Source organism: Girardinichthys multiradiatus, chromosome 19 (assembly GCF_021462225.1).
Source record: "Girardinichthys multiradiatus isolate DD_20200921_A chromosome 19, DD_fGirMul_XY1, whole genome shotgun sequence".
Classification (NCBI taxonomy): Eukaryota; Metazoa; Chordata; class Actinopteri; order Cyprinodontiformes; family Goodeidae; genus Girardinichthys; species Girardinichthys multiradiatus.
The window spans coordinates 34,833,528-34,905,616 of NC_061811.1; positions in this window are offsets into that span (position 1 = coordinate 34,833,528).

Below are 72,089 nucleotides of genomic sequence, written 5' to 3' on the forward strand. Positions count from 1 at the left end.
ATGTGACCTATTGAACAGAGTTGATGCCTTGTCTTCACTGTTGGTGAATAAACACCTAGTTGGTCTGCACCTTATCTCTGCCTCAAGCCTCCTACTTACTCCAGCTGCTACGGGCCATCCTAACATGCAGACAAGGGCGAGGGAACCACAAGGTAAGTTATATCATCTTTTCATAATAATAATAACGGAATGACTTACAGGCAAGCGCGAATTATGGCACACAGGCAGGGTAACAGAACTGGAGGTAAACTGAGAAGTAGAGGCAATGGAAATTGATCTGGTAGCAGCAAGGATGAACTAATGGTGAACAATAAAAACCAGATTGTTTAAATACAGAGTTAGAGTGGAGAATGAGCAAATAAACAGAGTGAGCTAATCAGAAGAAATCTGGAGCAGCTGGTGAGAGGGAGTATGCAGGGCAACTGAAGGACTGAGGCTAATAAACATAAATGAGCAGGGATCTGGATAAATACTGGAGGGAATCTAACAGAACTCTAAATGTACAGGAATGCAAGAAATAAGAAAACAATCAGACTAACTAAGAACATAAACGGGGGGTGGGGGGGGGGGAACAGATCTACAAGGACATTCAAACTAAAACAGCTAATGCGGAGGAATCAAAGATATCTAAACACAAGAATGAATAATGAATCTAATATAACATGAACAGCAACCAACAGGCAAGTGCAGAGAACAGGCAAGAAACTCAAAACACAAACACCTGGAGGATCATGACAGAGATTTTTTGCACTTTTGCACTTTGATTTTAGTCCCTATCACTTTGCCAAAAATATATCCAGGAGTCCTACAAGTTGTGTTAAAACAATTTATGAAAAAGCTTTTGTGGGATCTACACCAGACCCAGATTAAGTGGAGTCGAAAACCCTGACCTGAGACAGGCTCAAAAAGACGAGGAAAATCACCCTTTTTCATGTTTGCAAAAGTGTATATTTAACTTTGAGTTCTCTCTGAGCAACTCAGAAACAAACAAACAAAAAACCTAAGTTGTTGATGTGGAAAGTCAATAATCAGGTCTTATACATATTAATTAATACACATAAATATAAAGTCTCATTTATATAATTAATTTCTTAATTCAAGTTTTGATATATTTTAGAAAGTGTTAAAGTCTGGAATGAAAAACACTTTTTCAGAACACATTTTTTAATTCTTCATACTTTTCCAGTCTTTTGAAGACTGTGTAGGACCTTTGTGCATCCATGTGTCTATTAACCATCCATTAATCTTTCCATTGTCCTTTCAATCTATTCATTCATTTGTTTGTCTGTTATCCATCCATCCATCCATCCATCCATCAATTATTATTACATCCAACTATAAAATCAGTACTTTTTTGGAAGATGCTAATGAACCGACCCGCCTTCATCAGCATAGAATTACAAGTCGGTAGTATTCAAGTATCTACCAGCCAACGTAAGAAAAAAAGATTTTGTGTTAGAAAGTAGTTTGAGTTTAAAGCGTTATTAAACATGCTCACACTTGCTTTGTACATTTTGCTAGGCAGAACTGAGAACATTTCCCTTGTTGGACATATTTATGCAGTTAAACAGCCTTAATGAAAATGTCCTCATTCATCCATCAGACAGGTCTCAGCCTCCTAGTCTGCTGTGACAACATGCTGGCTGACATCAGTATTGAAGGGTGATCTGAATGTTCTGGTGTCCATAATATACTCACATGTGCAGGGGAGAAGTTGTCATTGCTTCTGTGTCTCCATCAGGTCCAAACAGACGATACACACTATAGACCAAACACAGTGAGAGTTTGGATAAGGGCTGAGTCCCTGAGTTTTCTCTTGTAGCAGTCTTCTACACCCCTATCAGTGACAGAAGTACTTTGGGGCTTAAAATAAACATCCCTGTTCTTGCTTTCTGTCTTCATGTGGAAAAGGAACAACACACTAAAACCTAATCATGGGGTTTTTTGATTCAAAACACCACTGCCTTTAAAATCAGCTGTGAATTATTTTCTGAAAATATTTTGTTTGGTGTACACAATAGATTTAAAGAGAAAAATCTGACACCTTTAGTATAGTAAAATATAGTAAAAATACAGGTCCTTCTCAAAATATTAGCATATTGTGATAAAGTTCATTATTTTCCATAATGTCATGATGAAAATTTAACATTCATATATTTTAGATTCATTGCACACTAACTGAAATATTTCAGGTCTTTTATTGTCTTAATACGGATGATTTTGGCATACACCTTATGAAAACCCAAAATTCCTATCTCACAAAATTAGCATATCATTAAAAGGATCTCTAAACGAGCTATGAACCTAATCATCTGAATCAACGAGTTAACTCTAAACACCTGCAAAAGATTCCTGAGGCCTTTAAAACTCCCAGCCTGGTTCATCACTCAAAACCCCAATCATGGGTAAGACTGCCGACCTGACTGCTGTCCAGAAGGCCACTATTGACACCCTCAAGCAAGAGGGTAAGACACAGAAAGACATTTCTGAACGAATAGGCTGTTCCCAGATTGCTGTATAAAGGCACCTCAGTGGGAAGTCTGTGGGAAGGAAAAAGTGTGGCAGAAAACGCTGCACAACGAGAAGAGGTGACCGGAGCCTGAGGAAGATTGTGGAGAAGGGCCGATTCCAGACCTTGGGGGACGTGCGGAAGCAGTGGACTGAGTCTGGAGTAGAAACATCCAGAGCCACCGTGCACAGGCGTGTGCAGGAAATGGGCTACAGGTGCCGCATTCCCCAGGTCAAGCCACTTTTGAACCAGAAACAGCAGCAGAAGCGCCTGACCTGGGCTACAGAGAAGCAGCACTGGACTGTTGCTCAGTGGTCCAAAGTACTTTTTTCGGATGAAAGCAAATTCTGCATGTCATTCAGAAATCAAGGTGCCAGAGTCTAGAGGAAGACTGGGGAGAAGGAAATGCCAAAATGCCAGAAGTCCAGTGTCAAGTACCCACAGTCGGTGATGGTCTGGGGTGCCGTGTCAGCTGCTGGTGTTGGTCCACTGTGTTTTATCAAGGGCAGGATCAATGCAGCTAGCTATCAGGAGATTTTGGAGCACTTCATGCTTCCATCTGCTGAAAGGCTTTATGGAGATGAAGATTTCACTTTTCAGCACGACCTGGCACCTGCTCACAGTGCCAAAACCACTGGTAAATGGTTTACTGACCATGGTATCACTGTGCTCAATTGGCCTGCCAACTCTACTGACCTGAACCCCATAGAGAATCTGTGGGATATTGTGAAGAGAACGTTGAGAGACTCAAGACCCAACACTCTGGATGAGCTAAAGGCCACTATCGAAGCATCCTGGGCCTCCATAAGACCTCAGCAGTGCCACAGGCTGATTGCCTCCATGCCACGCCATATTGAAGCAGTCATTTCTGCCAAAGGATTCCCGACCAAGTATTGAGTGCATAACTGTACATGATTATTTGAAGGTTGACGTTTTTTGTATTAAAAACACTTTTCTTTTATTGGTTGGATGAAATATGCTAATTTTGTGAGATAGGAATTTTGGGTTTTCATGAGCTGTATGCCAAAATCATCCGTATTAAGACAATAAAAGACCTGAAATATTTCAGTTAGTGTGCAATGAATCTAAAATATATGAATGTTAAATTTTCTTCATGACATTATGGAAAATAATTAACTTTATCACAATATGCTAATATTTTGAGAAGGACCAGTAGTTACAATGGCATGCAATAGTAGTCATAAGCCTTGAATCTCATTATCTTTTCTCACGTTACAACTATAAAATGTATGTTGTTGGGACTGGGGTTGAGGTCCATCTTACAGTAAGACAGTAACATACAGCCAAAGCTACAAGTGAATTGTTTAGATTATGTGTTCGATTGTCCCAGTCAAAGCTGTTGGAGTGTCATGTAATCATATGCACTAAGTTAAGTAGGAATGAATTGCTGTTTGTGTATCCGGTATTCATTCATGAACGGGGTAAATAAGGTACAAGCGTGGCTTGACTTTTCTTTCTGAGGTCTGCAGAAGCAAACTGTGTTCCAGAGTTCCCAGCAGAGACCCTGTCTCTACAACACCAGTTGGAGAGGGTTTCCCAGTCTGAGGGAAGGACAAAGGTACCGCAACACAGCACGCCGCTCTACGTGCAGTTCAGCCGGGCTGGCAGAAGGAGCTGCCCCACCCCACAACTACGGTGGTTAGCTGTAAGCTAACCCTTTGTTTACCCACATGTGGATGTTTTCCTCAATGCACAGGACAACTTATCCTCAGCACGGTTTACATAAGAGGTAGTGTTTGTGCAGAGAGGATAAGTTTAGAGGTGAATAATCTAAATAATGTTCGTTTTAATGACGTTTGTTTTTGTTTGTGTTGAGAAACTCAGCTACAGTAAGTGATAGCAGACTAGCACTCAGCTAAGGATGTGTTCTGTGTTGTGTTTTTAAAGTTAAAACAAACTTTATTTAAAGGGTGGTTTTTAAACACAGAAGATTGACAATAATGCACTGTCCACGCTTTTGCATTTCAACCCTTTTATTAGTGGTATTTTAAAGGTATGTGATTGATTCCGATGACAAGCTACAAGCTTCTTTTGTTTTCTCGTACTGCTAACGGCTAAAAACACGTGCTGGCCCACTTTATGAGCCAGCTGAATATCATTTACTCAGAAAGATTGTGAGTTTCCAATCTAGGAAATAATATTTCCCTAAATATTATTTTCCTAAATCTGATAACTAATAAACCACCATTAAGACCCATTTATCCAAAAGGTTTGGTTCTTATTCAAAATAATATTTCCTTAAATATTATTTTAATAAATAAAGGCAGCTAGTTAAACACCATTCAAAATTAGTCATCCAGAAGGTTGGTTTTATTCAAAAAATCAATTTAAAATGCACAGCATCTGGTAACTGACATGGGGGGGAAATATATATATATAGCAGGCACACAAAAATGCACACACTAATTCGTTCCCACAAAATGCTAATTTGTTCTCACAAAATACTAATTAGTTCCCACAAAAAACTAATGTGTGCCCATGAAATACTAATTTGTGCCCACGAAATACTAATCTGTGCCCACGAGGTACTGATTCTTTCCCATGAAGTAGGCATCAAGTGACCTGTGTTGCAGGAGATGTGTAACTCATAAGTGATGGAGCTCAGTGTACGGTGGGTGTGTAAATGTGTATGTGTATGTGTGGCACTGTGTGCTGTCAGACTGGGACCATGAAGAAGATTGCAGAGAGAGTAGAAGAGTGTGCGTGCGGTTGTGTGTTTTGGCAGTATGCACGACGGCGACCGGGGAATAGGTTCAACTGGCCACGGTACATTTATCGTGCAATCAATGTGCACTACAGTTATTAAATTCTCCGTTGCTTCAGCAGTCCGGTCCCTTCATTATTATAGAAGTTTCACACCCATGACACGCTAGTACAGGGAATTAACCCCGAAGTGAACAACCATTTCGGCCCTGGAGGAAGCATCTCCCATGTGTTTCTCGACCACGGTTAGGAAACAGAAGCAGGAAGGGTTAACACCTGGCTCTCAATATTCTATTTAAATGCCTCTCACTAATGAGAATTCCTTGTGATGCCAGGCTTTTCAGAATCTCTTTGTAGCTCCTCCCCAGCCCCTTGTTCAGAGATAACCTGTAATAAAGAGGACTGTGAGAAAATGGTCACAGGAAACTGAAGAAGCCCTGCAAGGTTGCTTTGAGGCTACAGACTGGGACGCACTGTGCCAGCCACATGGAGAGGACATCAATGCCATTACTGAGTGTGTAATCAACTATATAAACCTCTTTGTGGATAACATCATCCCCACCAGAACCGTGAGGTGCTTCCCCAATAACAAACTCTGGATCACCGGTGACCTGAAGGACCTCCTGAACAAGAAAACAGGAGCCTTCAGAGAGGGAGACAGAGAATTATTGAGGAGTATACAGAAGCATCTTAAAGTCAAGATAAGAGACAGCAAGGAGGTGTATAAGAAGAAGCTGGAGAGCAAGCTCCAGCAAAACAATATCAGAGATGTGTGGTCAGGGATGAAGAAATTCACAGGCTTCAACCAGACGGTTGATCAGACCGATGGAGGTCTGGACAGAGCCAATTAACTGAACACATTCTTCAATAGGTTCAGTTCAGAAACAAGCTCAGCATCCTCCTCTCCTGCTCACAGCCAAACAGACATCCCACCCTCCTTAGACCCACAGGACCCACAGCTGTCCAGTAACACCTCAAATGTTTTATCTTCCACCTCAGCCACAGACCTTTCTACTTCTACAAGTTTACCTTCAATCATATCAGAAGATGCTGATGCTCCCTTTGCCTCCCCCTTCCACCTGTGTGTCTCAAGAAGTCAGGTGAAGATGCAACTGGAGAGACTGAATCGGAATAAGGCTGCAGGTCCAGATCATGTCAGCTCTAGAGTTTTGAAGGCCTGTGCAGAACAGCTCTGTGGGATTCTGCAACAACTCTTCAATCTTAGCCTGGCTCAGAAGAAAGTTCCAGTGTTGTGGAAGACCTCCTGTCTTGTTCCGGTACCAAAGAAAACTCACCCATCAGTCCTCAATGACTATAGACCTGTTGCCCTGACATCCCACATCATGAAGGTCCTAGAGAGACTCCTGTTGGCCCACCTGAGTAAGCAAACAGTAAACCATCAGGACCCCCTTCAGTTTGCTTATCGCTGTGGAGTTGGAGTTGAAGATGCCATCATACACCTGCTTAAACAAATCCACTGTCATCTGGACAAAGCCAGTAGCACTGTGAGGATCATGTTCTTTGATTTCTCCAGTTTATTTAATACAATCCAACCTGATTTGCTTTGTCAGAATCTCCAGAAGACTCAGGTGGAGGCCTCAACAATCTCCTAGATCAAAGACTACCTGACAAACGGACCACAGTTTGTGAGACTGAAGGGTTGTGAGTCTAACCAGGTAGTCAGCAGCACAGGAGCACCACAGGGGACTGTACTCTCACCATTCCTTTTCACTCTGTACACCTCAGACTTCCAGTACAAGACAGACTTCTGTCATCTGCAGAAATACTCGGATGATTCTGCAGTCGTGGGGTGGATCAGAGATGGACAAGAAGCTGAGTACAGGAAGGTGGTGGACCGCTTTGTGGCATGTTGTGGAAACAATCATCTCATCTTGAAGGTGACTAAAACAAAGGAGATAATTGAAGATTTTAAGAGAAACAGGAATAAGTCAAAAATTATTTCCATCATGGGAGAAGAGGTGGAGATGGTGAGGAGTATAAATACCTCGGTGTTCACCTGGACAACAGACTGGAGTGGAGATGCAACTGTGAAGCCATCTACAAGAAGGGAGAGAGCAGACTATACTTCTTGAGGAAGCTTAGGTCCTTTGGTGTTTGCAGCAAGATGCTGCATATCTTCTATAAGTCTGTTATGGAGAGTGTGATCTCTTCTACCATCATCTGCTGGGGAAGCAGCATCAGAGCCAGGGACTTAAAAAAACTCAACAAGCTGATAAAGAAGGCTGGCTCTGTTCTGGGGACTCCTCTGGAACCTCTGGAGATCATTGTGCAAAGAAGGATTCTTCATAGAAAGGAGCACACTATGTAGAACCCTGAGCATCCTCTTCATGAGACTGTTGTACAACAACAGAGTGTCTTCAGTCAGAGGCTTCTTCAGATCTGCTGTAAGACGGAGCGCTACAGGAGATCCTTCCTGCCCACAGCCATCAGCATCTACAACGGCTCTTTGAAGAAACCTACATAATGAGCTACAACAACATTTAATTTCCCTTTGGGATTAATAAAGTATTTTTGAAATTGAATTGAAATAAAACTTGATCTCTCCATCCATCCAATTGTTGTTTTGTTCCTCCGTATGTTTAAGAAAGTGTGTCGTTTTAGTATTTCGTGCGCATGTTATATATATTTTTCCCCCATGTCAGTTCCCGGCGCAGTAAAGATTTTATTTTATTAAAATAATGTTTTATCTGATCTTGCATTGTGAATGGTTGTTCGAAGGTATACCAATTATTGCCTAAGTTAGTTCCAAGACTACCTTAACTTCACTTCCAGATTCTTCAAGATAATCCTTGGTTCTCAAACATAAATAACATTGCATGGTAATGTTGCATCACTCTTTCGGTCATGGTTTTCAACCATCTTTAATCAACTTGTTTATATTGTGCATAACCCACTAGTCTTCCTTATTCTTTCATTCTGCTTGGTAGTTTAGTTGGGTTGTTTTAGCATAGTAAAGGGTTTTATTTTTGACTTTGAGTTGACTTATTTTTGTTAATAAATTCTTGTATTTTAAGAAATTGTGTGAATTAATTCTGTGTGTACAGAGTTTTGCTGTTCAATAAAGCCAGAGCTTGGGTCATCCCTATCAATTGTGTCCTAATACCACCATCTTATTGGGCTGGTATTAGAAGGACAAAACCTTAACAGATCCAATTTATTATTTAAAGAAATATTAAAATATGAATGTTAAATATTAAATTAATATATTAATTTGTGGCAGGACTTGAAAATTGATGTTCGCAGTCACGCTCCATCCAATCTGACTGAGTTTGAGCTGTTTTACAAAGAAAGATGGGCAACAATTTCTGTTTCTGTTTGCAAAAGCAGAACAGCAAGAGCTGCAGAAAATACATTGAAGTTTTTGGTTGTAATGTGACAAAATATAAAAAAGTTCAAGAGGTATGAATAATTTTGCAAGGCAACTGATAATAATTAATCCCAATTTATGATGTCTTGTAGCACAGCAAACCTTTTTTTTTTTTACACACAATCCAGCTACCAACATGTGGCTTTTCCATTTCAGTTTTATCTTTTTTCATAAACACTGAAGGTTGCATTTAAGTAATTCCTTTGTACCTGGTGAAGACAAGATCCTTTTATTTTGTCCTAGTATGTAAAACCCTTGAAATGAAGGAGGTTGTTTTTCACTGCTGCCTGGTTTGCTCTAATTTTGCTGCATGATTTCGGTAACTGTTGGGTGAATCCAGTAAAGTGGTCGGAGCTTACGGTAAAGAGCTGTCCTGTTATAGGTCATAAAACCAGAAAAACATACTGACCAAATACACACACAGACACCTACACATATGCAAAAAACAAGGAATGCATCCTGAAAAACAGCTATATAATTTCACACAAGAACCAATGTAGCTTTTTTTACTTATGCACTTCTGGGGAACAGCTGCTGTGCCGTGGGCATCTTCACCACAGGGTGGTTGTTTGCACAGACCAGTTTAGGCCTGTTTGTCTTCCAATGGCCCCTCAACCCCCCAGGGCAGAACAGTATACTGTCCTGGTACCATCCAGCCCACACAACATGGCCAGAATGGCGTCAAAGTAAAGCTAAAATATTTGTTTATGTTCTTTCCAGTAATCTTTATTGAGTCAAGTGGAAAGAAACTGGTTGCATTATACTGAAAAGTTCTTTCAATATTACCTGAGAGATGACTCTGTTTTAGGTCTGAAGTGATGCGTAAATGTCATTTCTATGCTTAAACATACAGGAACTGTGAAAATGTATTTGTCTCCTTACAGATTTCTTTCTGTTTTTGTAAGATTTAAATGTTTCAATTCATCAAACTGATTTTTATATTAATAATAATACGAAATGCAATTGCATTTACATATATTTTTATTTATTAAGGGGGGAAAAAGTGATCCAAACCAACCTGGCCCTATGACAAAAAGTAATTACCTGCTAAACCCAATAACTTGTTGTGTCACGCTTGCCAACAGCAGCTGGCATCATAGATCACTGGCAATGAGTCTTTACAATGCAGTGGAAACATTTTGACTCACAATCTTTTACAAAGATTTCCAATTGAGCCACACGCAAGGGTTTTCTAGGATAATTAGTTCACTTAAAGTCATGTCACAGCATTTCAATCAGATTTAAGTTCAGACTTTGACTAGGCCACACCAAAAACCTTGATTCTAAATCTTTTTATTTTTAGCTATTTTGAGGGAACGTTGCCATGTGCGTTGGATTCTCCTGAAAAACCAACGAGTCCCAGAACATCACACTCTCACCACCATGTTTGGCTGTCAGTAAGATGTTCTTTCTATGAAATGCTGTGTTAGTGTTAGACCAGATGTGATTGGGTGCAGATCTGCTAAAAAGTTCCATCTTCATCTCATCTCTCCAGAAAATATTTTCTCAAATGCTTTGGGGATCGCCAAGATGTTCTGATGGCTAATGTAAATATAAATGTGTTCTTGGAGTAATTTCTGTAACCTGGTCAATCCGGGTAATGTTCACCACTGTTCCATGTTTTCTCTCTTTGTAGATAGTTGCTCTCACTGTGGTTTGCGGGAGACCCATAACTTTGAAAATGGCCTTTTACTGTTTTCAGACTAATAGATGTGTTTGTTTTCCAACTATTCTTGAATTTATTTAGGTTGGATCATAATAGTCCTTTTTCCATGCCTGTGGAAAGCCCCAGGCCCCAGGGCGCGCTTCGGTACCTGGGTAATTTTAGTAGATCTTCCCTGGGATTCCTTCTACTCGGATAAAACAAATCCTGGCGCTTTAAATCAAGGAGCTTTTGGAGGAAAAGGGGCGAACATGTTTCTTTTGAGATTGTTACCCAACTTCATGTTGTCAGACAGGTACTATTTTAGTCATTTCTAAATATACAGGCCATGAAATGTGGGTTAATCAGACTTAATTAAAGGTTTAAAAAAGCAGCAATTACATTTTCACATAGTGCTGAGCTGGTTTGTACAACGTTTTTGTATTTAAAAAAAAACATCTTCAGAAATCTACTTTTTTGTAGTTAGTTGGGTTTTCTTTGTCTGATATTTAAACAATTTAATGATCTGAAATTTAGGTGTGATAAATAAACAATAGTAATCTGTTAGGTGACAAATACTTGGTGCACATTTGCTGTGGCATGTCTACTGAAATCACTATATTTGGACACATTAGCACACCCTTCTCTTACTTTCAAAACGCGCATGTATCTGAGGGGTCCTTCAGTTTTTTTATTGATGCACATACACACCCAGTTACTCCTTAGTAAACTAGCTTTTATTGGGACATAAAACAGTTTTTTCCATCAACACCACACTAATGCTTGTGTTCCATACATAGGCATTTAAGAGGTTTTCACTGAAATACCTCCACTTTGACCCCAGAGGAATTTGTCCATCACAATTCACCAGAATAACTGAATCACAGTTGTTTCATTGTTTTCCTGGCAGGCTCTGGTGTGCCTAAATTCCCTTTAAACTTGCCTCCTTTTCCCCTGCGCAATATAAGTGTTTAACTACTTGGATGTGTGTCCAAAAGACAAAATGAGAAAACATTAACTTGCAAAAGAATCTCACCATATGAAGCAAACAAAGGCAGTCCTCTAGGCCAGATGCGGTGCCCAAAATACAAGGGCTGGATTAGGAGAGATCCTGCTCTGATTCAGCTCTGATTGCTTCTGAACTGCTTGGAAAAGATGCGCATTAAAAGAACTGGAGCTTTAAAAACAGTTACAGGGTCTACCTAAACATACAATGACTAAATTCAATATACATTTTTTCCTACTACTTAATATCTACGTACCATCACAGCTCTCATAGGCCTGTATTTACTAGGCTAATTCCAGATGCATTTTAGTGTGTGAGTTACAAGGAAAAACAATGCAACGTGATTTTCAAAATGGGCATTTGCATCTTTTCCTGTAGTTTTCAAACTATGTTTCATTATCACTTAATTTCTTTTGAGAATTGATCAAATGTATATGCAGTGCTGTGAAAAACTATTCTGCATGCACTGTTACACATTTTGTCATATTACAACCACACACTTCAATCAACAAAGCAGGGTATAATTGCGAAGTGGAGGGAAAACGCTAAATTATTTTTTAAAATGTATTTGAGAAATAGAAAAAGAAATCTGAAAATTGTAACCTGTAAGTGCTATTTTTTTTATAGTTTTTGTTTACTTTATTTATGTGAATTATAATTTTCTGCCGACATTTAATGAAAACACAACCTTTAAGATCAGAATATTATTTAGACCAATAAAAAACATTAATACAGAAATGTTGGCTTAATGAAAAGTATGTTTAATATGTGCTTGAAGGTTGTTATTTTCAAAGGGTACTTTTAATCCGACGAACAAGCATATTGTCATTTATTGAATATGACTCTATATGCCAAAGATCAACTTATTTAAAACTTGAGTATGGTCCAGTTACAATCAAATTTCAGTTTTATTTTAACTTCAGAACTAAATTATATTGTTTATTATGAAAAACTGTTTAAGCAGAATGTCTATGATACAAGACAATATTCTGTTTATTGGCTAAATATAAAGTATAAAACTATTGTAACGAATGTGACTTTTTGACTGAATAAAAGACATTTGAATAAAAGGACAAAACAAGTTTTACAAAGACCAGAGACTGGATTTTGGCCACAGATCTCAAAGGTCAATGCACGTTGATCCAGTCATGTTTGTGAGATTGAGTAAAATTCAGCGTGGCACGTTAGTCTATTTTCTGCCACCAGGTTTTTATGTTGCCTCTTTTTTTTTTAAATATTTCCAAAATAATTTTACTGAAAACCAACTTCCATAGATAATGTTGTTACCAGTTACAGCAACTCTTTCTGTATGAGTCTCTTTCTCTTTCTGTTGCACAAACATGAATGATTTGTACAGGGAAAGAGCAGATTGCTGTCAGCAGCATAGTGCACGACGAGTCATAGGAAAGGTAAACCGTGTTTTGCCGTTTTGAAGGATTATCTAAGAATACCATGTGAACAGTATAAACGGAAATAAAAATCAGTTTGCTTTGCACTGCTTATACAATCAGATGCTTCTGTCTTTCTGCCACTGAGGTTCCTCTTCCTCCTCTTTATAAACTATAACTTCTCCTCTCCTTTTATTTTCCTCTGAAATCTCCTCTTGGGACTCTTGTCTTATCTCTCTGTTTTCTGTTTCGTCACACCATCATCCTTCCTTCTCACCCCAGTCTGAACTACTCCTCCAGCTCTTGTCCTCCTCCACCCTAGCCCCATATCTTCCTTCTCCATCTCTTGCCACACTCCTCCTTACCCTCTGAGCAGCTGCTGTGGTGGCTGAGGAACAGAGAGGAAGGCTCAGGAGTCATTTGTGGTGCCAAGCAGACATAATAAAATGAGAGAGGTGGATAGGAAAATCCATTAAAGGGACGTATTCACATCTAATGTGGCAAAAATTGCTTTTGGGATGTCTGAATAACACCTTTATATTCCAAGAATAAAACATCAGCCAAAGAAGTAAAGTTGAACGGGCAGGAAACACGAGAAGGCAGTTTTACTGCTACAGCTCATCCACAGTCTGGAAGAGTTTTTGTGTGCAACAAGGTACACAAACAGACTTATGCATAAAGGAGCACTCAATTCACTCCAAATGTGACACAATAATCCTTTAACATTAAACTTTTTATTTTGGTTTTTAAAACCAATGAGAAAAATATACCATTGGTAATATTTAACAAATTTAAATTTTTTCAGAACTTTATTGATTGACTTACTTGTTTGTATGTGTGGATTTCTAGTTGTGGATGTTGTTGCCGACATCTGGCATGAATTTTATGTCACTGGCCCCATTAGCAATATTTAAACTGAGAAGATTAATGTGTTCAATACTTATATTATGCTCTGTATATGTATGTAAACCTGAGAAGCAAACTCAATTCAATGAGGGCAGGCCGAGGTCTAGCGAGGGTTAGAACAACCATCCAGACTGAAAGAGGTAATGTGCTGGAAAACATCACCAAAAACGCCCCTAATGATGATCTATTAAACGAATGTCTCAAGCGGCAGAAACCTAATGTTCAAGAGAAGGAACAAGTGTCAAGATGGAGTGAAACCAATGCAGACAGGCAGGCAGAGGCTGCGTGGCAAGTAAAAAAGGTTTAATAAATAATTATAAAAAGAAAACTCACAGCAGGCAGGAGGTAGCAGATTCAGGCAAGAACATTGGATGAGCATGGCATGAGCAAAACAGTTGAGGAAGGGCTTGGCTTGGCATGGCACAGCTTGGCAAACATGACTGGAACTAAACAGAAATACAAGGACAGAATCTAAACTGAGGAAATGTCTTACAGATAAAACAGAACTTAAATACATCATTAACAACATATAAGCATAAGTAAGAAACTAAACCTAATAAATACCTAACCATGACAAGAGGAAAATCATGGAAAGACAAGACCCTGCATGGTGGGCACGTCGACAGACTGAAGATATTGCTGATATCAAGAAGTTCTATGAATGGTTAGAGCAGGCTGGACTGAAGGACAACACAGAGGCACTAATCATGGCAGCACACTCACTCAGCAACAGTCCAATAGAGGCCAGGATCTACCACACCAGACAGGATCTAAGACGCAGGCTGCGCAAAGATGTCCCTAAAACAGTCCACTTTATGACAGGTGGGTGCAAGAAGCTGGCAGGTAAAGCGTGCATAAAACACCGGTGCTTGGTAACATGTTTACTTAGTGTAGGTTTTATACTGTTTTGCTCTAAAAGCCGCTGATCCTCCCCTTCCAACAAAAAGCCCCTGCCTGGTTATATAGAGGTTACATAAATGACAAATAATAATGAATGAGCTAAGATCCTGTGGGACTTCCACACCACGACCAGTATACAAGTAATGAATAACCAACCAGACCTCATGGTAGTGGACAAAGCAGGAAAGGGAGCAGTAGTGATACAGATAAATGCGTAAAACTGAGCTTTAACTGAAATCCTAAAGCAACTTGCATCCATTTAATGCTATCTACCTATTTCATGACAATTGGACTTGTTGGTGTGACTGAAATATGAATTATTCCCCAGTGTTTTTGTCACATTTTATAAATGTAAGATTTTTAGAAATGTTAGTTATTCAGAAAAGCCAAAAAAAAAGAAAACAATAATAATCATACGCTTTAGCATGGCAAATCTGGGACTGAACATGCACAGCATTGGTGCATGATCCCAAACTGTGTTTGTGTATTCACAACTGATATCATGGAACTAAATTGCTCGTCATGTAAATTTCAGCTGCATTATTAAATTAAGTGACAATATAAATAAAATATTGTTCTAGATCATGGTAGATATGCTTTACATAGAATTCCTGCAGAGAGAGGACTAGTGTCCACTCGGTGGCAAAAGTTTTTGGTTTGTATAGCACCACACGCTTGTCAGCAGGCTGCTTCCTACCTTTATTCATACCCAGATGTTATTATTTTTTTTATTTTTTTTTGTGGTCGTCTATTTTCATCCATAACCATCTGGAATGTTTTCAGGTTACATGGATCCAAGACTCTGTGAGCCTCAATGCTCTCGATTTAGCAGGCCTCACGTGGCTCTGTTTGAACCTTATTTCTGAACTTAGACAAAGAAGCTTTATTTGTCGGTCTTCAAGATGAGCAGGCCTTCCCATGTGTTATGCAGTTTCAAATTATATCTTGATACTGCAGTTGGACTCGTTCTAAGGACTTGCACAGTAAACTGAGGAGCTCCAAGCAATCCTCCAAAAAGAATTCAGTGGCAACAAAGTTGTGGGTTGCAATTTTCTCTTGAAATCCAGGACATTTTGTTTTACACTGCTTTCTATAGCTGTGCCCAAACAGACAGTGAGGCATAGAAATGAGTTAACATCTTATTAACATCGCCACTGTTTGGTGAAATTACAATGATTTTGTGATAAAAACAGCCTTCATGGGTTTAAGCTTCTCATATAGCGGCTCCGGAGCCACATGTAGCTCTTTAGACCCTCCACTGTGGCTCTTAATAACAGAGTACATAAGAATGATGAAAAATGCTAAAAAAAAAAATTAAGTGATGCTTTTAAATGTTAATGTGATTTAAATATGCTGCTGTTTTTCCTAGGCATTTTCATGCAAAACATGCACAACATTTCCACAAAGAATGACACTAATAGTGTAAGGAATGTTCTTTTTCATTAAGTAATTTTTTGTCAGTAGTTTACAATCTTTGGGCTTTTTTGACATCATTTTCTATAAACTTTGAAGGTCCCATTAAAGAAAATGTATAAAACCTAAAAACAAAAAGAACATTTTTGTTCTTTAATTTAACAAATTTCCTATAGCAGGTATCATAAACTCAAGCAACTTAAATTCTTAAAAGTCAAGTTGCTTTTGTGGCTCTAAACATTTTCTTAGCTGGACCAAAGGCAAAAATGGTTCCAATTACCTGCCTCTGCCAGACCAATGTTAACAGTCTAATTTTTTGTGAATGTGAAAAAAAAATTTATTGTGCATTTGGTGGCTCAATTACTGTGTGGAGGTAAGGGATTGGGCATGCAGTCTTCTCATATGGTTTGTGCAGTGATTTTGTGAGAGAACTCTCACACCAGACTTGTCATTACTGATGTCCCATCAGTTCCTAGACTCACAATATGTCTGGGGTCTTTACCATTTGCTTTTATAACTGAAACTGAAGTGTGAAACATATCATTGACTTTATAGCCCTCTAAAATACATACACAGACAAAATCATTTCGAACAGTCCCACTATTGCAATCCACAAACTGAATGTACATCATCGGGTTGGACACATGAGAAAAGTGTGCTTTCATCCATCATCAGCTCAAACCAGGGAGCACTTTGTGCAGCACTTATCACTGGCACTTCAACTAGTTTAACCATAGTGTTGGAAGTCATGGATGTTGCCATAGAGACAATAGTTTAAAAGTAATGGTCCAGTCTTCAAGTGGTTGCAACACTCACAGTAGAAGAAGCAAAATAGTGCAATTGGAATCTATAAATATCGAGAGTTAGTAAGATATAACTAATGAAATCAAAAACAATAAACTGTAAACTTTAAATTTAAAATATGTAAGTGATTCTGCAATATTGTTTAATGTCTGCAGCTGCTGAACTATGTGGTAAATAATGGGTTTCACGGCCATCACAGTCTCTTTGACATGACTCTAAGAAGTTTTTCTCTCTTCACCGTTTGCAGCAACCGATTCCAGAGCACAGAAATTTAACTTGTTAAAGATCCTGCATCATGTTTATAATTTAATTAAACACCATTAGCATTATATTTATAGATAACAATTGGACAGAAAGTGCATTTAATATTAGGCCATAACAATAAAAAACAACTTCAACGTACATATGATCTCTGGTTGCTTTATGCTTCTTGAAGTTTTCCTTCTTTGGTTTGTCTACTCTGGAGAATACATTTTTCCTCTTTGCTTCTAACAGCAACCGACAAAACACATCATCCTTACAATGATTAATCTTATCATTGTCAGTTATAATAAGAGGGACATCATTCTCACTGTCATTTTTTAGCCTCTGTAGCTACCATCTGTTTCATTGCTTTTTCTTACTTGCTGACTTAATATAAAGTGTAAAACTGGACTTTGAGTTTTTTCAAAGGTGGTTCATCTCCAGCTACCATTCTTGTTGCTGAATCCATGTACCACCAAAAGAAAACCTATAACCAGGGTTTTCTCGTGAAACTCAGGCATGTGTCATTCCCAGTGGTGGGCATGTTACTTTAAAAAAGTATTTAGTAATAGTTACTAGTTACTTCTATAAGTTGTGTTCCAATCCCCCCAGATTTACTCAATCAGCAGCAAAAGTCCAGAATTATCACCCACGATTGAAAGACATAATATAAAAACTTTCTTACCTTTGTAATTTTTTTCACCCAAATGTACATCCTTTGTTTTGTTTTCATTTTTATTAGGTAACTACATCTCCCAGTGTGCTTTCCAAGCAAAATTAGGTCATTTCTTGCGTACCAATCTTTGGTATAGTTTGGTATAATCTGATTCTACTGACTCTACGGATTAAAAGGAGGGGTCGTGTTGGAATAATTTAATATAGATGTATCTTATATTTTCTCCTATTCTTTAACTTGACTATTTGATTTTTATAACCTTTCATGATGTTTGTGTGAGTAAAGGATGTGATGAGTTTGTCTGCAGGCAAAGGTCATAAATGGAGCTGAGAAGGAAGCAGTCCGCAATTGAGGTCATAAAAGATGAAGGCTGATTGTGCTGAACGGACAACACACTGATCTTAGGATTGGAGGAGACTGTGGAAGTGTGTTGTTAAAAGATAATGCTGTTTATGACCCGTTTACGATGCAGCTGTTTTTTCCCATCCTTAGAGAATAATGTTCTTTGTAACTAGGGACCCCCGAAAAGATAATAAAAAGAGAGAGTTGGACAGATGGTTTTCAGAGCAGTGGAGAGATTGTAACTGAAAACGTCTCTATCCGTTCTCCTCGCAGCAAGTAAATAATTAATTCTTTGTCTTTCTCTTCTTTTTGTGATGTTATAAGTATTTTAGGTTGTTTAAACCTGACATTAATTTGGTCCTTCGGAGCCGGATTCCAAATACGCCTGATTATTCCAGCGGGTTGGTAGATTCCAGCAAAAGACCGTGCGCACGGCTGTCTTCATCAGGGAGACTCACAGACCCTTTCCGGGACTGGATCTCGGCCCGCCCGCTGGGGTCTGACGGCTGACGGAACTCTGAGAGAGAGGAGAAGACAAAGTGGTGAGTTGAACTTGGATTAAAAAGTGTGACGAATGACTAGGGGTCATTGCGTGAAATAAAACCCTGTGAATCCTAGGCCCTAACAGGTAAAAGTAAGACGGCGGAGTCCTGGAAAAGTATTAATAAGTAAATACGGAAAATTTGTGTGTAACGGACGGCAGAGTCCTCGAAGTATTAATAAGTAATACTGAAAATTCCATGTTTCCAGGATGGCGGAGTCCTCGAAGTATTAATAAGTAATACTGAAAATTCCGTGTGTAAAGGACGGCGGAGTCCTCGAAGTATTAATAAGTAATACTGAAAATTCCGTGTTTCCAGGATGGCGGAGTCCTCGAAGTATTAATAAGTAATACTGAAAATTCCGTGTTTCCAGGACGGCGGAGTCCGCGTTTAAGTATTTAAACAAAAATACCAAGAAAATTCCACGTTTAAAATGTGCGCATGTGAGAAATAAATGGAGGATTTAAACCACTAGGTTTTGCCTCATACCAAAGCAGTAGGATTGTAAGTGACTAACTTTTGTGGATGCAAAGGCAAGAATTCTCCACTCGAAAGAGTTAAAGTGAGAATTATCACAAAAGGAGATTTTTCTGTCACCCTACTGAGCAGAATAATCCAGCATTTGGAATACTCTAGGTATTGATATACTGGACCAAATTTAAATAAAGAAATGGGAAAAGGGGCAAGTAAAATAAACTAAAAATAAATAACAATGCAAAGATTGAAAATTTATAGAAGCACAGGATCAAAATTAAAATGTTAAAATATTTAGATAAATGGATAACCACATATCATTATGATGGTCGTTTAAAATCTAAAAAAATTGTTGATCTATAAGATGCAATAATTAAAAGTACATTAAAAGTACACGTGATTTAAGAAAAATGGACAAAGAAGGTTATGAGGATGTAGATTATTGCTTAAAAGTAACTAAAAAGAGAGAGATGTGATGCAGGAGATAAGAATGGACGTTTTTGTGGAAAGCACAAAAGGTCAGAGGGCTAAGAAGTAATTTTTGATGGACTTGCAAAGTAGAACAGCAGGACAAAAGAAAGTGAGTAAAAAGAGTAGGTGGAAAGTTTTTGTTTTGTACCAAAGATCTGATGAGGTTTGACAGGATTGGATGGGCTAAAATGAGTCCCTTTGGTGAATAAATCCATCCCCACCATGGCTGTACCTCATGTATGTTTTATTTGTGTTTTTGTTTTTTTATTTTATTATTGTTTTGAGACGCTGAAGGCTGTTGATACAACTTATCACGGAGGTTAATGGCATGACATGTTTTTTTTGTATAACCTTAGAAAATATTTTACCTTTTTTAACAGCAGAACAAACAGAGTGAGGGGATTGATCGATAGGCTTACAGTTAGATACAGACGCAGAGCTGACTACGCAGAAATAGCCAGAGTGAAACTAAAAGAGGAAGAACCTTTTGAAGAATATAGGATTAGACTGACAAAAGTGTTTAAAATACATAGTGGTCTACACGAAGATGAAAATGAGCAAGGAGCTTATCGACAGCAGTTAAAAAATGCACTACATGCTGGTTCCAGGGATGCAATTAATACCTGGGTAAGAAGGCATTTTATAGGGTTCCCCACAGCAAATCTAGAAGACTATGTTAATCATGCCCTCAATGCAGAAAGAGTAATGAAGGATATAAACAAAAAAGATAGAGGAGGAGTGAGCAGAGGAAATTACAGACAATACACCTCAGGGTGCTGGTGTTGTGAGAAAGAAGGACATCTGGCAAGAGACTGTCCTGGGAGGAGAAATAATGATTCAGCATGACTAGGACAGAAAACAAGTGAAATTGTTCCTAGTACCTCAGACACTGATGAAAACCAAAAACACAGGAGCAGGATATTCTCTTAAATTTCCAGGACCTTCTCTCCCTAGATAGCATAAAACCTGAAGTTACCTTACTGTTGAATGGAAAATCAATTACTTTTCTTTGTGATACCGGAGCATGCAGGACCACCTGTAGAGAAACAATCCCAAATTCCAGACTTAGTGATCAGCAAATAACATTAAGGTCAGCTATTGGGAAATTGACACAAGTCTGTGAGTCTGAACCAGTTTGGATAAGAGATCCCAATGGACAGTCATGTAAGCTATCTATTCTAATGGTCCCTGAGTGTCCGGTGAATCTATTGGGATGAGATGGATTATTACATCTGGGGTTAGCATTAATTCCAACCTGAGAAGGACATATTGTAGTAAAGAGAAAAGCAGAACTCGGCCAAGGAGATTATTTCGTGTTAAAAGGAGTGAGACCACCTTATTACCACTATTCACTGAATGTTCCAAATAAGCCACCCCTTGACATAGGGACAGCTTTATTAACAGAAGGAAGAAATGTCATTACTCGACTACAAGATCAGATGACACCAGATGATCTACATATTACCATGTGGTATAAAAATACTCCTGGACCAGATAAAACTTATGAAGAAGCATTAACTAAAGTAACCCCTACCAAAGTTATGGTAACTTAAGTTTATGCAGATGGGAACAGTACGTCAGCTGCTGAAGTAGTGTTAGCGGAAGACACTAGGAAGCTCTGCAAAATGTGGACACCTCCACACATATCTTTATTCAAGGATAAAGAACTCAAGTGGCATGATATGGGAAGAATAGTGCAGAGGGGAAAAGACTGGTTTGCCACAGACTGCCACAGACTGGTTTGCAACAACAATGAATACAGAAATTAGTGCATCCACAGGATTAACTAGAAAATTATTATTTTGGACAGTGACAGTGCAGGAAGGGATACATTTGCATACAAAGCAACAATGAGAAATATTCCTTACTGAACAGGAGGAACTGTTCTTGAGTGAAATCCCTGATAAGTTATGGTCAAAAGACCCTACTGATGTGTGTTTAGTAAAACGAGCAGTACCTGTCCAAATTAGAGCAAAAACAGAATACAGGCCCAGTGTAAAACAGTACCCTTTGAAACATGATGCACGTGAAGGAATAAAACCAGTAATAAAGGATTTAATAACTGCAGGGGTGATAATAAAATGCAAGGACTCACCATGTAACACCCCCATTTTTCCAGTTAAAAAAACAAGCTCCATCAACAGGATGGCACATGGTACAAGACTTACAGGCAGTTAATAATGCAGTTGTTCAGAGAACACCGTGTGTTCCTGATCCTTATACATTATTAAATTTCCTAAGACCAGATGCTAGAATATTTACTGTAGTTGATATAAGTAATGCATTTTTCTCTGTACCTATAGATAAAGATAGTCAGTTCTGGTTTGCATTCACCTTTGAGGGACAAAGATATACTTATACCAGACTACCTCAAGGCTACTGTGAAAGTCCAACTATATACTCTCAGGTAATGAGTGCAAGTATGGCCAAGTTTGACCCTCCAGGAGGTAGTCGGGGTTTATTATATGTTGATGATGTGCTATTAGCCTCTCCTAATGAGGAGACCTGTAAAAATGACAAAATAGCATTATTAAAACATTTAGCAGAAGAGGGACACAAAGTCAGTAAAAAGAAACTTCAGTTGTGTAAAAAGGAGGTTAAATACCTAGGCCACAATCTTAGCGCAGGGGGACGCACAATTGTAGAAGAAAGAAAGACTGCAATATTACAAGTTCCAAAACCAGTAACAAAAAAGCAAATTATGTCCTTCCTTGGACTAACTAATTATTGTAGAAACTGGGTGCCAAATTATGCAGAAATAGTAGCTCCATTAAACAAACTAATGTATGAGGAAGAGCTGAAAATGACGTCTGAACTGAAATGAAGTGTAGAAGCTGAAGATGGAAATTAACATGATTGTCAAGAATTAGCAGAAAAAGAAGCAAAAAACTAGAAGTGATTTGCAGGATCACGAAATAGTATGTGAATGACTTCTCCAAAAAAAGATGAGAGAGGGACGATGCAAACATGATATGCATTGGTGACAAAACAATATAGTGTTAAAAGAAATACAACAACAAAGCCCACTACAGGAGATAGAAATGTGGAAAAAACATGGAGCTGCATTAAAAGATGAAAACTATATCTGACCAGATAATAAACCTGTCCTACCAAAGAACCCTAATAAATGGGCGGCAATATTGAGCCATCGTGTTTTACAATGTCTCAACAGGGAGGAAGAGTAGGACAGATATATTAATATTATATAACATATGGATTTAATTCTTAATGCTTATTAAAAAAAAATTTTTGTAAAACATGTTTAACGTGCAAAACATAATCCACAAGGGAATTTAAGACCACGAAGGGGACAATTTTCAAAACTAAGATACCCTTTTCAAACAATTCATATGGATTTTATTGAGTTAAACTACAGTGAAGGGAAAAAAGTTCTGTTTAGTCATTATAGATGCATTTTCTAAACGGATAGAACTATTTCCAACTAAACATTACAAGCACCTCAGGGCTAACACCCTATGAAACGTTATTTAGAAGACCATACAGATTACCACAGTTCAAAAATAAATGGGAGTTAGATGAAGAAGCTAACCTAGCTGATTATATGAGAAGTATGTTAGAAAAGCAACAGAAACAAATTCAAACTAATGAGGAATGTTCTATTTCCCAGCAGGAAAACCAACTAGTGGAACCAGGAGACTGAGTGTTAATAAGGAGTGTAAAGAAGAAACATTGGTATTTCACCTAAGTGGAAGGACCCATATTAGGTATTATTAACCACTCCCACAGTAGTAAAAATAACTGAGAGATCAACCTGGATACACCTTACACATTGTAAAAAGGTCATTTCGGTTGAAAGCTCTGCCAGGGGAAGTGATTTACAGACTGATAATAGGGTGGACCCAGACATTTAGAGGCTGGAGAAACCCGAAAGTCAGTGAAGAAAATTAAGACCCTGGAACGACTTAGAGGAGTCAAAATTTCAGCCAAAATGACTTTTAGATGGATGAGCAATGCTTTTCATTGCTGGGCATTTATATTTTTTCTCATATTGATTTTTTTATTTTTCTGGTACTTCTGGGAACCAGTCAAGATAAAACAGAATGTAACAACACCTGTTATGAGTCATATGAAACAAGTAGCGCTAAATCAAGGAAGGCAAAATAACCTAACTATGTGCACTAAACAAACTTCTTATACTTATGGCATTCAAGTGTGCATGAAATCTAATACAACAGCTGTGGTGCTGATCCCACTCATTAGCTTGACCAAACGAGGAAGGAAAGGACAGGATTATAGGAGTTATAAATGGTACTTAACTAATGACAGAAGAGACATCTCATGGTCCATGATGGTAGCTGATGAAGGAAACAATAGGACACCAGAGTGGGGCACCACTGCTTATGCTAGTTATCAAAAGAAGTTGTTTAAGTTGTTTATAAAGCTGATAATGCAATCCAGGTAACAAAGCAAAGAAAGTAAAAATTATGTTAGGAAACTTAACTACAGATGACTGGTTCCAGGTTATTACTGGAGTATCAGGAAGAAATAATAACTGGTTATTGATGGTAGAACAAGCGGCTAACATGACTAAAAGAGATTGTGTTGTGTGTATGGGTCCCAGGGTTTTGTTACAAATAATTCCAGCTTTGATACCACAACCCTGTGTGATGGAAGTAATGAATCAAACTAACTTAATGAAATGTGTCAACACTGGGATTCTGTTTTTTCCTGTAATTAGAGCAGATAAGGATAAACCAGTATTCCATAAACAGGTCACCACTGGAAACTACACATGTATAAATATGACAGAGAGAGGCAATAAATTGGGGAATCTCATTGCAGTATGGTGTACTGCAATTGTAAAAGTAAATAAGTATTTTAAACCAGTCTCTACAGGAGACATTTGGTGGTGGTGTGGTGACGACAGGTTGTTTGATTGATTACCTTCAAAATGTAACAGGACTCTGTGCTCTAATTACTTTATTGTTACCAGTTTCAGTATATCCTATGTTAGTAGATGAAGTAACAGATGAATTATCTAGTGTAAACCCACATGATTGGCGTGATAGAAAACACAGAGCTGCAGCTTGGCAGGCTGAGGGAGACCCTACTTACATCGATGCTATAGGTGTACCTCGCGGGGTGCCAGATACATATAAGTTGGCTGATCAAGTAGCTGCAGGATTTGAATCAAGTATCTGTTGGTGGTGTACAATGAACAAAAACGTGGACAGGATCAATTATATCCACTACAATGTGCAAAAACTAGGAAATTGGACACAAAGTCCAATTTCCATGGACAGCTTTCCTTTGAAGCTGTCCATGACCAATTGGCTTCAACTTCCCTGATGGCATTCCAGAATAGAATTGCTTTGGACATGTTGTTAGCTGAAAAAGGAGGAGTTTGTGCCATTTTTGGAGAAAAATGTTGCACGTTTATACCTAACAACACTGCGGCTGACGGTTGCCTCACTAAAGCCATAGAAGTTTTGAGATCTCTAAATGGCAAAATGAAGGAGCATTCTGGAGTAGACACCTCGATGTGGGACTCCTGGCTGGATGTGTTTGGGAAGTATAAAATTTTAGTATCATCAGTAATAATTTCCTTTGCAGTGTTTGCTGCAATTTTGACATTGTGTGGATGTTGTTGTATTCCCTGCCTTCGTTCTCTGCTTTACCGTTTCATCACCACAGCTATTTATTCTATGGAAGACAGAGTTACCCAACTCTATCTGTTATTTAAACATCAGGATGATGAAGATGATGAGGATGCGACTGACCACTTTTCTGACCTATACCCAGATCCATCTCTATATGAATCTGCGATTTGAATGTCAGTAAGTGCCTCTGAGAGTAATTATATTTGTGCTCATGAAAAATGATCTTGCAGTTAAAAATCTGAAAGAAGTGGCTGTTTAAGTGATATAAGAACATCAGCAAATATAAGATAAACAGGGAGGAAATGTTGGAATAATTTAATATAGATTTATCTTATATTTTCTCCTATTCTTTAACTTGACTATTTGATTTTTATAACCTGTTTGATGTTTGTGTGAGTAAAGGATGTGATGAGTTTGTCTGCAGGCAAAGGTCATAAATGGAGCTGAGAAGGAAGCAGTCCGCAGTTGAGGAGGTCATAAAAGATGAAGGCTGATTGTGCTGAACGGACAACACACTGATCTTAGGATTGGAGGAGACTGTGGAAGTGTGTTGTTAAAAGATAATGCTGTTTATGACCCGTTTACGATGCAGCTGTTTTTTCCCATCCTTAGAGAATAATGTTCTTTGTAACTAGGGACCCCCGAAAAGATAATAAAAAGAGAGAGTTGGACAGATGGTTTTCAGAGCAGTGGAGAGATTGTAACTGAAAACATATCTATCCGTTCTCCTCGCAGCAAGTAAATAACTAATTCTTTGTCTTTCTCTTCTTTTTTTGATGTTATAAGTATTGTAGGTTGTTTAAACCTGACAGGTCGTTTGTGCAATTCGGACCAGCCAAACTCGAGTTATTGCTCTGCATAAAGCTGCCTGTCACTGAATGTGGTATGGAGGACCGATCCTGACAAAATTAAAAATAAAAGCAGAAATATATATATTTTGTTTTTCCTTTTCCTTACACATGCGTTTTTCATCAAGAAATGTAAATGTTTTGTTTTTCCTTTTCCTTACACATGCGTTTTTTATCAAGAAATGTAAATGTTTTGTTTTTCCTTTTCCTTACGACAGGTCGTTTGTGCAATTCGGACCAGCCAAACTCGAGTTATTGCTCTGCATAAAGCTGCCTGTCACTGAATGTGGTATGGAGGACCGATCCTGACAAAATTAAAAATAAAAGCAGAAATATATATATATTTTGTTTTTCCTTTTCCTTATACATGCGTTTTTCATCAAGAAATGTAAATGTTTTGTTTTTCCTTTTCCTTACACATGTGTTTTCATCAGGAAATGTATATATATATTGTTTTTCCTTTTCCTTAAACATGCGTTTTCATCAAGAAATGTAAATGTTTTCTTTTTCGTTTTCCTTACACATGCCTTTTTTCTTTTGACATTTCCTCGTCTCTCTTTTTCCTTTACCGTATGCATTTCTGCTTCATTATGCAAATGAGGAGGGCTGCCTTCTTCTCTCCAGCTCCTCTCCTATTGGTCAATATACAGGAAGGAGGAGGATCCATGTGCAGGCCGAGGGTGTGTCCCAATTCAGGGGCTGGATCCTTCCAAGTGCGTACTTGTGGGCTGATTACATCACAGCGAAGCGCGGAAGGTCTGTCAGATGCTGCCGACAAATGTGTCCTTCTTTTGCCCGATTTGAAGGATGACTTGTGAGTATCCTTCGCGGTCCATCTTTTCCCATGATTCATTGCGGGTCGAAGCGGTTTGGTCAAACAGGGGCAGCCATGGCGGACCACACTGGCAAAAGCTGTGAGTAAACTGTGAAAAATTACACTTTCTGTGACACAAATTAACTTTTACAATGTTTTTAGTGCGGGAATATAACTATGTAGACGTGAAAAATCTGCTTGATTCATCAAGACATTGCTTAATTTCAAATGTGCTCCGACGTGTTCGGAGTTTTCCGCTCCCACCGTGTTAACTGCCGCTTCGCCAGTCCTACCGGCGGTGGAGCGAGCTAGACCCGGTAGAGATCTGACCGGACTATCAGCACTGAGCTCCTGCTGCCAGTCATCACAGTGAACGGTTAAACACAAGTGATTTCTAACAGTTTATGTTAGTATTATTTTAATATATTGTGTCATTTGTTCGTGTAAGTCGATTTGACATTACAGGTGATATTAAAGTTAACCTGAATAAATGGACGATTTTATGTAATCTTACCGTTTCGCTGAAGAGTGTGATTGAGAATAAATAAGCTTTTAAATATTCATTTTTGATAAAGAAATGTGCTATATGTGTTTTTAAAAGTGTCTTTATAATTCAGCTAGCATTATAATTCGTAATTCCAGGTACAGCTGAAGAGAAATACACGTTCAAATGCAAGCAAATCTCAGTAAAGAAGTGAAAAATTTGAAAGAGTTTGTTTTAGGCATTTGTTTAGAAATATTTTAATATGTTCTTCAAATTAAGACAACAGTAAAATAAAAAAAAGACTTGTTTTACACTGATTTTAAGCAAGATGGTTTTTCTTGTTGTTTAGGTACAAAGGAGCAGACGGGCCAGTTTATTAAGCTCAGGGGTGAGAACCACCACCTTTTTACAGGAGCTAAAAGCTCTTGGAGGTACAATAACAACATTCTTTGCAGTCAGTTTCTGTCCAGTTTCAATAACTCCTATCTTTCTAACTTTCATAAATATCCATCCAGTGATTAACATACTTCTTTTGGTTTTCCCTCTTTCTTTTTGCTTGTTTAGGACAATTCTGGAGAAGATGGTCCAACAGGGGAAGGTCACCCCCTTGCAGGCCAAAAAAAAGTGGGACAATATGAAAAATAAATATAATGTTTGTTCAGAATTCTCATGTCACACACAAATAAAAAATATTTCTAAAAGTCTTGTTGGTTTCTCTGTTTAGTCAACTCTTCTTTTATTTCCTCTAACTTTAGGATTGTAAGTATCCAGGGTCAGGAGAGGGAGTCAGTGAAAAGCCCACTGCTGCTACTTGGCCCTGGTTTGTCCTTATGGATGAGGTGTTGGGACAGAGGTCTTCCACAACACCTCCTGTCCTAATTGCTTCCATCCCTGAGGACACTCCAGGGCCAAGCGGAGCGGTGGGCAACCAGATGGAGAAGGAAGACGGTGAGCCAGCAGGAAGGGGTCAGAAAAGAAAGAGGGACAGATGATGGAGTTGATCAGGGAGGACATGAGGGCACAGAGAATGGACAGACTGTTTTCCATCTTAGAAAGAATGGTACTGAAATAAGGTGCTATATAAGAAATAATATTAAGTTTTGTTCAGATTGTTTCTTAAAGTTTTAAACTGTTCTAATAAATTTCAATATTGTTTTTGTCACCAATGTATTTCCATTTGACCTAACAATACATCAACTTCATTTAAATTTCTAAACACAGTTTATTTTGAAAATTACAAATAGCATTTTAAACAGAATGTGGAAAAAAACAACATTCAAACAGATCAAGATTACAAGACAAAAGGCATAAAATAAAACTGTACAAATATTTACAATGGCGACAGCAGGATCAGCCTGAGTGACCGGTTCCTGGAAAAACCTCTTCAACAGAACAAAAAGGCAGATTTCTTAGGAAGCAACACTGATTGACAATCAATTTCACATGCTGTTGTGTAAATGGAATAGACAACAGGGGGAAATCTTTGGCGATTAGCAAGACTCATTCAATAAAGAAGTGGTTCTGCAGATGGGGTCCACAGACCACTTCTCAGTACCGATGCTTTCTGGCTTATGTTTTGGTCACTTATGAATGTTGGTGGTGCTTTCACACTCGTGGTAGCTTGAGACGGACTCTACAACCCACACAAGTGGCTCAGGTAGTGCAGCTCATCCAGGATGGCACATCAATGCGAGCTGTGGCAAGAAGGTTTGCTGTGTCTGTCAGCGTAGTGTCCAGAGCCTGGAGGCGGTACCAGGAGACAGGCCAGTACACCAGGAGACGTGGAGGAGGCCGTAGGAGGGCAACAACCCAGCAGCAGGACCGCTACCTCCGCCTTTGTGCATGAAGGAACAGTAGGAGCACTGCCAGAGCCCTGCAAAATGACCTCCAACAGGCCACAAATGTGCATGTGTCTGCACAAACGGTTAGAAACCGACTCCATGAGGATGGTATGAGGGCCCGACGTCCACAAATGAGGGTTGTGGTCACAGCCCAACACCGTGCAGGACGCTTGGCATTTGCCAGAGAACACCAGGAGAACAGTTTAAAACAGACAGACAGGCAGGTAGGCAGGCAGACATTCTGATATGATGTAAATGTATTTTTGCAAAACTCACAACCACTCATGCGTCTGTCTGTCTGCCTATTATTTTACTGTTAACCCCACTAATAATACTGACATATGCTGAATCATGTGTCCTTTTACATGTAGCTATGATAGATGTATGTATGAAGTTTGCAGCAAAAAAGAAGTGTGAAAATCAGATTCGCATTCAGCGAGTTATTAAACGCAGTGAAACCACCTGCCAAACATTACACTGTGTGGCACAGGTGACCTTTCCAAAATGGTGGCCCCACGGCACATCAGCGCCAATGGGCAATTGTGGTCCATGAAGCATCTACTCTTGTAGACCTGTAGCTTATAGCTACAGGTACCATAAGTGTTATTGTTTGACCATAATTTGTTTACATGACACTTCTTATAGATGGTCATTTGACTTGATGATTGAAATCCGCCAAGCTCATGTATGCTGCACTGCTCCAGCCCAAAATGCCGTAATGGAAGTTTAACCTGATGTGAAACGTAAATCGATGAATCTGTGTTTGATTAATCTGTGGCTTCAAGAACCTGGATGTGTGGCACAAAAAAAACTGCTCTGAAATTGAATTTTAGAACTGAAATTGAAAGTAGTCAAACTGAATTTTTCATATAACAAAATACTTTTTAAATGAATTCAGTTTTAAACCATTAAATTCAGCTTCAATTTATAGAAATTCATTTTCAATGCATTTAATTACATGAATGCAGATTCAGTCTGAACAATTCAAATTCAGTTTCTGATGGCACAAGCTGGCACAAGGAGGTTGCTTTGTTGAAGGGTATTGCTCTGGAATCACCCTCTCTGCGGTTCTCAGCACCTTCACTGTGCCTTGGGATGGAACGACTAGGCCACCTATGTTTCTCAGAGTTAGAAGGTGGTAGCACTCATGATAATGGTACAGCATCTCTGACCAAGCTCGCATGACACGTCACAGCACAGTTTTTGCAGAAACTTTCGGACTACAAATCCTGCTATGTAAACCAGAGCATTTTCCACCAGATCACCAAACTTAGTGGGTAGATAGCTGTGGTCCCACACAACAGCTGAATTGTTGGCAAATGGAGATAGGTGTTCTTCAGCGGTTTCAGCAGAGGACATCTCCACAGCAGACAGGAACGATCTACTTCATACCAACCACAATGAATCATGGATAGGGTGGGCCACGAAGGATTCACTGAACCCATTCTTCAAATCTGGGAAAAAAAAGGATGCATTCGAAGTTGGATAGCCTTTGTTGCCTCACTGAAAGCGAAAGAAGACAAACAAAATGCATTTTGTAAAGCAATCTAATTCAGTTTCGAACCATTAAATTCAGCTTAAATTTAGAGAAATACATTTTTAAACCAATGCATTTAATTACACAAATACAATTCAGTCTGAGCAATTCAAATTCACTTTCTGATGACACAAGTTTCTGCCCATACACATCAACATGTGAACAATCGAAACCCATTTTCAGATTGCGAAAGATGACTACTCATCCCATTGAGCCCCAGTCACCCCTTTACCGCTCTTCATCTGAGCTTTCAAGTGAACTATATATGCAGTTTTCTGTGCAGTTTTACAGTGGGACCATGTGCGAAACTTGCCATGAGTAAAGTCGATCTGTTGTCAAAATCACAGCAAAAATCATGACTATTGTTCATATGCTATAAGACCTTTGGGTTCAAAGAATCATCCGAATAGGTTATTCGCCACTGTGGCAATCTGTAGTCAGTCTGGTATCGACAAAGAATGTTTATTTGCCAACACGATGAGCACTACTGAGATCCCTGAATGTCCTGATCCAATCCTAGGGGTTTGTTTAGGGTTTTCACAAGATGAAACTCAAATTACAATGCTAGTTTTATTCTTACATTGTGTATGCACAGGATTACCTAAAACAGTATTAGCATATGTTATTATCAAGGAGTGACTTAAATACGTAAGCGTGCTAACATTAGCTTAGCATTTCAGCAAACTGCTTAAGCAGAAAACATTGTCAGCGGGAATCAGACAGGAGTTTCATTTTAAAAAGTATCTGTTGAGTTAAGATTTATTTTTAGAAACAAATTATAAAGTTTTGTGTGTTTAGAGAAACAGATTGGAAATGATAAAAGCCTTTCTATCCTGAGTTAACCCCATATTGGAGCAGCATTATAGCTGACCTTGGGATATCCAGTTGGGACAAAACATCTGATGAAGAAAAAAGCAGACTGCAGCACTCTGAGCATCACTGAGAAATAAATCCCACACAATACTAATGTGGACCATTTAACACTGATGAAATATAGTCTGTTATTTCACAACATACATGACAATAATTTTAGTAAAGTTACTGGGGGACTGGGACTTGGTATTTGCATATGCCTTTTCATACCCGGAATCCGGGGGTGAAAACGTCTGATTGGAACATTCCTACTACATACAGGTCCTTCTCAAAAAATTAGCATATTGTGATAAAGTTTATTATTTTCCATAATGTCATGATAAAAATTTAACATTCATATATTTTAGATTCATTGCACACTAACTGAAATATTTCAGGTCTTTTATTGTCTTAATATGGATGATTTTGGCATACAACTCATGAAAACCCAAAATTCCTATCTCACAAAATTAGCATATCATTAAAAGGGTCTCTAAACGAGCTATGAACCTAATCATCTGAATCAACGAGTTAACTCTAAACACCTGCAAAAGATTCCTGAGGCCTTTAAAACTCTCAGCCTGGTTCATCACTCCAAACCCCAATCATGGGTAAGACTGCCGACCTGACTGCTGTCCAGAAGGCCACTATTGACACCCTCAAGCAAGAGGGTAAGACACAGAAAGACATTTCTGAACGAATAGGCTGTTCCCAGAGTGCTGTATCAAGGCACCTCAGTGGGAAGTCTGTGGGAAGGAAAAAGTGTGGCAGAAAACGCTGCACAACGAGAAGAGGTGACCGGACCCTGAGGAAGATTGTGGAGAAGGGCCGATTCCAGACCTTGGGGGACCTGCGGAACCAGTGGACTGAGTCTGGAGTAGAAACATCCAGAGCCACCGTGCACAGGCGTGTGCAGGAAATGGGCTACAGATGCCGCATTCCCCAGACCTGGGCTACAGAGAAGCAGCACTGGACTGTTGCTCAGTGGTCCAAAGTACTTTTGTCGGATGAAAGCAAATTCTGCATGTCATTCGGAAATCAAGGTGCCAGAGTCTGGAGGAAGACTGGGGAGAAGGAAATGCCAAAATGCCAGAAGTCCAGTATCAAGTACCCACAGTCAGTGATGGTCTGGGGTGCCGTGTCAGCTGCTGGTGTTGGTCCACTGTGTTTTATCAAGGGCAGGGTCAATGCAGCTAGCTATCAGGAGATTTTGGAGCACTTCATGCTTCCATCTGCTGAAAAGCTTTATGGAGATGAAGATTTCATTTTTCAGCATGACCTGGCACCTGCTCACAGTGCCAAAACCACTGGTAAATGGTTTACTGACCATGGTATCACTGTGCTCAATTGGCCTGCCAACTCTCCTGACCTGAACCCCATAGAGAATCTGTGCGATAATGTGAAGAGAACATTGAGAGACTCAAGACCCAACACTCTGGATGAGCTAAAGGCCGCTATCGAAGCATCCTGGGCCTCCATAAGACCTCAGTGCCACAGGCTGATTGCCTCCATGCCACGCCGCATTGAAGCAGTCATTTCTGCAAAAGGATTCCCGACCAAGTATTGAGTGCATAACTGTACATGATTATTTGAAGGTTGACGTTTTTTGTATTAAAAACACTTTTTTTTTATTGGTCGGATGAAATATGCTAATTTCGTGAGATAGGAATTTTGGGTTTTCATGAGCTGTATGCCAAAATCATCCGTATTAAGACAATAAAAGACCTGAAATATTTCAGTTAGTGTGCAATGAATCTAAAATATATGAATGTTAAATTTTCATCATTACATTATAGAAAATAATGAACTTTATCACAATATGCTAATTATTTGAGAAGGACCTGTATGAGGCTTAATAAAAAAAAGAATTTGTGATTCAAAAAGATAGTTTATTGTTATAAAGCCATCATTTAGATATAACATTGACCAATTTTCTAGTTTCAAGAAGAGTCAAATGGGAGCACGTATTTTAAAGCAAGGGTGTCAAATTCTGGTTCTGGAAGGGCAAGTGTCCTACAACTGTTAGATCTGTCTGCTTCAGGACACCCAAATCAAATAATTAGGTTATTAGCTGGACAGACAACAACTTCATTTCATCCTGAGGAACTAATTCGGTCAGAAATGGCTCTACCAGTTACAGGACGCTGGCCCTCCAGAACCAGAGATTTGGAATATGAGAACCCTGTTTCAGAGACTGAGCTCAGATGTGCTCTGAAACCTTTCTTGGTCCAGATCAGTATTTTCATCACTTAATCCACCACAAATCTGCCTGACAAGTATTTAAACGACTGACAAGCAAATTCAAGGTCAATATTGTATACTGTAATGTGTCTGTGATGTGACGCCTTGTAAAGAATTTGCTGTTGTTGTTTTTTTGTGACTCCCATTTTATTTCCTGCAACTAAAAGCTTGAAAACTTAGAAAGTATTTGCTGTCTTTTTGAAAATTAGTTTAGTAAAGCTATGTCTGTTATCAGTAAATATGCCACTTGTATGTATTTTACAAATGAGGGTTTTAATATAGCAGTTCATATCAAAGCTACTGGACCCTTATTTGGTATTATTTTAACTTTTCTTTTTTGTTGAGATGTTATTGAGTTCTTTTTATTGTAAATGTTTGATTATTTTGTGTATCTGTATATCCTCTTGATTATTTACCTTGGTACAGGGTTTAGAGCCTGTAAGCTCCCTGAATTCCTGTGGTTGTGTGAAGGCATTGACAGGATCAACTGTGGCCACAGGTGTGGCATGATTTTAATTTCGCTCCCTGTCTGGCAGAGTCTGTTAAGATCCAAGACACCCCTATAGAGTTTAACAATTATACCTTGGCTGTTGAATCACACTGTCGTCATTATGCAGCGTTGACTTGTCAAACCATCTGCAGTGACCTAAGCACTGTTCCTACTTCATGCCCCTGTGTTCAGGTGATAAAAGAAAACATTTCAAAACTGAAGACCTGCCTCAAAGACAAAGAGCTGTCAGGTTAAAAAGAAGAACCACCAGCTACTCTTATGACACATTTGTTTTGTACCTTCATGCTATTGACCAGGTATGCCTGTGAATTGTTAAAAATGAAAGTTAAACTTAACTTTTTTAGCTAATAAGACAAAACACACATACACATGACAGTAAACAAGGTCATTTTTTTTCCCCCATTGAAAGCTATAAACCAATCATGGGGCCACATTTAGATTTGAGTACAAATAGCTGAATATGAATGTAATTATAGAGCAATACAATCAACGTCTGCGGATTATATAATTCCAGTTGGTAAAACTCCTAGCCGCTGTCATCAAGTCACTTTGCAGCAAGTACTCATCCTGAGCAGTGGAGAGGAACAGCTCCCTTTTTACAGAAGGAAACCTTAAAGCAGAACCCAGCTCAGTATGAGCTCAGTTATGCCCCCAACAACTGGAGATTGGCAAACCATCAGAATAAATATAGGAACAATATAAAAATGATTGCATAATAATAAAAAAATTATAGGTTCTGATCTTCAACGATCCCAAATAGCGGGTGCTAATTTGCGTGTACTATAAATAAATTGCATGTGCAATACTGGGCATGTTGTGTGTGATTTTCAAAGATTGCGGGTGCAATGGATAACAGGTGCAAAACAGGTGCTGACTGTCCTCTTTAAATGAGGAAATTGCGTGTGCTACAGGCTGGAACACGAGGAGAAGCAAACAGATCCTCTGCTGTGTTGCTAGAAATATGCAGAGATTGTTATGCTGCATCATTATAAATGATTCAGTTGCTGATTTTTTCCTTGTGTTCCATTCGGCCCTTGCTTTTCTGGACTGTTACAGTTAGTTAACTGTTGTTGTGCTACTCACAACAGGTTTGTCATCTGCCCTGACGAGATTATTTCTCTTTTCTTGCTCAAGTAACTTGCAACAAATTGTCCAATCAATATTAACAATATAAAAGACAAACATGTCAATCAATTTGTCTCCCTTGATCTTTTAATTCTTTTCGGAGACTCACCAGGTTCTGTTGTTTTATGAGAGTATATGTTTGAAGAGTTCGGAGTTTATCATAAACAGCCACAATATTAATGCCTGAAAGTAATATTAGCAACATAAAAAAAAATTATTGTAGGAGTTGTGAATCTGTATGTTACAGCTTTGCTAATTAAAATAAAACATAGCGTCATATAACTGTCCAGCAAAAAAGCTAATTCGAACATTTAGGCTGTAAAAATAAATTATTTTCCAATGATTTTACTAAATTAGTTTTGTTTGTTTTGCCAAAATTTTAACAATATAAAGCGTGTTTGATTGTTTAAATTGTTTTTTGGTGACACAAAATAATTTTAAACTGCATAAACATCCTCCCCTGGCATATGTTCACATTTAAACAACAAAATCAAATGGATCCAGCTTCGTTTGCCCTGCAATGACATAGCGTTACTGTCAATAAAGCAATATGTTTTGTTTCGTGACAAAATTCAAGCAAAGACTGTCTTTCCAGCTTTGGAAAAGCTGCCTTAAAATGGTGATTTTTCACCTGCTAAGGAGTGATTTTAGCATCCAGTTTGCAAACAAACGATATAATCTGCCTTATAATGTTTTTAGTTCTTTCCTATTAATTATATTATTGACATCAAAGCACAGTGGGTCTTTTGCATGATGTGCGATTACAGGCTGTGTGCGCTTGATCAGTTATGTGCGCATTTTGCCATAATCAGGTTTGTGCGCGTTCAGCAGATGATCACTGAAGGCGATGTTACACTGGAATGATGTTGAATGAAGAGTTGCAAGGAGTTTTACCATAGGAGAAATATGGCTTATGTCTGTGATTGGCTCCAAATCAGAGCTTAGATAATCTTACATAGAATCCTCTATTCTCATCTATTTTTAATATTTTTATTTTTGACAACCCAAATCTGTTGGCACATATACAGAAGATTATCTCTCCCTGTCATCTGTCATTCTATCTATGCCTCCTTCTGGCCAAAGTGACAGAAGGCGTTTTTCCGTCCCAGTTAGTACCTGCATTTCAAACGGGCTAAATCCAGACACAAAAATTGTGTCTGCAAATGTTTCAGGCTTTGAAAATCACATTGCGGGTTGTAAGGGATGACATTTGCATATCCTCCTCCCGTGAATTTGCGCGTTCGGGTCATTATCATATGTTTTGCATATTCATGAAGGCAGAAACGCTAAAAAGTTTGCACACACAAACAGATTACCACCTCGTTTGTAGATCAGTTTTGCTGATGCAAACAAGTTTGCATGCGGTTTTGTACATGCAAACCTTTTGAGACTGATAGAACATATTAAACAAGCAGGTGGTACACACACACAGTGGTAAACCTTCCTCACCACTGGCCCTTTTACAAAATCCAACACTCAACAGATAGCCATTGTTGTTATGGGACTGGTGTATTCCGCCCAGGTCTAAGGTTTTGGGTAGGACCTAAAAAACAAGAAAGCCCTCTTCTAATTACCTGGTATTACCTGGTGAACCATAGTGAAATATGAGTCAGAGACCTTGGCACCCTGGCTGACTCAGAAACAATGACTCAATGTAATTGTCATGTTTGTGAGTACATCTAAGGACCTGTTGTCTAGTTGAAAATCTTGTTTCATCCAAGCCTCTGCTGTCAGGTGGATGGCTTCACATTTGACTTCATAATATGTTGGTACACAGGGACATTTATGGTTAACTCAGTGACTGCTCCAGTGTACTCAAGAGATCAGCCCCCCACCAACATGCTTGCTGTATATTTGATAAATATGTTGCCTTGTATTAATATACACATCTCTATTTGGTCTTGTTTTCTCAGATCAAACTTCATGTTATTTTAGAAAGAAACTGCCTCCTCTTGGTAACCCTATAGAACAGTTCAGCCCTTTCCTAACCGTCCTGTGGTGAACTTTAACATTTATCTTTCTTACTGAGGCTGGTAGAATCTGAGATGTAGCTCATAAGTGTTTTGCAATATCTCTGAGCTTTGCACTGTCTGGCCTTGCGGTGAACTTGCTGTCTACTCTTGGGATGAGTACTAATTGCTATGCTCCAGTTGTTCACATGACACAGGACTGCTAGACACTGAAGAGTAACTCTATTTTACCTTCAAACATTCAGGGAACCAGTTTCTGAAGGTTTGTATACCCCTTGTCATTTTTACATTTAATTCAACCATAGATTTATGTGTTTCTTTAAGTAATTTCTGTGAGCAACACAAAGAGGCACTGTGTTTTGATTTAAAAAATGTATTATAGCTCTGGCTGCATATTTAGGATCTCATTCCTGCTGGAAGGTAAACCTCTGCTCTGTCTTTTGAAGCCTCTAATAGTTTTTCTTCCATGATTTCCTTAAGTTTAGTTCCATCCTCTTTACCCCTCAACTCTGCCAAGCTTCCCTGTTTCTGCTGAGGAAAAGCATCCCCAAAGCATGATGCTGCCACCATGTTAAACAGTGGGGATGCTGTGTTCAGGGGAACATGATGTAATTTCTTTTTCTTCTGCTCATAGCATTTTGCATGTAGACCAAAAAGCAGATTATTGACTGAACACTGCCCCCAGATATGTTCATAGCTTGCAATGTTGTTTCATGAAGTAACCCAGCTTTAATTTCCTCTCAAATTTTATCTTTGACCTGTCTGTTCTTTTTCCTTGTTTGTCATGATGCTGTTTGTCTACTAATGATCTCAAATAAAACTCCAAGTTCTGTAACTGTACAAATATTATTTACAGACAGGTGGACTATGTTTATTTAGCTGACTCTTAAAGGTAGTTGGTTGTGCTGGATTTCATTTAGAGGTATTCGATTAGGATGCCTCCTGGACGCCTCCCTGGTGAGGTGCTATGGGCACGTCCCACCGAGAGGAAGCCCAGAGGAAGACCCAGGACATGCTGGAAGGACTATGTTTCTCAGCTGGCCTGGGATCGCCTTGGGATTTTCCCGGACGAGCTGGCCCAAGTGGCTGGGGAGAGGGAATTCTGGGTCTCTCTGCTTAGGCTGCTGCCCCCGTGACCCGAACCTGGATAAGCGGAAGACAATGAATGGATGGATGGATGGATGGTATTCGATTAAAAGTTAAATATAAAGATACACCACATTTTTACATTTTTTCCAAAACAAATCATTCGACTTCACTGTTATTGTGCTACTTAGTGTGAATCCACCACATAAAATCACAATATAATACATGAAGTTAGAGGATGTAATGCGTCATAATGTGAAAAAATTGACAGTTTACAAATACTTTACCAAGATGCTGTATGTTTGAAGGAGCAGCCTCTTCAGTATGAGTGGTTTTAATTTTTCCATTTATGAGGTTGCCGGAGCAGATTTATGCTCTAATTCCTGACAGCTGGGCCCCTTTTGTCTTAGCTGTGGGTGAGTAATGAACTGTCTTCAACGTGGGACACATTAAAAGACAGTCCTCCCTTGATCAAAGAAGATAATTAGTGTTGATCACTAGTGCTGTAGGAGTAATTACTACCTTTCTGCTTGTGTTCCTGCCTACCTGACTCTGCAAGCCACTGTATCCTTTCAGCTGCCCACCTTTCTGGATATATGTCAGGGATGTAATTAAAATTTATTTCACATAGGTTTTGATTCAGTAACGCGTGACTGATATTTGTGATATCTATACTGTGTATACACTCTCTTTATGCATCGTGACCACACTATATTGAATGCCTTTGTAAATCTAGCCCAAATTCAAGTTAATTGACACACAACTAAGAAGTCTCAGTTCAGAAAAACAAGTCCAAGAAAAAGACTGCAGGATACTCAAATAGGTCATCTAATAAGAGATGCCTACAGAGGGCTGTAGTTCTTCAGTTTTTAAAAGCTGAGTTTGCAATATGTGCTAAAGAGCAGATATCTTCTGCTGATGTGGTGTGTTTGCAGCTATTGGAGACCCTTAGTTGCCATGCCTTTTAACTATGAAAATTTACACAATGTTTTTTTCTGGAATCTGGATTCGTTACGGCTCCATTTTGTGAACCATACAGTGACAACTCCTGCAGCAGACAAATTGGTTGCTTTCCGAAACTGTCAAGTCAGAAATTGGCCTATGTTTAAACAAAAAAACGTCACACCATGACTATGATGTTCCAGACTTTGTTCAGGTTAGGAAAAATTAGAGCAAGTATTTTGGAAGAATACCTATGTTTGCCTTGGTATTGCTACATTTCTCCTAAAATGACAGCTGTGTACTCAGAAATATAAAGACAAAGAGCTAAAAGTCTTCACTTCCCTTCAGATAAATCGTTGTATGCAAGGAGTTTTATCTTTTTCTCCCACATGCATGCCTTTTCTTCTCTGTCTCCGTTTCCCACCAATTTGCTGCTCCACAGTCCATATGGTAACCTCCCATTCAATTTTAGATAATGAAGGTGGTTTCAAATAGTTTCTACTTTCCATATCCTAGCCCATGTAAAACATAGCATTGACAGCTAACAGCTTCAGTGTAATGATCTTCCTTCATCCCCAAAATCCAGCTCTCAAAACACATACAGATGGAATTACTTACAGGATGACATGCTTTTCATGTGTTGTGGGTCCCCAATTATTGATTTACTTCATCTTCCAGCTGTACTATTTTCAGTCTGGATGTTCTCGAAAGCCAGGAGTTCAGTAAATCACACTTTCCCAGTTTCTTTCTAAGCTAAATGCTTGTGTATGGTAGAATGCACTGAATTAATAAAAAAGGTTGTTTTTATCTCGTTTATCTCTCTTAGATTAGGCTATTGCCACTCATTAAACACTTGTACACCTGAGCTAACAAAGACTATTAACTGACACCAAAAGATGAGAATGACACTACAGTTCTAGCATCCCTTTATGGGCTGCTAGTTAATCTAAAATCCTGGTGTTTGCATGTTTTGAGCATGTGCATGTACTGCTTCTCTCAGGGTACGCTAAGTTCCTGCCACTGTCCAGAAATGTGCATGTTATGTTAGTTAGTCACTTTAAAGTGACCTTAGATTTTATTATGTTTTAGAACTCCAAAGAGGGCCTAGTAAAGGGGTGATTGGATATTTGGTTTGATCTTTTCTGATCAATTAAGGATACTCTGATACAGGTCTTACCTTGATAATTTAGTTATTTAGTTATTTAGGAATTTTGGAATCCGACTGCACTGATATTTGGACCTTGCGGACGTTTTCTCCAGTACCACTAGTGTTTACGATCGGCTTGAAGTTTTTTTATGGTGAGTAATTAAGTTTTAAAAAATGCTGGCAAACCTTCGGATCGTCTTTTTCTTCCCATTGTCACTGTCGGTTTTAAAGTTGAGCAACTAGCTCTGTGCACTTAGTTCTGCACATAAACATTCTGCATGTGTTCAGCTTGAAAACAACATTGTATTCATTTAGTACACCTGGCCCGACAGGCCTGTACTGAAGATTTCCAGTACATATTCGTGTACCATTCCACACCTTAAAACCATCTCTTCAACTACATAGAAATAACACAAAGAGCAATAGTACTTCGGGAGCAAATGGGGAGTCTAGTCAGTCATTTATGTTAATTGAGCTAAGTCAAATGACACAGAACTCATAATTCCCATCAACAGGTATGACATATCTCTCTATATCTGTCTGTCTCTCAGATACCATAAGGGAGGTGCTTTTGTGAAAATATGTTGTCAGAGGCAGTTAGCGTTTCTTCTTAACTTATAACCTTTCATGTACTGACAAGTTATAATGATTTCTTTGCCCATGATTGAGGTAATCCTGGAGTGTCATTCTTCAGTGTTACTTAATTACAAAGACGAGTTATGGCTTCTTCAAAAACTAAATTCTATTTTTTTTCAACGCTTAATGTTTTTTTATACTCAAACAAACAGTTTTTACAGGTACATCCCAAGAAATTTGAATATTGTGAAAAAGTTTCACAATATTTTTTCTCACTCATTTCAGAAAGTGAAAGTCATATATTACATAGATTCAATACACATAGAGTGAAATATTTCAGGCCTTTATTCCTTATAATTTTGATGATTATGGCTTACAGATAACAAAAACCCAAAATTCTGTGTTTCCGAAAACTAGAATATTGTGAATAAGTTAAATATTGGAAACTCATGGTGTCAAACCCTAATCAGCTAATTAACTCAAAACGCCAGAGAAAGGTTTCCTGAACCTCTCAATTGTCTCTCTGTCTGGGTCAGTAGGAGACACAATCATGGGGAAGACTGCTGATGGGACAGATGTCTAGAAGAGATGGTCTATGACTCCCTCAGGAGGTTAAGCCACATTGCTAAAAAAGCTGGTTGTTCAGAGTGCTGTATCCAAGCATTTTCATAGAAAGTTGAGTGGAAGGAAACTTTGCAGAAAAAGGTACACTATTGACAGGCATAACCGCAGCCTTTAAAGAATTATCAAGCCCAATCCATTCAAGAATTTTGGGGGAGCTTCACAAGGAGCAGACTGAGGCTGGAGTCAGCGCATCAGGAGCAACTATACAAAGACAAATTCTACACATGGGTTACAAATGTTGCATTCTTTGTGTAAAGCCACTCCTGAACCAGGGACAACATCAAGGTGTCCTACCTTGACAAAGGAGAAAGAGAACTTGACTGTTGCTCAGTGATCTAAAGTCCTCTTTTCAGACAGAAGTTTGCATTTTATTTGGAAATTAAGCTCCCAGAGTCTGGAGGAAGAGTGGAAATTAACAGAATCCACTTAGCTTGAAGTCCATTCTGAAGTTTCCACAGTGGAAAAAAACATTGAACTATTTCATAATATTTCAATTGTTTGAGCTGTACTTTTGCATAAACTGAGATACGTTTTGAAAAACTTAAAGTTGTAAGGGGACATATCATGCTTTTAAATCCTTTCTCTTCACACTTAAATCATCAGTTGGGGTCTCCATAAAGTGGAACTACAATGCTTTGGTCTGAACTCCTTGTTATTGTAGCTCCACAGTTCCCTTTTTAACCCCTGTTCTGAGGTGCGTCTGAGAGCAACTCGTTTTCGTGCGATCTCTTTAAATGCTACTGACTTCAAACCCCGCCCCCCTCCAGGTCAAAGAGCGATCCACTTTAACCATTTTTGTAGTTTAATTACTGAGATACAATTATCAAGTGCCACAGAAACAAGACAAAAACGGCAAAAATAAAGCAAAACTTTGTATGTAAAAATAATATTCAAAACATGCAGTACGGTTCTGTCCTCAAGGACCTAAAAGCAGCACACAGCACTAAGCAGAAGGAATGATGCTACTGCTATCTAAACAATGGCCAGGACGTCATAACAACACATGTTTGGTGTCATTTTAGCATTATTTGCAGCTCACCGCTTTGCTGTGTCTGTTGTTTCCTTAGACAGAAGGAACTAATCAGATGAAGTCTTTCAGCAAATCCTTCTTGATACTGGAGGAGGTTGCTGAAAGCACGCGTTCTTGACGTGCTTCATGCTACAAAGAGAAATTTCCCCATTGATGTGGGAACTTTTCCATTAAAAATAAAATTTAACCAGACGCTTTGAAGAGGTTCTGATGCTGGGGGACGGTGTAATGGATTTGTGTGGGTTAATACACCCAAGAACCAAACCGAACTTATCCTCTTGCAGCGTTGGAATACTTGAGCTTGGACAACAAAATTGCAGCAAGAAATAAAAATGGTGTATATGCAAATTGGTAGCCGGAAGTCCATGACCTTATTTGGCTGTTCCACAGTGAATACTGTGACGTAACAGTTCAAAAACAAAATATTACCCAAACAGCGTATAAAGATATCTATACAGCACCTGGAGAGACTAAATTAAATTCTTCTGCACACACACAGACTCCAAGTACACAACAAAATGTATTTAAGGGATAAAAAAGTGGATTTTGTATGATATGTCCCCTATAAGGAAATTAAGCTAGAATGAAAAAATGTGTTGCCATGTTTACCTTATATTTTTTTAGAAATCTAGGACTGCAAGCAGGCCAGATGACAGTCTTGCCTAGGCACAGGACAAAATAATCTTGTTTAGTTTTCTATATAGAACGGGTTCTAGATACAATACTGCCATAGAAGCCTAATAGTGACACAGGTCACCAAAAGTAAAAAATTATTAAATACATTGTTATATGTGATCATTTGTATTTCATAATTTCAATAGAAACCTTTTGCAGCTATTACAGCTTCAACTCTTCTGGGAAGACTGTCCACAAGGTTTAGCAATGTGTTCATGGGAATTTTTGAACATTCTTTCAAAAGCACATTTGAAGGCTCATAAACTGATGTTGGTGGAGGAGGCCTGGCTCTCAGTCTCCGCTCTAATTCATCCCAAAGGTGTTCTATCGGGTTCAGGTCAGGACTCTGTGCAGGCCAGTCCAGTTCATCCACACCAGACTCTGTCATCCATGTCTTTATGGACCTTGCTTTGTGCACTGGTGCACAGTCAGGTTGGAGAAGGAAGGGGCCATCTCCAAACTGTTCCCACAAAGTTGGGAGCGTAGAATTGTTAAAAATCTCTTGGTATGCTGAAGCATTCAGAGTTCCTTTCACTGGAACTAAGCAGCCAAGCCCAACTCCTGAAAAACAACCCCACACCATAATCCCCCCTCCACCAAATTATACAGTTGGCACAATGCAGTCAGACAAGTACCATTCTCCTGGTAACCACCAAACCCAGACTTGTCCATCAGATTGCCAGATGGAGAAGTGCATTTTGTCACTCTAGAGAATTTGCCTCCACTGCTCTAGAGTTCAGTTATGGTGTACTTTACACAACTGCATCCCATGCATAGCATTAAACTTGGTATGTGTGCGATGCATCTGCTCGGCCATGGAAACCCATTCCATAAAGCTCTCTATGCACTGTTCTTCAGCTAATCTGAAGGTCACATGAAGTTTGGAGGTCTGTAGTGATTGACTTTGCAGAAAGTCAGTGACCTCTGTGCACATTTCACATCAGCATCCGCTGCCACTCTGTCAGTTTACATGGCATACCGCTTCATGGCTGAGTTGCTGTGGTTCCCAATCGCCTCTTTATATACTTTTGTATAATTCCACTGACAGTTGATGGTGGAATATTTAGGACCGAGGAAATGTCACAAAAGGACTTGTTGCACAGATGGCATCATATTACAGTATTACACTGGAATTCATTGAGCTCCTGAAAAATATATTAAATAAATAATTAAGTAGTCTTTTAATTATCTTAATTTATTACTCAATGGAATAATTAAATCTGGGAATCTAATTAAAATTAATTTACCTAATAGTAAAATCATACAAGAAATTTAAAGTTTTTAAATGTGTTTTTGCTTCCTGTGCCAGAGTACATCAAAATAACTGCTGCTATGTCCCACTAAACGAAAACTCTAACATCTGATTGGTTTTCCTGCACAGCATCTAAGCTGCAGACCAATCACTTTTCTATAGTATAGTTTTCTATAGTTGGCCCTGCTGAGATATTTGATTTGTAGGTGGAGAAGTGAAATAAATTAATCATGTTCTGCACCACATGAGAACGAAGTACAAATATTTATCAATTAATTGCTAAAGATTTATGTATTTAAGATATTTTTTTAAGATAAAGATAGGTTCATTTATTCCCACATGCATAAATATCAATTTTGGGACTTTTTAATTTATTGAATTGTGGCACTTTTAGGTTTCGATAGAGGTTGGGGGGTCAAAATCATTTGTATTTTAGGCTTCTGCCCTGTGACACGTTTAAGTTTGAGCTCCAAATGCTATGGGCCAAACCTCCCTTTACCAGTTGAGGTTCTACAACAGTGCCTTCATTTCATTCAAAGGGCTCATCTCCTGCCACAAGTCCTGTGTGCAGCAGTAAGGACACTCCTGGTTGTAACATCAGTCTAGAGCAAGTTACAAAACCGAGTAGCCAATAACATTTACCAGCCTCCAAATATTTCCTATCAGACCTGCTTTAATTTTAACTTTCACTAGCAAAAACACGCAACATGTCATTGACAGAAATCTCTGAGTCTGTTAACACCATCAGAGCAGAGGACAGAGAGATGAGAGAGGTCCAGCTGCTGGGTTGTACCTGCTGCTTACTGCGTTTTTCTCAGGTTACATACCCGATATTGCTTTTTTACATCAAAGTGATGGAGGCTGCCTGACCCAGAGTGGAGGGACAAATTGAGACAGCATATTTTTCTCTCTCTGCCTGTAGCACTGAACATTTTATACTTTACTGAAGTTATTTATAAAGTCAGAAGTTGCGTCAGCAGTCAAGTCATCTTTGTGTTTGGGATGGAGGGATGGGTGGGTGGTGCTATTCCCCACTATTGCAAGGGCAATTAGGAAGAAAGAAACAGAAATGGTTTAATGTAACTTTAATATAAGGTTTATAGTTTTCTTCACAAACAGGTATATTTTGAAAAAAGAAGGTTTTAAAAAGTCAATTCAATTAAAAAATACTTTATTAATCCCAAATGGATATTAAATGTTGTTGTAGCTCATTATGTAGGTTTCTTCAAAGAGCCGTTGTAGATGCTGATGGCTGTGGGCAGGAAGGATCTCCTGTAGCGTCTGTTTTACAGCAGATCTGAAGAAGCCTCTGACTGAAGACACTCTGTCGTTGTACAACAGTCTGATGAAGAGGATGCTCAGAGTTCTCCATAATGTTCTCCTTTTTATGAAGAATCCTTCTTTGCACAATGATCTCCAGAGGTTCCAGAGGAGTCCCCAGAACAGAGCCAGCCTTCTTTATCAGCTTGAGTTTTTTAAGTCTCTAGTTCTGATGCTGTTTCCCCAGCAGATGATGGCAGAAGAAATCACACTTTCCACAACAGACTTATAGAAGATATGCAGCATCTTAGTGCAAAAACCGAAGGTCCTTAGCTTCCTCAAGAAGTACAGTCTGCTCTGTCCCTTCTTGTAGATGGCTTCACAGTTGCATATCCACTCCAGTCTGTTGTCCAGGTGAACACCAAGGTATTTATATTCCTCCACCACCTCCACTTCTTCTCCCATGATGGAAATAGTGTTTGACCTATTCTTGTTTCTCTCTAAGGGAGAAATCTACAATCATCTCCCTTTGTTTTAGTCACGTTCAAGATGAGATGATTGTTTCTACACCATGCCACAAAGCGGTCCACCAGCTCCCTGTACTCAGCTTCTTGTCCATCTCTGATCCACCCCAGGACTGCAGAATCATCTGAGTATTTCTGCGGATGACAGGAGTCTGTCTTGTACTGGAAGTCTGGGATGTACAGAGTGAAAAGTAATGGTGAGAGTACAGTTCCCTGTGGTGCTCCTGTGCTGCTGACTACCTGGTTAGACTCACAACCCTTCAGTCTCACAAACTGTGGTCTGTTTGTCAGGTAGTCTTTGATCCAGGATATTGTTGAGGCCTCCACTTGAGTCTTCTGGAGGTTCTGGCAATGCAAATCAGGATGAATTCTGTGAAATGCAATGGAGAAATCAAAGAACATGATCCTTACAGTGCTGCTGGCTTTGTCCATATGACAGTGGATTTGTTGAAGAAGGTGTATGATGCCATCTTCAACTCCAACTCCACCACGATAAGCAAATTGAAAGGGTCCTGATTGTTTATTTGCTTACTCAGGTGGGCCAACAGGAGTCTCTCTAAGACCTTCATGATCTGGGATGCCAGAGCAACAAGTCTATAGTCATCGAGGACTAATGGGTGAGTTTTCTTTGGTACTGGAACAAAACAGGAGGTCTTCCACAAGACTGGAACTTTCTTCTGGTCTAGGCTAAGGTTGAAGAGTTGTTGCAGAATACCACAGAGCTGCTCTGCACAGGCCTTCAGGACTCTAGGGCTGACACAGTCTGGACCTGCAGCCTTATTCCAGTTATTCTTTCCAGTTGTCTCTTGGCCTGACTTCCTGAGACACACAGGTGAAAGGGGGAGGCAAAGGGAGCATCAGCATCTTCTAATTTGGTTGAAGGCAAACATGTAGAAGCAGAAGGGTCCATGGCTGAGGTGGAAGATTAAACATTTGAGGTGTGACAGAAAACTTGTGGGTTAAAGGAGGGTGGGATGTCTGGCTGTGAGCAGGTGAGAAAAATGCTGAGGAAGAATTTTATGAAATTGGCTGCCCCCCACCCCCTTCTGCTACAGTTCTTATCAGCACTGTTGTCTTTGTACATCAGCCCTCCCATTTCTTCTAACAATAGTGTCATTAGAGTAGCACTTTACAATATCAAGGCAAGCAGTGATTGTGACACTTTTTCTCTATATAATCCGTCCTTGTTTCACTCAAGAGGGTAAAATTATGCAGCTGTCGAAATGTTTCTCAAGAGACACTGTCTGTAAAGCCACACAAACACAAGTCAGTCTGCTATTAGTTTACCTACATGTCATTTTGGATTTATAAATAATTTAAGGAAATGCTACATATGTGGTGGTTGCAGGATAAGTTCAAGCACTGATATGTGGTAGATTTAGACTGCAGGTGCAGTCAAACTCTCTCTCTCCTTCCTTTGGCTCAGACACAATGGAAAAAACAAAGCAGCTACCGCTAATTATCTGATGTTTTGTGCTAAGAGAAGAACAAGGAAAAGTAAAAAAGGCTGTAAAATAATTTGTTTTCATGCCTTAGAAGCTTTATGGCGTCATTTTAGTGGTTTGGCTGCTGATGCTTTGCTTGAGCTATCTGTTGTAGCAGATGGATAAAATATGCTATTTCTTCTTCTCTCAGGTCTGGGATAAACTTTCCTCTCAAGATTGCAATTCTTTCATAATCCTTCATCACCAGTTTACTTTTACTAGAAAAAGTTCAAAGGTATGGATACTTACACTGTAAAATATGTTAGCTCAAGATGTGCTCATTAAAAAATATGTATTGTTGTGTGCCTTTCATACTTGGATGGTTAATTTAGTTGAAATATTATAAAGTATTTCTACAAAAACATTCCACCACCTTTACTTTTTTATTTTTTTCCACTGATTTGGTTTTTCCTTCTCACTTAAAGTAAGTACAGCACCTTCACAGTATTTATGATTACACTGTGATGAGTTTGGTGACAGTTCAAAGTTCTTCCTCCAATTCTTTGGCATTCCAAAATAGAATCCAGTAGCACTCATGTTGTTATTTCACTATATTTCTGACCTCCCATCATTACTTTTGAACATTGGTTCATTAGTTCAAGCTAGGGCCCTAAAATTGGCTGCTGGCACCATCCTGCATTATTAACTTTGGGGTTTGAAGCAATAATCTCTTTTCGCCAGAAGCTACAACGGCTGCCTCAGCGATCTTCTACTGCTGGAGTCATGTACAAACATTGGTTCTTCTAATTTCAGGAAGGCAACAATAGTGCAGAGTAATTAGTGGATCTAAGAAGCATGCAGCTGCACCTCGAGGCCTACGTAGACGTGAAGATCTAAAGTAGCAGAACACCAGGAAGCCACGGCTCCTCCAGAGCATTAATTGCTCAATCGTTTGGTTTCAGGCAACAGCAGCCTAAGTCCCGTGAATTAAACATTTTCCCTTCTCCGATGTTTTTGTTTTGTTGGGTAAACTTTTTTATGTCAAGCAAATGAGGACTAATTATCTGTAATAATTAATCTGAATACAGAATCAAATGAGCTCACATTTTAACATGGATATCTGTCTGCTGAAAACAGAAAAGGGCAGTTTGATCAGCTATTTAGGACCTGAAGTTATCTGGCAAACGTTAGATCTTTAGAACTGATAACAATTTAACCCAACATTTGGTAGGCCTTCACAGCTGCCAACACACATGCATGCGCAAGAAATTTGGCTTCCCACCAAGAAATTAGTGGCTGCATTGATGTGCAGCTAGGAGTTGTAGTTAAGTGTGGTTTACTGGGTGTTTGGGTGTGTACCACAATTAGGGTGTGTATATTGTTTTGTGAAGAAATAAAGAAAAACTTCTGTCAAAAACTTTACTTTTTACTGCATATAATCAGAATACATCAGAAGTTTATTTGAAAAATAAAATAATACAAGACACAGTTAAATTTTACAATTATATCAAAGCTAGTCATCTGGCCAATTTAAAAAGACCCGGTATCAAGTTCAAAACGTAACTGCTCGGACTAGCTTTGTCCATGTTGTTGATTGTGATTTTGTTACATTCCAACCACAAATTTCAGTTCGTTTCATAGGGATTTTGTATGCTAAACACAAAGTTGTGCATCATTTCAAAGAGGAATGATTCACAACAAGAACATGATTTAAAACATTTTCAAAAAATCATCTGAAAAGTGTGGAGTGCACTTCATTCAGACCCCTTTACTCTAACACCACAAAATAAAATCTAGAAGTCCCATAATGAGTAAATCAGGTACACCTGTGTGTAAGTTAGTCTCTGTATAAATTCTGTGATGGCCTCATGGGGCTTGTTGAAAGAAAGGCTTAAGAAATTCCATTCTTAGCGTTTAAAACCCCATGCAGAGGACGCAGCAAACATAAAAACCTGAAAAATGCTTAGTTGTGCTCCAGTAGCAGATGTAAAGGATACTGTGCTTGTAAATTTTATTTTGGAAAAGTGGATTGTCACAGAATACTTTAGCTGCCAAGATTTCAGCAATCGCAAAACTAGATGGAGCATGTCATAGCAGATCAGAGATTAGTCAGTTTATGTCAGAACCATCAAACTGAACTAAACCAACCTGTGGAGCCAGTGGGTGGAGCATCTCTAAAACACAACTCCCATTCTCCAAAAAAGTTTTTACTATGCTTTACTGTTCTTTCCATTATTTCTCTTTTCTGGTATTTCACACCTAGCGGGAAAAGATGGCACAAATACAGCGGCCTGCAGCTTACCTAAGGAGCTATTAATATCTGTTATTTCTTTTCTCCCTTTGGCCCAAAGGTGTAGCTGTAGAAAGACCTGCTGCGCTCTCACACGTGTTGCGATAAGTTCTTTTTTTGTTGTTGATTGTTTTGGCACGCCCTAAATGCTGAGAAGGAATTTAGGCTGATGTGTGTTTAAGGTTGAGTGAGACCAGGTAACTGCATTATACAGGGCTTAACCACTTATTAGGAGTGTAATAATACATGTAACAATGCGTGAGACAAGTTAATACCTAATGAAATATTAGCGATATTTCTGGGGAAAAGTTAAAATTACTATTTGTTGTTTAAAGATTTCATAAATTGCAAACTGTGTTTAAAAAAATTATTCAGGGTAGAATTATCCAATTCAGGTTTTATTAGTCTAAGTGTTTTAGATTTTGTGCCAGATATGAAAAAATGCAGTCTAGATTTATTAGATATAGAGGTCATCTGTGTATCTCTTAACACCTGAATTCCAACACTTGTGGGTGTATGTGTGAGCGGGCTTGTGTACATAAGGTTTCTCCATAAAAAATATGCAGTAGCGGGTGTGGGGAGCCACAGACCCCTAAGACCCTAGACAGACACATTTGTCTCCCTCAGGGAGGACCACCGCTGGGACTGCAGGAGGAATTGGCCCCACATTTGATGTGGGTACAAAAACAGGTGTATACAGTCACAATCACACTTTCTCACCCTCATGTGTGCACATAAAAATACTCACACCCACACAGCCAACTTAAAGACGCATAACAATGGATGCCATACACTCACTCGCACACCCCAGGCATATGCGCCCTGGTCCTTGTACCAATACGGACTTAGGGGTGATCCCCTTCTTTCCAAAGTGGAGACAGGCCTGAGCACCAGTCCAGACTAGTGCCCAAATGAATCCCGCCCCAGACCCCAACCCCCTGCTCTGACTCCGGCCCCCAATTACCCCTGTCCCCATGCAGAGAGAGGGCCATGAACAAAAGAGGGGTGCACCTGGTTCAAATGAGTCTGCCAACCAGAGCCGTTGCAGAAGTGAGTTTATAAACTGAGAAATGTGTGGAGAATGACATAGAATGCAAGTGTGTGTAATCAGGGTATAATGTGGAGCAGCCTAGGTAGAAGGCAGGCGCAGAAGCTGATAGAGGGACACTACTTAACACAGAGGAAATGAACAGAGATACAAAGAAACCCAGGGAAAATATCTAACAGAGATCTAATAGAAAATAACTCAGGAACACTAGGAGGCTAAACACAAAACAATTAATATAACAATAATGAACACAGAGAAATGAACATAACAAGGAGATGATCAAAATACAAACACAAAAGAAAATCAAAACCCATAAACCTCAAGACTGACAGATCACTCAATAATTGACACATGTTGGGTAAACTAGGCCAGCCACTACTGACTGCAGTTTAAATTCAACTCAAAGGTTGGTAGAGTTCTGTCAATTAAACTGAGATGGGGGGGTATTATGCTGTTCAGTTCAGAAACAGAACTCAAGAGAAGGCAAATAATGTGTAGACAAGGGACAGGAAGAGTTAGACAGCAGAGAGCAAAAGGTCTGTGGAGAGGAGCTGTTACAGTGGGAAGAGTAGTGAGTGTCGGGGCTGGAGTTTTTGTTGTATGTTTTTGTATGTGTTTTTTGACTCCTAGTAGGCGCTAGTGCTCAGCAGTGGTGGAGACAGGTGTTTTCCATCTCAGTGATTGAGTCCTGGAGTACTTAAGCAGGAAGCAGCCAGCATCTCGTCGCTCGAGTATTAGCCTCTGTGGTAGCTAATCAGCCAGCCTCGTATTAATTAAGTTTATGTGTACTTTGCCTTCGACAACGTTTAACTTGTTCTTTGTTCTTCTTAGTGAACTGAACCGGCGACTACCTGGAGGTTACCCAGGCTGGCCCCGGTGGCTTCATTCAAACACTAACTATGTTTTCAAGGACTTTCCAAGGATTATACCACCTCTCCGCTGATGCTTCGCCTGCACTCCAAGCTCTAACCCAAGTAACTAAGAAATCATCGGACTTACCATTGTGTTGGGACCCACAGCCATGGTTACAACGTGAAAGGCCAGTACAGACTTTCCAGGAACTTTCAAAATACATTGCATTAACCTACTTCTTCCAGCACAACTTAGGAATTGGGGGTAACAGCGGACTTCCCATGATGCCACTGCCCGTATAAACCCCCCACCTTTCCAATTGTCTGATCTCTTCCACGCCAGTGATCATAGGGATAGGAGGAGACAGCGCGCTAATGTCTCTTTGGTGGCAAACAGACATAAACTCTTCAACTGGATCCAAGGGTGTCATAAGATCATGTGATCATATGCACAAGATAAGTAGAAATAAATCACTGTCTGCGTATCCGGTGATTTTCATTCATGAACGGGATAATCAAGGTACAAGCAATGCTTGACTGTTCTCTCTGAGATCTGCAGAAGAGAACTGTTTCCAGAGAGTTCCCAGCACAACGCCGAGTGCAGCAGTTTCCCATGGAAGGACAACGGAGACCGCATTACGGCAGTTAACGTGCAGTGTGGTCAGCAGACAGAACGGGCCGCCAAGCCAATGCGGTTAGCTGGCAGCTGGCAGCTAACTGCTTCGTTCACAGAGCTCTCTTCAAACTTCGTCGTCACCCGGACAACTCCTCAGCATGGTTCATACGAGGTTAGGTTTTGGCCGAGAGATAGAAGTAATAGGGAAAGATTAATGATCTAAAAGTTTTTGGTTTGGTTTGGTTTTGTTTGTGTTGAACTCAGCTATCTTGGTGCTAGCAGAATATCTGCAGCACACGTGCTCAGTTTGTGTTCTGTGTTAGTGTGTTTTTAAAGTTAAGAAAACTTTATTTAAAGAGGTGATTTTAAACACATAAGATTGATCATAACGCGCCGTCCGCACTTATGCATTTTAACACTTTTATTAACCCTGGTATTTTAAAGGTATGTGTTTGATTCTGGTGCTAAGCTATCAGCTTCTTTGGTTAGCTCAACTGCTAACCGGTAAGATCACGTGCTTGCTACTAAAGAGAATTTACCCAGAAAGGTTGTTAGTTTTCAAGCTAGTGAATAATAGTCCCTAAACATCATTTTACTAAATTTGATATCTAAGTAAACACCATTAAGACCCATTTCTCCAGAAAGATTTGGCTCTTTTCCAAAATACTCCCTTAATAATATTTCTTTAAATATTATTTTAATAAATAAAGTTAATTAGACACCATTGAGAAATGGTCATCCAGAAGGTTGGTTTTATTCAGCGGATCATTATTTAAAACATTATTTTATTAAGATAACATTTTATCTGATCTTGCATTGTGAATGGTTGCCTAAGTTAGTTCTAAGACTAACTTCACGTCACATCCAGATACCTCAAGATAATCCTTGGTTCTCAAACATAAATAACATTGCATGGTAATGTTGCATCACTCTTTTGGTCATGGTTTTCAATCATCTTTTTAATCAACTTGTTTATATTGTACATAGCCCATTAGTCTTCATTATTCTTTCACTCTGCTTGGTAGTTAGTTGGATTGTTTTAGCATAGTAAAGTTTTTTTGATTGAAATTATGTTTGACTTTGAGTTGACTTATTTTTGTTAATAAATTCTTGTATTTTAAGAAATTGTGTGAATTCATTCCATGTGTGTGCAGAGTTTTTGCTGTTCAATAATGTCAGAGATCATCTCACACCTTTCTATTTTGTCCTAATACCATCGCCTTACTGGGCTGGTATTCACAGGACAACCCTTAACAGACCGAAATATTATTTGATAAAATATTAAAATATTAATATTAAATAATAAATAATATTCTCAGATTCATAAAAACTCTACCACTTTCAGTGAGAGGGAAACTCAATCACTGCCACCTCTTCTCCTGATTGTGCTTTCTCCTCTTCAGCTCCCAGGTGTAGACTGACCTGGAGCCTTGCGTTCTCACACCAGGGGATTATTCTGCCCCTTCAGTGGTGTGAGAAATCGGATCTTCAGCTCTCAGGTGTAGACTGACCTAGAGCTTTGCGTTCTCACCCCTGGGGATTATTCTGCCCCTTCTGTAGGGTGAGAAGGTGGCTCTTCTATTGTCGTGTTCTCTCTCAGGTTTTCCTGGACCTCAGCGAAGGATCTCTGCGGAGCGTCTGTCGCTGTACACTGACTCGAGTGGTACCAGGTGTCGCCTTTACCCTTGAGTCTCACCGCATGTGAGGTTCTTTCTGTGAACTGGAATGGACCGGTCCACCTGGGTTCTGACCACTTCCTTTTGATCACCTTCAGCAGGACCCACTCAGCTTCCGAGGTTGTGGTTGTCTGGGGTCCCTCAGTTGGTTTCTCTGGAACCTGTTTTGAGAAGGCTGCAACCAAACTGTAGAGAGATCTGTAATAATCACGGTGAGACATAGACTGTTCACATTCATTTAGAAAAGGTAGCCTGGTTTGGGGACCTGGAAATGGTCTACCTGTTTGCAGTTCCCATGAACTGCAAACAGGTCAGACCATGCCTCTGATTTACAGAGCTTCTTACTGACATTAAGGCTAATGGTAAGGCTGTGACCCAATTCATTTTGGTCTGTGCACAGATTTTAGCCAATTTGGTTTTGAGGGTCTGATTCATTCTTTCCACCTTTCCCTGGGACTGTGGATGATACACTGTCCCAAAGAAATGTTTAAGTCCCAAAAATTTCTCCACTTCTCTGAGCTCCTCGTTTTTGAAGTGGGTGCCATTGTCTGATCTTATTTTGGCTGGGAAACCGTGTCTGGGGATGTAATGGTTGATCAGACACTTTACCACTGCTTTGCTGTCCTCCTTTTTTGTAGGCCATGCTTCTGGCCATCCTGTGAATGCATCCACACATACCAACAGATATCTGAACCCATTCACTCTCTCAGTCATATCTGTATAGTCAATGATGATTTCTTTCCCTGCAATAGGATCCACTGGGAATTTTCCTGGCGCTGGCTTCAGGGTAGGTTTGGCATTGAACTGTGCAAATTTCACATGAGTTTATCCAATGCACTGCCATTGGTTTTAAATAAGGATGCCACCAGTGTTCGAGATTTTTTATCATTTGTGTGGTCCCTACATGCCCCATGCCATGGGCTTCTTCCAGGGCTGCTGTAGTGAGCCCTGGTGGCAGGATTGGACGTCCGTCTGGACTTCTCCAAAGTCCATTTTGGTCCTCACTGCCTCCTCTCGCCTTCCACATTGACTTTTGTTCTGGTGAGGCCCCCTTTTGTAGTTTCACTACTTCCTCCAGAGTGGGCTCTGGTGTCCACCCTACCTCTGAACACAACAATATATTTTTTGGTTGATACCCAGCATCACTGCCAAAACATCTGCTCTCTGTGCTGATTGTGTGTCTGTCAGCCTTTCCGCTTTAACTGCTACAAAGTCTGACCCTGAGTCTTCCACCACTGCATAAGCTGCTTTAAGTTCTTGTGTGTCATGTCTGAAACAGCAACCATCTGTATACAGATTTCTAGCATCTGTCAGAATCAGAATCAGAATCAGAAAAGCTTTATTGCCAAGTACGTTTTTGGACATACAAGGAATTTGTTTTGGCGTAGTCAGTGCAATACAATACAAATTAAACAGTATAAACATATCTACAATATAATATAAATATATGTGCACAGTTTTAAGTGAGTGAGAGTAAGTATAGAGCAGTATAAGATGCAAGAGCAATACAACAGTGCAGATGATCATTGTGCAAGTATGGCAGTGCAAGTAAAGCAGGAGTCCAAGCTGAGCGTTAATGTAACGCATAGAGTTACAGTTTACAAGTGTCCTGTCAGCAAAAAAAAAAAAGGGGGGGGGGGGGGACTGTCAGTGTGGTTTCCGGGCTTTGTTAACAAGGCTGGTGGCAGATGGGAAAAAACTGTTCTTGTGGCGTGAGGTTTTGGTCCGGATGAACCGCAGCCTCCTGCCAGAGGGGAGAGTTTCAAAGAGTCTGTGACCAGGGTGGGAGGGATCAGCCAGAATCTTCCCTGCCCGCTTCAGGGTCCTGGAGGTGTACAGTTCCTGGAGCGACAGTAGACTGCAGCCAATCACCTTCTCAGCAGACCGAATGACACGCTGCAGCCTGCCCTTATCCTTGGCTGTAGCAGCGGCGTACCAGATGGTGATGGAGGAGGTGAGGATGGACTCAATGATGGCTGTGTAGAAGTGCACCATCATAGTCTTTGGCAGGTTGAATTTCTTCAGCTGCCGCAGGAAGAACATCCTCTGCTAGGCTTTCTTGATGAGGGAGCTGATGTTTGGCTCCCACTTGAGATCCTGGGAGATGATGGTTCCCAGGAAGCGGAAAGATTCGTGGGGGATGGTTGCAGGACTGTCCCTTTGTCTTTCAAAGCGGCAGTAGAACTCGTTCAGGTTGTTGGCGAGGCGTCGGTCGTTGATGGAGTGGGGGGCTTTCGGCTTGTAGTTGGTGATTTGCTTGAGCCCTTTCCAGACAGACGCAGAGTCGTTGGCTGAGAACTGGTTTTGGAGCTTCTCAGAGTACAGTCGTTTGGCCTCTTTCACTGCCTTGCCAAACTTGTACTTTGCCTCTCTGTATATGTCTTTGTCCCCACTCCTGAAGGCCTTTTCCTTATCCAGTCTTGACCTTCTGAGTTTAGCTGTGAACCAGGGTTTGTCGTTGTTGTAACTCACCCTGGTGCATGATGGTACACAGCTGTCCTCACAGAAGCTGATGTAGGAAGTCACAGCCTCTGTGTACTCGTCCAGACTGTTGGTAGTAGTCCTGAACACATCCCAGTCTGTACAGCCTAAACACGCCTGGAGATTCTCCACAGCCTCACTGCTCCACTTCCTTGTCGTCCTCACAACTGGTTTGCAGAGCTTTAGTTTCTGCCTGTATGCAGGAATCAGGTGGACCATGATGTGGTCGGATTGGCCCAGTGCAGCACGTGGGACGGCGTGATAAGCGTCTCTGATGGTGGTGTAACAGTGATCCAGAATGTTGTCCTCTCTGGTCGGACATTTTATAAACTGTCTATATTTGGGGAGTTCGTGGGTCAGATTACCTTTGTTAAAGTCACCAGCGACGATTACTAAGGAGTCCGGGTTGGTCCGCTCCACACTCAGTATCTGGTCGGCGAGCATGCGCTGTGCGACCTGCACGTTAGCTTGCGGCGGGATGTAAACACCAACCAGGATGAACGAAGCGAACTCACGGGGGGAATAGAAAGGCTTACAGTTTATGATGAAGGCTTCCAGGTCTGGAGAACAGTGCTGCTGAATCACTGTCACGTCGTTGCACCAACCACTGTTGGGGTAAAAACAGATTCCTCCACCTTTCCCTTTTCCAGAGAGTTCTGTGTCTCTGTCCGCTCTGTAGAGCTGCAATCCTGCCAGCTGCAGCGCAGAGTCCGGTATTAATCCACACAGCCACGTCTCCGTCAAGCACAAAACTTTCGATGAATAAAAGTCCCTGTTTTTCCCCAACAGCAGTTGTAGTTCCTCAATTTTGTTGGGAAGTGAGCGCACGTTAGAGAGAAATATTCCAAGTAACGGTGTTCGTAGTCCACGCTGGCGAAGTCGTACCAGCACCCCAGCCCGTTTCCCTCTCTTCCGGCGTTTCACCGCGTGAACAAAGGTGAGCGCACCTTTGACCAGAATGTCCAAACATTCCAGAGCAGTAGGCAGAAAAGTTGGAAATAACTCCTCTGGTGTAGTAGCCCTGATGTTCATGAGTTCTTCTCTGTTGAGAGAGCTCCGGGTACCATCACAGAAGACCGTTTTAAAGCAAAAAACAAAACAAAACAATGCGCACCAACACGCCGAGGCGACCATCTGCGGCGCCATCTTGGATTTCCAAGAGATGTGCTTTGTAGGTGTGGTCTGATTTTTTCAATAAACTCAACTTTTTCTGCACAGACATGTGGTTCTCCTGATGTCATTCTGTCTGCCATGTTTATGCCTTCATGTGTGTATGTGATGTTAGGAGCTTCCAGCACCCTGCTCAGTCTCTGTTGCCTCAGTGGTTCGTTCGTCGTCTTCCGCTTATCCAGGACCGGGTCGCGGGGGCAGCAGACTCAGCAGAGACGCCCAGACGTCCCTCTCTCCAGACACCTCCTCCAGTTCCTCCAGGGGGAGCCCAAGGCGTTCCCAGGCTAGCTGAGAGACATAGTCCCTCCAGCGTGTCCTGGGCCGTCCCCTGGGCCTCCTCCCGGTGGGACGTGCCTGGAACACCTCCCGAGGAAGGCGTCCAGGAGGCATCCGGTATAGATGCCCGAGCCACCTCAACTGGCTCCTCTCGATGTGGAGGAGCAGCGGCTCTACTCCGAGCCCCTCCCGGATGGCCGAGCTCCTCACCCTATCTCTAAGGGAGTGCCCGGCCACCCTACGGAGGAGGCTCATTTCAGCCGCTTGTATCCGTGATCTCGTTCTTTCGGTCATGACCCAAAGTTCATGGCCATAGGTGAGGGTAGGAACGTAGACCGACCAGTAAATTGAGAGCTTTGCTTTTCGGCTCAGCTCTCTCTTCACCACAATGGACCGGCACAGCGCCCCCATTACTGTGGCAGCTGCACCGATCCGTCTGTCGATCTCCCGCTCCATTCTTCCCTCACTCGTGAACAAGACCCCGAGATACTTAAACTCCTCCACTTGAGGCAGGAACTCCCCTCCAACCTGAAGAGGACAAGCCACCCTTTTCCGGTCGAGTACCATGGCCTCGGACATGGAGGAGCTGATCCTCATCCCAGCCGCTTCACACTCGGCTGCGAACCGCCACAGCGCATGCTGTAGGTCTTGGCTAGAGGGGGCCAGCAGGACCACGTCATCCGCAAAAAGAAGAGACGAAATCCACTGGTCCCCAAACCAGACCCCCTCCGGCCCTTGGCTGCATCTAGAAATCCTGTCCATAAAAGTTATGAACAGGACCGGCGACAAAGGGCAGCCCTGCCGGAGTCCAACATGCACTGGGAACAGGTCCGACTTAGTGCCGGCAATGCGGACCAAACTCCTGCTCCGCTCGTACAGGGACCGGATGGCCCCTAATAAAGGGCCCCCGATTCCATACTCCTGGAGCACCCCCCACAGGGCATCATGACGGACACAGTCGAATGCCTTCTCCAGGTCCACAAAACACATGTGAACCGGTTGGGCAAACTCCCATGAACCCTCGAGCACCCTGTAGAGGGTATAGAGCTGGTCCAGTGTTCCACGGCTGGGACGAAAACCACACTGTTCCTCCTGAAGCCGAGGTTCGACTATCGGTCGGACTTTCCTCTCCAATACCCTGGCGTAGGCCTTACCAGGGAGGCTGAGGAGTGTGATCCCCCTGTAGTTGGAACACACCCTCCGGGCCCCCTTCTTATAAAGGGGGACCACCACCCCAGTCTGCCAGTCCAGAGGCACTGTCCCCGACCGCCACGCAATGTTGAAGAGGCGTGTCAACCATGACAGCCCTACAACATCCAGAGACTTGAGGTACTCAGGGCGGATCTCATCCACCCCCGAAGCCTTGCCACCACGGAGCTTTTTAACCACCTCGGTGACTTCAGCCTGGGTGATGAAAGAGTCCAACCCCGAGTCCCCAGCCTCTGTTTCCACCACGGAATGCGTGATGGCAGGATTGAGGAGATCCTCGAAGTACTCCTTCCACCGCCCGATAATGTCCTCACTCGAGGTCAGCAGTCTCCCGCCCCCACTATAAACAGTGTTGGCAGAGCACTGCTTCCCCCTCCTGAGGCGTCGGACGGTTTGCCAGAATCGCTTCGAGGCCAACCGGTAGTCCTTCTCCATGGCCTCACCGAACTCTTCCCAGGCCCGAGTTTTTGCCTCTGCCACAGCCCGGGCCGCAGCACGCTTGGCCTCACGGTACCTGTCAGCCGCCTCAGGAGTCCCACAAGCCAACCACAGCCGATAGGACTCCTTCTTCAGCTTAACAGCATCCCTTACTGCCGGTGTCCACCACCGGGTTCTGGGATTGCCGCCACGACAGGCACCGCAGACCTTACGGCCGCAGCTATGGGCAGCAGCATCGACAATAGATGCACAGAACATGGTCCACTCTGACTCTATGTCTCCAACATCCCCCGGGATGTGGTCGAAGCTCTCCCGGAGGTGGGAGTTGAATACATCCCTGGCCGAGGGCTCCGCCAGGCGTTCCCAGCAGACCCTCACTATGCGCTTGGGCCTGCCGAGTCTGTCCGGCTTTCTCCTCCTCCAGCGGATCCAACTCACCACCAGGTGATGATCAGTGGACAGCTCAGCCCCTCTCTTCACCCGAGTGTCCAAACATGCGGCCGAAGGTCTGATGATACGACAACAAAGTCGATCATCGACCTCCTGCCTAGGGTGTCCTGGTGCCAAGTGCACTGATGGACACCCTTATGTTTGAACATGGTGTTCGTTATGGACAATCCGTGACTAGCACAGAAGTCCAATAACAAAACACCACTCGGATTCAGATCGGGGAGGCCATTCCTCCCGATCACGCCTCTCCAGGTGTCACTGTCGTTCCCCACGTGGGCGTTGAAGTCCCCCAGCAGAATAATGGAGTCCCCGGGAGGGGCACTATCCAGCACCCCCGACAGGGACGCCAAGAAGGCAGGGTACTCTGCACTACCACTCGGCCCGTAGGCTGAAATGATAGTCAGAGACCTCTCCCCAACCCGAAGGCGCAGGGATACAACCCTCTCATCCACTGGGGTAAACCCCAACATGAGACGGCTGAGCTGGGGGGCAACAAGCAAACCCACACCAGCCCGCCGCCTCTCCCCGTGGGCCACTCCAGAGTAGAAGAGAGTCCAACCCCTCTCAAGGAGATGGGTTCCAGAGCCCACGCTGTGCGTGGAGGTGAGCCCGACTATTTCTAGTCAATATCTCTCGACCTCCCGCACAAGCTCAGACTCCTTCCCCCCCAGCGAGGTGACATTCCACGTCCCTAGAGCCAGCCTAAGCATCCGGGGATCGGGCCGTTGAGGTCTCCACCTTCGTCCGCCACCCAATCCTCTTTGCACCAGTCCCTCACGGTTCCCCCTGCAGCTGGTGGGCCCACTGGAGGATGGCCTCGCGTCTCTCGTTTGGGCTTGGCCCGGCCGGGTCCCGCGAGGAGCAACCCGGCCACCAGGCGCTCTCCGACGAGTCCCGACCCCAGGCCTGGCTCCAGGGTGGGACCCCGGCTCCGCCGTACCGGGCGACGTCACGTGCCTCGATATTGTGTTCTTCATGAGGGGTTCTTGAACCATTCTTTGTCTGACCCATCACCTAGAACCTGTTTGCCATGGGAGACCCTACCAGGGGCATTTAGGCCCCAGACAACATAGCCTCTAGGATCATTTGAGCACTCAAACCCCTCCACCACGTTAAGGTGACGGTTCAAGGAGGGGTGCCTCAGTGGTGATAGTGTGAATGTTTTTGAGTTCACAAAAGCCACCACGCCATGTGATGTGAGAATATGAAGAGAGTGTCCCATAACTACATGGGCTGTTTTCTGGATTATTCTGGCCATCCCTGCTGCATGTCTGGTGCATTCGTGATGCCTTTGTTCCATGTTGTCAAGTATAACACTTATGTACATAAGGACAGTTCTATTTCCCCCCTTTTTCTGGAACAGCACTCCATTGGCTGTGTGTGCTGTTACAGAAACATCCAAATAAAATGGAAGCGTGTAGTCGGGGTGTGCCAAGTGTGCAGCTTGGGATAAGTTTGTTTTGAGAGTGATAAAAGCTTCTTCAGCCTCTCGGGTCCATTCCAGGGGGGCAGTGAGATTTCTCATGCCCTGTTTTTTCACTAGATCTCTAAGGGGAGCTGTGAGATCAGTATAGCCGGGGACAAATGATCTACTGTATCCTGTAAGGCCTAGAAATGACAACATGTCTTACAAAGAGTGGTTTTGGATGAGAAAGTACTGCAGATTGATGCGCAGGGGACATGCCTGTACCTGGCTAGGAGATCACCCTGCCCAAGAAGTCGACCTGTCTTCTGCAGATTTGAAGTTTAGCTTTACTGACTTTATAGCCTGTCTTGGCCAAATGTGAAAGAACCACAGCAGTAGCCTCCAAACATTCAGTTACAGTAGGTGTGGCCAAAAGAATGTCATCAACATACTGGATGAGTGTAGTATGTGGTGGGAGTGGGCAGTCCTGTAAGGAGTCCTTAAGAACTTGATTAAAGATTCCTGGGGAGAGAGCAAAACCCTGTGGCAAACGAGTGTATCGGTACCTATGTGATCTATAGGTGAAAGCAAAAATGTCCCTGCATTCTTCAGCTAAAGGCAGGCAAAATAAAGCATTTGCCAGGTCAATGCATGTAAACCATGCATGTTCAGGATTAAGATTAGTGAGAGCAACATAAGGATTTGGAACAGGGACAGTAGGTGTGGACAGTGCTGCATTAACGGCCCTCAAATCGTGTGCCATTCTCCATTTCCCTGTTCCTTTTTTCTCAACTGGTAAAATAGGTGTATTCCACGGGGAGGAGTCAGCCGACTCTAATACACCGGCATTCCACAGACCCTCAATTGTGTCCTTAATGCCCAGTTCAGCAGCGAGTTTATGAGGGTATTGGGACCTCCAGATTGGTTGATCAGAAGTAAGCTGAAAAGTAATGGGAGTACAGTGTATGAGGCCCACGTCCGTGGGACCTTCTGCCCAGAGTTTGGAGGGCATGTTTTGTACAACTGCAGCTGACAGTGGGTGATCTGATTTTTCTCTACCATGATGTCTGTCTAACTGTACATGTTCCAGGGTGCCTACATCAGTGGAATGATTAAGAATGCGATAAGTGTTCCCTGAAGGTGAATAGGAGAGGTTAGGAGTAGAAGAGAGGTGCCAATCCTGTAGGGAGAGGGAGCGTTTTAACACACCCCCTAACTCACGTGCTTCATGTCTTGGATGAAGGGCTAAAGAAACATGTGGAACGCCATCAGACCACATTTTAAACCATCCTTCCTGTTCTTTGGATAACTGTACAGAGGCGACAATGCCTTCTGGAGCTACATAAATGTCAGTGGTGACAATGTCCCACGTCTTACCCTCCAGCTCATCAGCAAAGCTTTCCTGGTAGCATTCACAGTTATTTCTGTCATAAAACAGGGTGATATGTGGCGGGTCAGGGGGAGGGATATAGGGTGCCAGTGTGGAGATCCAGGATTTCCACCGAAGGAAAGAAGAGAGAACACCTCTGCATGCTGTGGTTTATGGGTGTAGCAGGACCCAGTAAATATCAGCCATAGGATCAGGCAAGGGCTGGATTAAATACTGGCCATGTGAAAAGTTTGTGTTGCTGCCACAGGAAAGTCGGGAGCCATTAGGAAGGTGCACCTGCAGTCCATCTGTACCACACAGAATGGTTGCACCCATTTTGATCAACATGTCTCTGCCCAGTAAATTTACTGGTGTGTCTGTGGACACTAAGTAGCTGTGGTTCTCAGTCCCTCTGTCCGGGGGGTTCTGTGGGACCTTCAGTGGTGGTCCAACCAGAGACTGGGCTCATCCCAGGCTGGCAGTTGGAGTGAAGGCTGCTGCTGTTGGCCTCCACGGGGTGGACCACCTCTCCCTCTGCGGGGGCGGGCTGGACCATGCCATCCATATCCACCTTGGTCATTTTTGTAGGGACATTCGCGGCTCCAGTGGCCTGGCTCTTCACAATAAAAGCACACATCAGCATTTCCCCACCGCCTTGGCGGTCCTCGCTGGAATCCCCTTCCCCTGGGCCCACCCCGTCCCCTGAAACGACCAGCATGTCCCTGATGAGGACCAGAGGTTATAGGCCCCTGTACAAACGTGTCCTGGTGGCCAGGAAATGGAGGAGCCCGTGGTGTTTGGGACACAGCACCCTCATACATTATTTTAGCGGTTTTATTTTCTTTTTTCTTGTCCCCTGCTTTTTGTTTTGCTTCAGCTAACTGCATTTTTAGCAATTGTGTTTGTAATGTTTTAAGTTCTTCCTCATCTTTCTTGTTTTCCTCTCTTATTTTAGATAAATGGTGAATTAAATGGCGATCCCACGTTCCAGTATCAGCCCCTGGCAAATCAGGATTGTCTTCCATGTTGGTTTTAACCTGTGTGGGTAAGCCTCTTAGCACAGCGTCTCTGAACCAATCCCTCTGTGAGCCCTCATTGGCTGGATTAGTTCCCGTTTGTGTTTGCCACATGGATTTGCATTGATCCAAATATTCTCTTGGATTGGTGTTTGGATTCCATTCAAATTTAGGGATAGTGCGCCCCCTGGTTACAGGGTATAGGTCCCTTAGCGCGTCCCCTATCCACTGGGAATATCGAGTGAAAAGGTCTGAATCTAGGCCGAAGGTGGTGTGAGCTATAGTTTCAACCTCTCTACAGGTGTGTGGTTTCATGCAACGTGCTGCAATCGCGCGGTAGTCACCTAGAGCCAAAGTGCTGCCTGCCGTCAGGGAATCTAAAGTTTGTAACCAAATAGAAGCCCCCTCAGTTATGGGTGGGAGCTTGTCGCAGAGATCCCCCAGGGAAAAAGGCTTACAGGTCCTTCTCAAAAAATTAGCATATTGTGATAAAGTTCATTATTTTCCATAATGTCATGATGAAAATTTAACATTCATATATTTTAGATTCATTGCACACTAACTGAAATATTTCAGGTCTTTTATTGTCTTAATACGGATGATTTTGGCATACAGCTCATGAAAACCCAAAATTCCTATCTCACAAAATTAGCATATTATTAAAAGGGTCTCTAAACGAGCTATGAACCTAATCATCTGAATCAACGAGTTAACTCTAAACACCTGCAAAAGATTCCTGAGGCCTTTAAAACTCCCAGCCTGGTTCATCACTCAAAACCCCAATCATGGGTAAGACTGCCGACCTGACTGCTGTCCAGAAGGCCACTATTGACACCCTCAAGCAAGAGGGTAAGACACAGAAAGAAATTTCTGAACAAATAGGCTGTTCCCAGAGTGCTGTATCAAGGCACCTCAGTGGGAAGTCTGTGGGAAGGAAAAAGTGTGGCAGAAAATGCTGCACAACGAGAAGAGGTGACCGGACCCTGAGGAAGATTGTGGAGAAGGGCCGATTCCAGACCTTGGGGGACCTGCGGAAGCAGTAGACTGAGTCTGGAGTAGAAACATCCAGAGCCACCGTGCTCAGGCGTGTGCAGGAAATGGGCTACAGGTGCCGCATTCCCCAGACCTGGGCTACAGAGAAGCAGCACTGGACTGTTGCTCAGTGGTCCAAAGTACTTTTTTCGGATGAAAGCAAATTCTGCATGTCATTCGGAAATCAAGGTGCCAGAGTCTGGAGGAAGACTGGGGAGAAGGAAATGCCAAAATGCCAGAAGTCCAGTGTCAAGTACCCACAGTCAGTGATGGTCTGGGGTGCCGTGTCAGCTGCTGGTGTTGGTCCACTGTGTTTTATCAAGGGCAGGGTCAATGCAGCTAGCTATCAGGAGATTTTGGAGCACTTCATGCTTCCATCTGCTGAAAAGCTTTATGGAGATGAAGATTTCGTTTTTCAGCACGACCTGGCACCTGCTCACAGTGCCAAAACCACTGGTAAATGGTTTACTGACCATGGTATCGCTGTGCTCAATTGGCCTGCCAACTCTCCTGACCTGAACCCCATAGAGAATCTGTGGGATATTGTGAAGAGAACGTTGAGAGACTCAAGACCCAACACTCTGGATGAGCTAATGGCCGCTATCGAAGCATCCTGGGCCTCCATAAGACCTCAGCAGTGCCACAGGTTGATTGCCTCCATGCCACGCCGCATTGAAGCAGTCATTTCTGCCAAAGGATTCCCGACCAAGTATCGAGTGTATAACTGTACATGATTATTTGAAGGTTGACGTTTTTTGTATTAAAAACACTTTTCTTTTATTGGTCGGATGAAATATGCAAATTTTGTGAGATAGGAATTTTGGGTTTTCATGAGCTGTATGCCAAAATCATCCGTATTAAGACAATAAAAGACCTGAAATATTTCAGTTAGTGTGCAATGAATCTAAAATATATGAATGTTAAATTTTCATCATGACATTATGGAAAATAATGAACTTTATCACAATATGCTAATTTTTTGAGAAGGACCTGTATATTTGCGCTGGCCCCCGGTTCCAGGCTGATGGAACAGGGGCATCTGGTTTTTATAGAACCCAGGCTCCCCTCTTGATGCCACTTTGCGGAGGACGTGTGGTTGCATGGTTTGAGTTTCTGGTTGGGGGGCACTGTGCTCAGGTGTGTCTTCTTCCTTTTTCGCCTTCTTCATATTCAACCAAAACCATCTTCCAACACTTTTTCTACTCTGTTCGTCTGTTCCATCTTTTTCAACTTCCTCCTGTATTTTCTGATTAAATTTTTTAATCAACTTATCAGCCTGTTTTCCATCCTGAGTCTGCTGTACCAGTTGTCTCACAACATACACTTGTTCCTTAAACGTTTTCCAAACCGGTGCCTCTGCACTCGACCCTGAGTCATCTGTTTCCCTATCAAATTCTCCGTCCATGTTTAGAAGAAAAGTTTTTGCACCCTTCTGTAAAACGATTTCACACCCTGAAAAGTATTCACACCCTGAAAAGTATTCACACCCTTCTTCACTTCACTCTGTTCATTCACTGGTCAACTGAGGCCGTCCAGAAAATATGGCACGCAATGTCCCGAGTATCTGGACTATTTTGAGAGTGACATAAACACGTCTCAAGACACCTTAGTTTCCCCACATACAATCCAAACAGCAATCAGCACCCTGTCATTGTTGACACCAGTTAGGTTTCCATACAGGAATGCTGCATTCACACAACAGCAATGAAGAGTTCTGCCATCTGCAGGGTGTCTCTCCTTTCACACTCTCATACACTCTGCCTGATAACGTCTGTTTACACAGATTATACCTTCTGTGAACAGCTCATGTATTGTTTATGTGTTTATGTTTTATGCAACTTCTATCTATTATTGGAGTGCACTAAATGTGCTCCAGTTTCTAACTAGTCTTGCTGAATTATCCTATTCAGCTCATAGTTTCTCATGCTGGTCTTGTTACAAATGTCATTTATAACTCACAGTCATACTCTCACTATTACTGGTCTCACAGATTCATATGACCTGTTCACAGTAATTAATTTGCTTCACAGGACTTATAGTATGTGCTTTATGTATTATTACATCTGTAATCTGGTTTTATCGAGGCAGAACTCGCATAAAACACAGCATTCACACCCTTTTGTTTTTGCCTGGTCTCAGCTTCTGACTCCTTTAAACATAAAACTCTCAGGGACTCGAACCCTATTTAAAACTGTTTACACTTCGGAGGTCCCCACCCTCCGGGACTTCAACCCAGCAAAATCATGAATTCTCGTCAGAAAACATGTAGAGTTGCCAAACTCAGGAAACACACGGGCCTCGAACCCTTATTCAGAAGGACTCGAAACCTTCAAGGGGACTTCAACCCCAGAATTTGTAGTATCTCAACTACAGGCCTCAAACCCAGAACTAAATCAAACAGAATTTTCTCACTTTACTTTACTTGACCTCTTTTATATTATCTTAACATACTGGTCTACACATTTTAAATTTAGCAGAACATTTCACTTACTCAGACATCTGACACCAAGAATTTAGGCCTATCGACAATGCCAAAAGAGCAGAGTTCGATTAAAACAGGTCTCCACTTACCTTATTATGCAGTGATGGGTACCCGGTGTCAGACGTCTTTTGGTGAAGTTCTGATTTAGCCGAAAGTCCTCGCTTTTCCCAAATCACATCGGGGATCACCAAGTTGTTGGAGTTTGTTACCTAGAACTCCTGCGTGCTCATTTGTTTTGGTAAAGCTAAGTCCTGCTATACTGTTTTAGTAAAACTAAATAATAAAAGAAAATAAAAAGACTGCGCAGTCAAGTTATTCTGGCCGGCCAGGAGAAACGCTGCAGCCCCGTTGCTGCTCACCACGAACGCTTCTGCCTTTCTCCCCAGCTTCAGCAGTTTTTATTGAAAAGCCAGGCATGTACATGCAAAACAAAACATACATTCTATCAAGTGTCGGTTGGCCTGTCTGAGGTATCTTCATTGTTGCCGGGTAGAAAAACATACATTCTTATCAAATGTCAGTTGAGCTGTATGTCAGTTGGACTGACTGATATATCTAAGTCAAACACACACAGAAGCCTGACTGTTAGCCAGGCAAATTATATCTAAGTTAAACACACACAGAAGGCCTGCCAGCCAGGCCACCAAGCCACACAATACATTTTATTTCACACATTATTAAACATAACTTGAGCATAACAATTCAGACCCTATTAAGTATTTTAAATGTTTCCAACAGATACCTCCCTCTGTCAGACTGATTATAACCATTGGAAAAGAGAGTGGGTCATACAAGTAGCAGAAATGGAGGGTGTGTTTGCACCTGAGCATTAACTGTTGTGTTTTTTTAAATGTTGCGTTTTTTTAAATGTTGCTGCGTTTTTTTGAAATGTTGCATTTTTTTGAAATATGTTTTTTGAAATGTATTTTTTGAAATGTTGCGTTTTTTGAAATGTTGAGTTTTTTGAAATGTTGAGTTTTTTTGAAATGTTGAGTTTTTTGAAATGTTGAGTTTTTTGAAATGTTGTGTTTTTTTAATTGTTGCGTTTTTTTTAAATGTGTTTTTTAATTTGTAGTTGTGTTTTTTAATTTGTTGTTGTGTTTTTTGAAATATTGTTGCAATTTTTGAAATATTGCGTTTTTTGAAATGTTGAGTTTTTTTAAATGTGTTTTTTGATTTGTAGTTGTGTTTTTTAATTTGTTGTTGCGTTTTTTGAAATATTGTTGCGTTTTTTGAAATATTGTGCTTTTTGAAATGTTTTTTTTAAATGTGTTTTTTTAAATGTTGTTGTGTTTTATAATTTGTAGTTGTGTTTAGTAACTTGTTGATGTGGTTTGCAATTCAGGGCCACCAAATTGTACTTTTAGAACAATTTTCCTTTGGGCAAGAGAGGACTGGAACTGTGCTTCATTTAATAATAGATCTTACTCAAAGTATTTCACTAAGTGTGTTGAACAACAACAGAGTGTCTTCAGTCAGAGGCTTCTTCAGATCTGCTGTAAGACGGAGCGCTACTGGAGATCCTTCCTGCCCACAGCCATCAGCATCTACAACGGCTCTTTGAGGAAACCTTCATAATATGAGCTATAACAACATTTAATTTACCTTTGGGATTAATAAAGTATTTTTTAATTGAATTGAATTGAATTGAATTGAACATGTGCATTCAGTACCCCTGATACAGTTGGCTGAAATCATTTCTTAAAGATTTCTTTCAACAATTGCTTTCTTCTTGCCACAATTCTACAGGTCAGATTTGTGCAGGTCACAAATAACAGTTATCCTTTCACTAGATTCTGTCACCTTAGCTACTATAGCAGCTATAGATTATCTCTATGGTCTTCTTGGCTGCTTCAATGCTTAATTTTCTCCTTGCCTGGCTTTTTGTAAAGCAGTTGGTTTTTGACCTCCAAAGGGTGCTACAAAAATGCAGGTTACTTACTATTGTGAGATGTTAAAAGTTTGGGTATTTGTGTAATAATCCAAACTTACTTATTCTAGACCACTTTATCCATGTCCTGTTTGGTGTGTTCCTCAGTCTTCCTGATGCTGTCTGTTCACTAATGAGTTTTTAATGTGTATTTCAAGGTTTTTGATTAATTTGGTGTTGTTAATGGCTCTTATCATTGTTCCTTTATTTTCTTTTAAAACAATGAATTATCATCTGTATAAATTTGTTGCTATACAACTAAACTTGTCTTACCATACCTAATGTTCTCTAACAAGCCTCTGAAACTCTGAACAGCTGTATTCATTCAGAGATTGCATTACACACTCTGTTGGTCTACATTTATATGAATCAGGTAGCTTTTGAAGGGCATTAGATGGACTTTCTTAGAGTATAGGGGGCTAAATACATATGCAGGTCACTCTTATGAGATTTGAATTTCCCTTTGCTTCACAAGTGTGTGCAACTTTTTGCTGGTCTATCAAATATATTACCAATAAAATACACAAGTTTATGGTTGTAATCAAAAATATGTTGAAAAATTCAAGTGACACAAATACTTCTGCAAGGCACTGTATTAAATAGGATTTTTTTTATATATACTAAGAGAGCAAATATTTAAATCTGGACTAAAATATAGCAAAACAAAATATTAGTGCTCCAAAATCCCCTGATAGCTAGCTGTATTGACCCTGCCCTTGATAAAACACAGTGGACCAACACCAGCAGCTGACACGGCACCCCAGATCATCACTGACTGTGGGTACTTGACACTGGACTTCTGGTATTTTGGCATTTCCTTCTCCCCAGTCTTCCTCCAGACTCTGGCACCTTAATTTCCGAATGACATGCAGAATTTGCTTTCATCCGAAAAAAGTACTTTGGACCACTGAGCAACAGTCCAGTGCTGCTTCTCTGTAGCCCAGGTCTGGGGAATGCGGCACCTGTAGCCCATTTCCTGCACACGCCTGTGCACGGTGGCTCTGGATGTTTCTACTCCAGACTCAGTCTACTGCTTCCGCAGGCCCCCCAAGGTCTGGAATCGGCCCTTCTCCACAATCTTCCTCAGGGTCCAGTCACCTCTTCTCGTTGTGCAGCGTTTTCTGACACACTTTTTCCTTCCCACAGACTTCCCACTGAGGTGCCTTGATACAGCACTCTGGGAACAGCCTATTCGTTCAGAAATTTCTTTCTGTGTCTTACCCTCTTGCTTGAGGGTGTCAATAGTGGCCTTCTGGACAGCAGTCAGGTCGGCAGTCTTACCCATGATTGGGGTTTTGAGTGATGAACCAGGCTGGGAGTTTTAAAGGTCTCAGGAATCTTTTGCAGGTGTTTAGAGTTAACTCGTTGATTCAGATGATTAGGTTCATAGCTCGTTTAGAGACCCTTTTAATGATATGCTAATTTTGTGAGATAGGAATTTTGGGTTTTCATGAGCTGTATGCCAAAATCATCCGTATTAAGACAATAAAAGACCTGAAATATTTCAGTTAGTGTGCAATGAATCTAAAATATATGAATGTTAAATTTTCATCATGACATTATGGAAAATAATGAACTTTATCACAATATGCTAATTTCTTGAGAAGGACCTGTAGATATGCAGAGAGGATCATCAGGACTGACCTTCACTCCATTTAGGACTTGTATAGGTCGAGGGTCAGGAAAAGGGCAGCAAACATCTCTCCAGACCCCACACATCCTGGTCGCAGGTTTTTTTATCTTCAGGTCAGCGCTACAGAGCGCTAAAGGTAAAAACCATTTGTTCCCCCAGGCTGTCTCTCTGTTGAAGACAATGACCACATCACAGCCAGAGTACTCAACTAATCTGCTGGAAACAAACAATTATCACAACTTGCCTTCCATCTTTATATACATAAAAAAAACATTCACTTGTACATACTGTTCATTGTCTTTATGTATTTCTTCGTACACATTGTGGTTGTTGTTTGGACTGATATTGATATACAATTTGAGTGATGTAAACCGAAGACAAATTCCTTGTTTGTGCACTAATACTTAGCAAATAAAGTTGATTCAAATTCAGATTCTGAAAGACAAAAACAAAAAACATAGAAAAGGTCAAGACAATTGCATACATTCCAAATTAATTGTGCTTATTAAACAATGCAGTCAAGTTTAGTTTATTATTCAAAATTATATCACTGGGAAAATTGAGAAAATGTATGCCATGCTGTGTAATAATTTTACAAAGTGGAAGTGTAGATAGATAGATAGATAGATAGATAGATAGATAGATAGATAGATAGATAGATAGATAGATAGATAGATAGATAGATAGATAGATAGATAGATAGATAGATAGATAGATAGATAGATAGATAGATAGATAGATAGATAGATAGATAGATAGATAGATAGATAGATAGATAGATAGATAGATAGATAGATAGATAGATAGATAGATGGGCGGGTGGGTGGGTGGGGACGGACGGACGGAGGAGAGGTGGATGGATGGATGGATGGATGGATGGATGGATGGATGGAAATGAAACAGGC